The sequence below is a fragment of the Coturnix japonica genome, chromosome 9, assembly GCF_001577835.2.
Source record: "Coturnix japonica isolate 7356 chromosome 9, Coturnix japonica 2.1, whole genome shotgun sequence".
NCBI classification, from domain to species: domain Eukaryota; kingdom Metazoa; phylum Chordata; class Aves; order Galliformes; family Phasianidae; genus Coturnix; species Coturnix japonica.
In genome coordinates this window covers 18,384,452-18,456,540 of record NC_029524.1, presented here as the reverse complement: position 1 = coordinate 18,456,540, position 72,089 = coordinate 18,384,452, and the positions used below count along the sequence as shown (strand labels likewise).

Below are 72,089 nucleotides of genomic sequence, written 5' to 3'. Positions count from 1 at the left end.
ATACGTTGCTTCAAGATTTAGCGAGGTTTCTCTAACTCACAGGATTATGGAACATGACCTTGGATGAAACAATGCGATATACTGAAAAAACAATAACACCTCTTACCTTAATCAGCAAGAGGAGGGACTCGAATGTGGGTCTTCTGTCTTCCAGAACTGTGTCCTAACATTAGCACAAGTCCATTTTCTCTCACTAATCAACTGTGAGCAGACAAAACAGCCTACATTGCACAGATGGGCAGCTTAATTTTTCTTTCATTGTGTTAGCAATACTCTCCATGATGTGGCAGCAGCTGTGATGAGAACAGTAGATGTCCCCAGTCTATGCTTCATTTAGATCATTGATTTCAAAGGCATTGCCCTATGTCGAGAGTGAAAAGTCCTTTTCTTCACTGAAGAGTGATCATCCGAAGCACCGTTGAATTTCAGTAATCTTTGGATTTGTTTCTTCTTTTATTTATATTCTATTTTCATCTCCATTCTAACATCAAAACAGAGCTTGTTGACTTCTTGAGGTCACAGTACACTTTATTTGCCATGACTCTTTTCCTCTAAAAATGAATTTAAAAAAATAATTATAAGAAATTGCAGCACATAAGACTCGGGCTATTAAGACAGCAGCAGAGAACACATCCCTGTTTTAGGATTTGGCCTGGCACAGATCTAACGCTGTGGAAAAGATTTCAAGGTAACCTGTGTCTTGCTAGAAGCATACCTAAAAGCACAAGAAAAAATTGATTCCTCGTGAGCTTTATCATACTATTTGGTCCTAAAGAAACTTGATCCCAAAATGAAGGTGCATTCAGCTAAGCAAAAGATAATAGAATTAGACCATGGAAAAAATGTTTTAATTTCATGATCCCATTACTGAGACTAAATTCCTTGACCACTCCTTCACCCTATGGAGAAAATAAGTTTGTAATCATTTATTGCTCTTTTATTTCCTCTTAATCTAACTGCAAGGTTTTGTCTGAATTTCTGCACAAGTTATTTGGAAGCTGTGAGCTACTTGTTTACCAACAAAACTGGTGTAGTGCTTATCTTAATTACATTTGCCTTTTGCTTATAAATTCTATGCAGATGTCAAGCTGTAGTGGCCATGAAAGAATATTAACAACCATCCCTTCTGTAAGATGTTGTAAGCACTTACCATAATCTAAACACAACTGGACATGCAGCCATAGACTAGATGGCTTCTCATGTCTAGGGAATAAGTAAGTAAAAGCAGTACTGGTGAGATTAAGAAAGTAATGCAATGGGAGGACAGTGACAATGCATTTCAATTAGTTGCCTTGTAGATAGCTCCTCAAAGCCCTGGTTTAAACACAAGCAGTATTTTACCCTATTTTAACTAGATGAAGCTATTATCACAGCTGAAAGAACTTCTGGTATATTTTCAAAATGAAAGTTTAGAAACTCCTGATTTTCTATTCATAGGAATTATTTTTAAATGAATTTTCATAACATAAATGCATCTGTTGCATCATATCAACAGGATCCAGCACTGTTTCCCACATTCTGTCCAGCCTGCTCTTTGCGAACCTATGATTAATTAAGATTCATCCACATGTAACTTAAATTTTAAGGCTCTCTCCAATACAACAACGCTGCAAATTCAATAAGCTAGTGACTCATACCTTCACCTTTGCTGTATCCTTTGTCCTTTTGCCTTCCTCAGGTTTTGGAGCCTTTTATCTGAACCACCCACAGAAAACTAGCCAACAAACAGCAAATGCAGGACAAGAAGATAATTATGTCAGTGTACTGCTCTTTGTTGTATTCTAAACTCTGAGGTCAAAACTATTTGTATTCTGAGAATAATTCCATTATTTGCAATGTCTTGCAGCACAGCATTAGTATATGAATACCATACATCACTATCTGGGATCATGCCCAGATATTCCCAGGAGAGCCTCCTCCTTCTGAGATGTCGTAGCACTGTACTGTTGGCAGCTCTGAAACCGAAAGTAACTGGGTAAGAAATCTTTACAATAAATATGCTGTATCAGATTACTCTTCTGAGCAGAAGGTAATACAGGTCCAGCAGAGCCCTTAAAAAATAACCCTCCCCCACTAAAATATAAAATCTAATTACATTAAAAATAAACGAGTGGAGGGTGCAATACTGCCAACATTTCTGAGATTAACAGCATGTCACGGTGGAGACTGAGATGCCTAAATGCAACACATGGCTTTGGAACTTTTGTTTCTCACCCTGTNAAACACCACTATATTCCTGCTTCAGAAATTACATGCCTTTTAAGCCAAGATAGCATGTTTGTATAGGAAATTCCTTCTAATAGAGTATGAGATGCTGAAATTCTACAGGGTGATAGTAGAGGAGCAAAGTTCTTGTATTTCAAAATTGGATTCCCTGGAAATTAATTGAAATTGTAGGTTCGGGATTAAAAATCCAAGCAATGCACTTTGTTAGCACAGTTATCACACACAGTATATTTAAAGTATCACTCATTTTAACAATGTTGTACCTCTAACCTGCAGTGCACATGTATCTGTTTTGTGGAGTGGAAGGTTCTGACTTTGTTAAGAGAGTCAGGGATCAGGAATGCTTAACTGGCTTCCAGTAAAGTCAGTTCAGCAGCCTATTAAAGATCTCATGTTCATTATTAGTGAACTTATCCTCCTTTTTGCCTTCACTGCGCTTCATTTTGCTTACCAATAACAAGATTTCAATACTCAACTGTACTCAGTACTTACTAAAAGCAAAAACATTTGCATGCAAGGCCTGAACAAAAAGACTTGTGAAGTGCATCTGTAGACATATATATATGTATATATGCATTAAAATGCTTAATGTAATACGAGCTCTTCAGCTGTTTGGGTGCATTTTGTCATTTTTAATGAATGATGAAAGGAAGCTTTCTGTTTACATTGATGTTCATAAATTTTAATGCTGCACTAGAAGGAATTAAACCAAAGAGCACATTTAATACTTCCTAACAATGACATGAGCATTTAGTTTGCACTTCTTTTATGAAACAAAGCAAGAGACTTCTTCTAGTTGCAGTTTAAGACTGCTATAATAACCATATGAACTCTGAATATAAAACAAAATCTCTATCAAAAATGCGGTTATGTTACAGAGATGCATTTAAGTTTTAAATGACTTCAGAAGATTTTAAATAATCATTGTAGCTAATAAAATAAGATCAACCTGAAAACATGAAATAAATGCAATTTTATTTTATTTTTTTTTTTTTTTTTGTGAATGAGAGTGATCATAAATATAAGAAAATTTCATGGAAGTGTTAAGGAATTATATTGTTTATACTGCCCTTTTATTCCCTCTATTTGAATGGGTGTCGATAATTTGGATTGTTGCTTATTTCTTATGAGAGTGCTAGCTCAATCAATTAATTATTAGTAGATATGGCACACTTAGTATAAAGACATTTAATTGCTTATCACTCCCTGTTGTTTTCAGTTCTTAAAAAAGCTCTACAATATGTAAAAATTTGAGAATTCATTTTTGCCTGCTTTCGAACTTCTACCTTAGGGCACTATTGTTCCTGTAGACCTCTGGCAATGATAAGACTGCTGAGGCAGCACACCTGAGAGTTTAATCTAACGTGCTTTGGTGATAACATGCAATATTTGCTAGATATGCCTGGAATTTGTGTCTACTACAGTGAATTCCCTCTGATTAATAAATCTCGATTTATCACATGGCTTTTCTATAGAGCACATTACTCATCATTTAGAAGGTTAATATAATGCCACACATTTACACCAAAACACAGTTTATAAAAAGGCATAGGATTTTCAATAGCAAGGTGTTGTCAGGAAAGAAAAGGTTTTCAGCTTCAGGTACACACACAGCTACAGCAGCTGTGGATGAAGTTGCCTAAATGTATTATAGTTATGAATAGAGGGGGGAGGAGGGAAATTAAAATAAAAACCAAAAAATACACTAAAGTCAGGACATTTCTCAAAGTAGTAACTTTTATAGAAAAGGCTTCCAATGAAATACATAGATCATTAAAATGCAAAATATTTTCTTTTGAAATAACTGTGAATTAGACAACTATCAGATTCATAGGTTCCATAAAAGACAGAAAAATAGAACTGATTCTCTAATTATACATGCTCATTGATTTTCGTTGATATCAAAGGTGTTTGGGGTGCCAAGATCTTCCAAAAACTTTAGTGTCATAAATGTAACTTCAGGTATCCAAACATTTTATCAAAGATATTCATTACTTAAGCCTCTTGGCATGATGAAGTGTCATGCCCTTGGCATATTTAAGATACTACATCATCTGCAGAAGGTTAGCTTTATAGCAACTAAAGACCAGAAATCCAATTAAATATAAAAGCTCAACAATTAATCTGTGCAATCTTGTTTCACCTGTTCTGTTATGCAAGTTCTATCTATAAACTTCATGGCACTACACTTTTATTTACTTATTTTGCCAACAGGTTAGTTATTTCCTATGTTTATGATTTACAGCTACTGATCACTAGGAAACATATATTGTGTGTATCTTTCTATATATTCTTTAGTATTTTGCACATACATTTTAATAAATAGGGATGTACATATATGTATATGTATAAAGTCAATGATTGAACCAGAAGAATACGGAATTACATTTCTGAGATAATTCCTCATCACAAATGGAATAATGTATTGTTGGAAAAACTTGTAACAAATCCAGAAGGTAGCGCTGCTCTCCTCTCCAAGAATGTATTTGTTACAATATCCCCAAATGATACATAATTGCAAGATTTCTTTCTAAAGAGAAAACTACTGTTTTGGTGCTATCTTTCTCTATAGCTGATATGGTCTGTATAGAGTATGCCTAGTTATAAACAGTTACCACAATCCTACACCATTTTACACCAAAATCTTCTGGGCTAATAGTGTATTGAATCACCATAATAGTGAAATAAAAATGCAAACATAGGCAGTAACAGGAAATGTCAATGAAAGCGGGATCTCGCAATGAAAATGGAGAATAGACTGTATTAAGCCACACATATAGCATGTTTAAAACTGGATGCAGCACAAATGCTTCATAAACCACTGTCCCATGCACATTAAAAAAAACAAAACAAACAAACAAAAAAAAAAAAACCCAGCAGTATAAATGATGATAATTACATTACTTTCAGTGTTCGTCTTTCTGGCATTGTATAAAATACTCAACCTACACTCAAAAGTTGAATAAATCAAAGTGAATCTAATAGGTCTATTAAAAGTGTACTGTTAATGTGTCTTTATATAACTTAGAATAGTGGTATCACTTCAGCAGAAAAAAATAAATACAATGTGTCCTAACAAATAGCAATAAGTGATTATAACAGGTACTTAGAAAAGGAATATTTATTTAGATCAATATCCAATTAAGGGTCTGGGTATTCAGAGTCTACACTTTGGCTTCCCTTTAAATTAAGAAAGTAAAAGCTATTAGCAAATCTTATTAGTTTCATGCTGGTCTCTTGAGATTTTTTTCCACCTGAATACTTTGTGTCCCTTAAAAGATAATTCTAAACACAGTGTGATATTGATTGTTTTAAGGCACTAATGTAAACAGATCAAATACAGTGAAAGAAAATTTTACTGTATGCATAGTCAAATGTAGGACTAATATCTGTTAACATCAGAGGTTTATAATTTCCTTTTAATTGAAATTTAACATCTAATCATTAACTCAGGAAAAGAAGGGAGCCTGCCCTACTTATCTTTGTAATCATACGGACCCTGAGTAATGTGACAGCAAACTTTCTGTAGAAACACCAGAAAAAATACAAACTTAAAAGACTGAATTTTGCAGGCATATTTTTTTCCATTCTTTGGCTTCCTTCTAAATGAGTGGCTTATAGCAATGCAAGACCATGCAAGTTGGTTTATATTCTGTGTTGAATCATACATGATGAGAAGGGAGACTAAGGTTTGTTTACTGAAACAGGTAAGTATAACCCTTCCCAAATACTGCATACATTATTTTCTGGAAGGGTACAGTAAGTTGAAACACTGAATAAAAGTGAAGAGTTTTTCTCTTTCCAGATTTCCAGGGAGCTCAGATCTTGGGATTTCTCCCTGTCTTTGCTTTCACAAGACGAGTGTGTAAGCTTCTTTCTTTTCTATCCTTAAACATGACAGAGGAAAGCAAGTCCCCTTGGGCTTTGATATTCTATCTGTAGTTATTCCGAACATTTCAGTTAAGATATTTGAAACTGAGTACAACTAATTCCTATTTTTCACTCTGTTCTATCCTAATGTGTCTATATAAGAGATGGACAATGCTGACTGATTCCCCCAGTGAGCTGAAAACCTTCTCTGTCTCTCCCGCTTTCCCTCAGCTAATGAATGTCAATTGACATAAGTGGCACGGTAACATCCACTAATTAGACTATCATTTAAATGGAGAAGTGTGACAGCATGAACATGTTTAGGAGAACAATCAGAATACTGTAAAAGCGATATTAAAAATTCTGGCTTTCTAGACAAAATATACGTACATTGCATATGTATATACACACATACATATACACACATAGGGCAAAACCATTTCTAGTTTAAGACAGAATTATTTTCATTTCACAATGAAATTGCCAGAACTCATCATCATGATTCCCTTGTAAAATGCTTTTTGATGCATACCATGAGAGGCACATCATTTAGGTTTCACAATTCCTGATTCTCATCCCTTTGATATCAGACAATATTCACTGTGGTAATAACTTTACATAGTCATGTAATCTCTGTAGAAGTAAAAACAAAAATAAATAAATAAAAACGAATCTTCAATGAAAAGAACTAAGATGAATTATTAAAATCAGAGAAATAACAGCCCTAGACAAACTTAAGAGGAACATGGCCATCATTTCTTTAAATAGCCTCAGTACTGTTTGTCTGCTAGTGTATCTGCTTTTGAAAAATTAGCATTTGAAATTTTCTTAGCAAGGTTTCTTTAGTGAGGTGTAATTCAAGGCCTCCGAAAGGAACAGGAAAGTTATCACCGACTCTTGAATGTGGGCTTACCTCTAGACCCATTCTTCTTTTCACTTCAGTGAAGTGCTAGTGTAAAGACAACTATATGGGTTCAGTTGTATATAAGTCTCTCTGTGTGTATATATATATATACATAATATCTTTCAGAGCCATTATAAGTCATATTGCATTACATCATTCTTCTTTGAAGTTTCTATCACATATGAAATAAATGCCTCCTGGTTGCAAATATCCAGGCTTAGACAAGTGATGTGCTTTGTGTTATTCATTTATTTGTCCTACATTCACAATATTTTTACATTATTCTACACTGGCAGTATCTAAGGGTTGTCAGCAGAAGCCACCACTGTAGTGCAGTTTTCTGGTGCTTGAGCTATAATCAAATTAACAGAGATTGTAGGGCCCATTGTAGCACTCAGCATATCTGCAATCAGCACTCCAAATGATTTAAACAAGGAGATGGTCTTATCTGCACATCAGCAATTTCTACTCCAACAAAAATGAGACCGAAATGAAGAAAAGAATTCTTTCCAACATTTGCCACCGTTCATACTTGAAGGATGTTTATTACAAGGAAATATGAAGTGCGTTAGTGAAGGGATATAGTTAAAGTGACATTAAAGTAAAACCAGCACGATGACCTACTTTTGTTTCTGCTGAATTAAGATACATTTTGTCTTGCCTTGAGAGACTGTGAATATCATTACATAGAGTACCAAGCATATTACGCGCTTACCTAAAGTGGCAGATCAAAGCAGTGAGGTAATCCAGGGACAGCAGTGTTCAGCTGTGTGACAGTTGTGCACAGTGGAGTCCTGGGAGGAGGTCACTACCTATACAAGATAAGAAAACATTGTAAGTTGCTGGGAGTGCACAAGACACTGAAATCAGCACAAGAGTGAAACATATTTCTAATTTGCTGTCTTATGAGAAACTGACGAGTGAAAACATAGCTTCTTTTTGAAACAGTCTATTTTACCTACTTACTTGGGTATATATGTACATCATTAATACATTGTCATCATAATTCATCAAAAGGAATCTATGGATACTCCAAACAATCCTACTTCAAAAGATTTGTAAGAACTGAAAACTCAGCCAACCTTGATTCAGAACCTTGGACGACCTTGAGCCATTCACAGCTATGCACTTAACCTTTGCTGTAGAAAATGTTTGTAAAGTGAGGTGGATGTGGATAAGACTATGAAAGAGCAAATCTTATTTTGTGATGAGCCCAGAGTTCCTGACACTGCACAGTGTGAACACCGTGGTATTTGTTATTCACTAACCTTTCGTGCACTTTCTCGTGTAAAGGACGTAAAATATCAACCAACATAACTTCTTCCCTTTTGTATCTCGTATGACTGCATCTGTCAAAAAAGCTAACTTACTGATTAATGAACTCCAAAGATAATCTGTGAAATTCTGTTCAACTATTGATCATTTTCTGACATTTCCTGCTGCAAATAAAGGTGTTCGCTCTTTTTTCCACATGCAGTTTTCTTCCTTATGTAAGTATTGAGAATCTTCCAGCACATTTACAACAAATGAAGTCAAGGTCTTCACTTCTGGTGGAAACTATAGAAAGACTCAGAGATGTAATGCCCAACTTAGAATGAATATACTTTCAGAAAATTGAGGTCTAAAATCAGTGCCCTATTCAGACTTTTACTAAAACTTCACCTCTCTAATATTACAGACTTTCTAAAAAGATTTGTAAGCGTTTGTGTATGGAGATTTTCATAAAAACTTCATTGTTCTTTTAAAAATAGGTTGTGTTGTCTGAAATTTGATACGTAGTCTATCAATTGTTCAGAATTTGTTTCAGATCTCACCAATAACATGAACTATGGGTTACTGTTAGTAGTAGATCAGAGACAGCAGCAGACATTTGAAAAGAAATCAAGTCTAATTATTTTCGGCTCTTCGAATTTATGTTTAGACTTAGGTGTAAAATACAAAGTCAGCAGCAGGTAAACAGTATACATAAAAATTTCAGAAAAGTCCTTTTATTTCTGAAGATGATATTTTGACCTATATTTCTAGGATACTAAAAAAAAATAAAAAATAATGATGCCAAAAGTTGTACAGGCAGTACAACATGACACATGTATTATTTTGTGGTAAATAACAATGCTCAAACACATAATAAAGCTCAAACAAATTATCATATGTCATCTTTTAAAAGGAAAACCCTTGTAATCTGCTCAGCAATAGATGTCTCAGTGTTCTGTTTTCATCCACATCAAATCTACAAAAACACTTTCTACTTCACAGTGAAGTTACAGTGAGGTAATTGACACTATTTTCCAGTGTTTAAAGACACAAAATTGTTAATCTAGCACAGTTAAATCTTAGAGACTTTTTATCAACTTCATTCTGAGAGAAACCTTAGAGAAATAGAGGTCATTTAGTCTTTGTTTTTAGAGATGAGTCATTTGCAAAACAGTCCAGCTAAGAACTTTACTGGGATTCCCTTTCTATCATAAAAAGGTTAGCTTGCCATGTTTCTCATGGGTAGCATTACACTGACAGGACAAGGGTGAATAGCTTTAAACTACAAGAGGGGAGATTTAGGTTAGGTTTTAGGAAGAATTTCTTTTACTCAGAAAGTGGTGAGGCACCGGAACAGAATACCCAGAGAAATTCTGGATGTCCCATCCCTGGCAGCATTCAAGGACAGGATGGATGGGGTCCTGAGCAGCCTGGTCTGGTTACTGACAATCCAATAGGAGGGGAGTTGGAACTAGATGATCGTTAAGGTCCCTGCCAGCCTAAGCCATTCTATGATTCAAGACCATCACTGGACACTTTCCAGTATGTCTGGAGAGAGAAGGAAATTTCTCCTCACCATATTATCACTTATGATAATTAACCCACCAGAAGAAAACCCTGTCAGTGAACAACTGCCAAGGCTAATGATATTAGACAACAACCACCAGATAAACACATGATGAGAAAAGCATCAGGAAGAAACAGTAACACAATGAAAGGCAAACTATAATGAACAATGTCAAACAGAGATTGCCAAAATGATTAGGATGAGCAATGTCCCATTGTACAGTAAACCTGAGTAAATGAAGATAAATAACACAAGACAATGATTAAAAGGCAAGTGGAGAAAATAAGTAAAAATAGGTAGAAATCAAAAATCAACATGGCCAAATGAACAAAAATTCTTCTTAATACATATAACATGCAATTTGTTTTCTTCTTCAGCATGACTATGCACTATAATATAGTGTTTCTTCATGTATTTTTTCTGCAGTTCCAGGATTATACAACAGAATATGATAGACATTCATGTAGATGACTTTCAGTCTTACTCAAATGACATCTACAGCCAAGACATTTTGTTCTAGTTCTTTACACCTGAAGACCTGTAATTCTTGTTCGATAACAAGAACTCTGTGGTATCCTTATAGATTCTATAAGTTGAGTTCTTTATGAGCAAACTTTGCAATAAAAGAGTTATTCGGTACTTTCAGGATCTAGTAGTGGGCATTATGTAGAAATAGTACCCATAAAAGCTAATAATATCTACCACAAGATGAACAGCTGTGGAACACAAACAACAGCAGATCACATCTAGGCCGTATTTAACTGAATCTTTGATAGTGATATTTGCTGAAATGTTGCCCAAGAAAAGCATGGCAAGCCAATTTTTTCATGATAGAAAGGGAATCCTGGTAAGGTCTGTAGCTGGACTGTTTTGCAAATGACAGATTACAGACAAATCATTCTTAAAAAATGCATGCTTGCTTTGATATACATTAACTTACTCACCCTTGCACATCAGCTTTAAGAAGCTGTTTCATATTTCATAGCTTTGCCAAGCATTACACATCAGTGTCAGGGAGTTTAGGATGATTTTAGAGAAACTCAATAAATCTCGCAATCACAAATTCAATAACTGGTGATCAAATGGGAATTACAATTCAGAAGGAGCAAGCCTTGTGCTAATTGAATAACTCCATTGCCCTGATTCCTAAACAAGCAGCGTAATTAAATACAAAGCATACAAATTTCTAGTCACTTCAGATGTAAATTCCTTGTTTAGTGCACTGAGGACAGCAGAGAGAGCAGTAGGAGTAATACAGAAAGAGCAGCTAATCTCTCTACATAGACACAGGCCTGCAGAGCTGTGACACAGAACTCTAACACATCTAAATAGCAGTCACAAACAATTTTATCAAGAAAACACTGAAAAAATATTTCATAAAAGGAGATGAAAGCAATACAAATAGCAGGCAGCTATTGGCTGCCACAGAGATGGGACCAGAAGTGCATCTCTCTCCAATCTTAAATTCACTGCTATTGAAAGACATGGAGGGGAAAAGCCATTCAAGTGGTTCTATCACTCAGGAGAATTGAGAGGTCTATATTTTATGCTGACACCACTCAGAAGTTCAAATGACTTTTCTTTCAGTAGGATTTACCTGATATAGTATCATAAGAACTAGCAATAATCCAGAGTATTAAGATATTTTGTACTAGTCCTCATCCATTCTTCTCAGTGGCTTTGATAAAGATCAATCAAATCATCAAGTGGAAACAGGGAATAGTATCATACAAAAACTCTGACAGTCTGAGAGGTGCTGAGAAACCAGTACACATTTTCCTCATGCTGGAAATATTAATCTGTTTGAAAATGTTCAGAAATAATGAAAAATTTAAACCCCTATTCTACAGTGGTGATCCAATGTCAGTTTTTGTTGCTCCTGTTGTGCTAATGATCTTCCAGAGGAAGTATAATCAGTTATACATCTTCCAGGTGGTAGGAGTGGGAGTGGAAGTTCAGTGAGGTTGAAGGCTCAAGTGTCTAAGGTCCAGGCATCTATGTGTAAACCTGCCATCCAAGCTTTGCACTGTAGTAGAGGAAAATAAGCATGTCTGAATGTAATTAGCTTTACATTGATAAGCTCCCTCTGCCAGATAATAAAAGGAGTTCACCTTGACCAGTTTGAATGTAGATACATAACTCCTCAACATCTAGTGAGGTGAGTTCTCAGTAAGGCTTTAATCACTCAGCTATGGCAATTCTCATCTTAACCTTTACAAAAGCCTTAGTAAGAAGAGCGCACACAGGAATCTTACACTCACGTTTCCAACAGAGTTCACACTGCCTGGCCAGCTGAGCAGGACTTACCTACACCTGCTGGTAGACAGCTCTAAGGAGGAAGTAGCACATGGAGCATCATATATTATTCCTAGTGAGAAGGTTATTATCAAGGCACCCTAAGTACCAAGTTAAAGCTCATGTCTGCGAACATGCAATGTGCTTCAAAATTCAACATTCATTCAATCAACACAAGTTTGGTGAATTGCTGATAGTTTGCTGATAAAGGAGCCCTGCGTTCCATGCTTGCTGCCAGAGGGTCTGTCAAGGTTTAGTCACAAAATAGAGCTGGGATTGAACTTTGCTTTTCAGGGTTTCCCCTCAAATTTTACAATTTATACATGAGCATTTCAGATGGAATTTCAAAGTTGATACATACTCGGCTCTTAAGAGACATAACGAAATATTCAACTTAACATGTTGGCACACAATCAAGCCCTTCCTCCTGCCCCCTCCAGGCTTCTGATGTGTCCTTAGTGCTCCCATCACAGAAGAAATCAACTATTCAAAATGCACTGTAAAATCCCTTACCCACACCTCAAGAAAGTGCATTTTTTAGAGTAGGTAATAAATTCCTTTAATTCTGCAAATCACTCATGCTCTGAGATGCTTCTCTGAGAATATTTCAGGCCAAGTATCCTTTCCTCTATTACCTCCTCTTTACACAATATTTGTGGGTAGTCACTTAAGAATGCTTCAAAAAATCTTGCTAAAATACCCACTAACATCTCTTTTCCCCTCGATTATTTATGGTGCAAGCCTCTATTTGCTCAGATATTAATTGTTTAGTGTAAGTAGACATCTGTGAGTCCACTCCACAGATTGGAGCTTTTAATTTTTTCATTACTTTTTCCCCAATGTGCACCTTGAATGAGGTAAAGATGCTAGTAAGAATTTGACAGCAGATGTTCAGTTCATGTAAGTCAACCCTGTTTCACTGAATTGAAAGATTCAGCGACAATCTAAATTACCAAAGAATCTTCCTCTCTTGAAAGCTACACTTTACTTCTTCATTGAAATAAAATTACCAGATGATAAAATACTACATTTATTATCACAGTTCATGATAAACTCATTTTGAAGCAGTATATTCATCATCAGCATGCTTGAGTGCAAGTACCTTAGTAGGTACCACAGCCACTTTAGGCAAATATACAGCATTTCTAACAGTTATAAATCAGCTCACCTCAAAATCTGAAGACAGAACTTCAGCTGTAGCTTCAACAAAATAGAGAAGTTTACATTAGACACAGGTGTAATGTTGCATGACAAAAGTCATGATGGCTTCTTCTGAGGCTGGAGTAATATGAGCTAGCTTCTTTCCATTGTCTGTTGAAGATCAGTGTGAAATTTCACCATCTTTTTCTTCACAGCCTTTAATAACAAGATAAAACATAAGTCAATGATGTGTCAGTATAACTGCACATAAAAGCATTAATGATTAGGGGAATTAAAAATGGCTTTTAGAAACAAGGAACTTAAAGAATTAATTTATAGCGTAACAACTATAATTGGCAAAAGTTTACAGATTTATTTTGCAGAAGTATGCAGAGTTTCCTATTAACAGCTTTTGAATCAATATTTTCCAAAGCAACACCACAGCTCATTCTGGAAGATTCTTTAATTAATTTGAATGCTGAAGCACTGAGAAAATAAAAACAAAAAACATGTTATGCAACATTTAGCTCCACTGAGGCATACAGCAGCATAATTTTTACCAGTTTCACTATGTTCCCATTGTGTTTAATTCTGTTACTTGTTTTAGACTGCAGATGTCTCTGTCTTTTCCCCACAGCTAAGACTGTTCTCTATTATACTGTAATGGCTACAATACAAGCCCCCAGATCTAAGACAATTCACTTGTTATGCAAGGTTAGCAGATATTTTATTCACATTTCTATGGAACATTTACTTTCAAACACATACTCTTGACTGAGGTGTTAATTCAAAAAGTCCTTTGAAGAGCTAGTAAGAAAATGAGAAGCGAAATCTAATTTCAGAAAGCGTGTAAAACTGTATAGAGGAAAAAATATCTTTTTTCAGAGAATTATCAGCAGATGCCTTTCAAGTATTTCTCATAGATACACAACAATATTGGATAGAACAGAACCTCATTGGTTTATCTAAGAACAAATGCACAGCAGCTAAACTTTTCAGATTTGAGGATAGATCCACAGGTAAGGTCTTGGCTACACCTGTTCCCACCTGGTGGGCTTAGGACAGCTTTTCACTCAGGATAATTTAGGTGTAGTGCCATGCATTAATGTTATGAAACCATAAATGAAGAAAATTAGTACCAGTCACTTAAGATCATTAATAGCTGATACTTATTTCACTTTTACTACTTTGAAGCCATTGATACAATCTTAATGTAGACAGATCCAGAAATCAGCATCAAACAGTGATTAAATCCTCTATCTGCAATCTCCAATAAGATGATATCAATTCAATAATTAACTTCTTTATTCTTTTATCTTTTGAAGAAAGAACAAATCATCTATGTGTAAGGGAAGGAAATATAAATATCATAATAAACTGGTATTGAGTAGCATCAAGCAATAGAAGCAGGCTACTGAATTTGAATGTCAGTCTTTAAAGGTTTAATTGTAGCCTTAGAGCTCATGTGTTTTTGTGCCCAGTACACAAGACTAGAAAAAGGAATGATACTGTTCAAGAGCAAAAACTCTTGGCATCTCCTGTCATATCATATTTGCATTTAAATAAGAAATGGTTTAATAAGATATGTAGAGTTGTTCTGATAGAACAGATGGAAAGCCAACCACGTGAGATGAATTGTTTGTTATGATTTTTGTTGTTGTTTTGTTGTTGCTGTTATTGTTTTTTAATCAGAATGACCAGTCTGGCACATCAGGCAGATGTACAAAACACTCTGCAGTATACAGGTGTTGAACAATTTTCTCTTCCCTCACACAAAATACACTGTATGCTATCCAGAATCCAGAAATGCCACTTCAAACACTGCTGGCTCTATGCCTGTCCTCAGCTGTTCATAACTGTTAGCTGCTATTTATCACTTCAGAATGCCAGCTCAGCACACTTATCTTTCTCAACTATTTCCCAGCCCCACCAACCCCCACAGCCCCTGTCCAGAACATTTGAAAACCAGGAATGTGAAAAGAACTCGCACTCATTTCTTAGCTGCTCACAGCAAGAGTGCAATTTACATTTGTGCTGCAATTCATTCTATCCTTTAAGCATTTTTGAAACTCTTTAGCAGAAAATAGTTAAACACATTTCCTAAGCTGTATATCTCATAGAAGCACAGAATGGTTTGGGTTAGAAGAGACCTTTAAGCTCATCTATGCTATAGTTAGCAAACCACTAAACCTGATTGCTCAAAGTCCCATTCAACCAGGTCTTGAATGCTCCCAGGGAGAGAGCATCCATAACTTCACACAGAAACCTGTTCCAGTGCCTCACCATCCTTGCAGTAACTAATTTCTTCCTAATACCTAGCCTAAATCTACCCTCTTCCATTTTAAAACCATTAAATGTTAGCTGTATGATAACATTTCAGCTCATGATACATAGAGGTTGACTACCTTAACAGTGCAGTACAACCTGAGGGGAGGTTGGTTTACAGATTGGTTAAACTAAAGAACTATTTGTTGTTAGCTGAAAGGGTGCTGTTCTTAGTTTCTTTTTCTTTTTTTTCTTCTTTTTTTTTTTTTTTTTTTTTTTTTTTTTTTTTTTTTTTTTTTTTACTATTTTCTATTCATTTTTGTTATGGTTATTCACATACAAGTCTGGGGTAGTTCATAAATATTTATTAGACAGTAGGAATAACATAGAAGAGACCTCGAAGAGAAAAACACCCACTGTGATGCAGAAGGCAGTTTATGTGCTTGTAAGCTGAGCTGAGTAACATACATAACATGTCCTGAGAACTATTAAATGCAGAGTTGTGGTTTCAATAAAAATTTCATTTTGAAATCCACCCAAACAAATGTTACCCTTGCTAGTGACATTTGTAATCCTTTCCTCCCGCTCCTGTAGAATAAGAAATAAAAAATAAAAAACAAAATTGAAACTAGGCCATGCTGTACTATTACCTGTTATGGATTCTCCATTAGTTGGAGGAATAGTAACTAGCTCAGCAAATTGGCGAGATTAATTAAAAACAATCATAAGATATGAGGCTTTCTTCACTGCAAAATTGCTGCTTAAATCACAGAAACAATAAACAGGACAGAATCCCACACACAAAAGCTGAGAGAACTTCTGAAAGTTGCAGATGCTTATTTCCAAGGAAAAAAAAAACAAAACAAAAAACATTACATTTCAGGTAATAATTTCCAGATACTGTATTGCTGACATATGGCAGCTGATACAAAACCAAACTAAATGGTCCCCAACTCCAGTCACATCTAACCTTGATAATTACAACTATCATTGCATATCTTTCATGAAGTGGCTTAGGAAACTAAAGCAATAGAACCCTGATCGACACTTTACCTGAGACTATGACCTCACCTTCTGGAGAGGAGCAGAGCTTTGAGAATGAGTAAGTGAAATGTGTAGGTTATATATCATATCTGGGAATGATCAGTGTTACACTATGAATGCTAGTGACATTTAGTTATATACATATGCAGTTATATATGCACACATAAATATATAACATGCAAGTTTGTATGTTACATGGGAAGAATGCTATTATGGGGCAGGATGGGAAAAACACTACTCTGTAATTCAGAGAACACAAACTAATAGCATACAGGCTTTTTTTTTAATAAGTTCTATTGCTGTGCTGATAAATCTACCTACATCACATGAAATACAGCTCCTGATGAAGTTCTTTAGAGATTTATAAAGACCTTCTAACTACCAAAGTCTTCCAGAGTTATACTGAGCCCTTAGACACAAAATGGATTGTCAAACAACACATCAGTGTGAAACCTTATAACTAATTTAATCTTGCTGCTGGATTCTCTGTAGCAAGATACTTTGGATTCTCTACAGTTCACATAATATAAGCACCTGCCTATTCTAGGACTGAAATAATAAGAAGTTTATTATGTTATGAGAGTTGCAGGTTCTAAGTTTGAATTTACTCTGAAAAGCAAATCTGAGTCCTGGTGGCAGCCTGCCAGCTTTCCTTTGAATTGCCACAAAAATTAATGTCCTCTTCATCTAAAGTGCACCTCCAAAACAGGGCAGGTGGTTTACACAGTTGCTAAAAAGTGCTAAATACCACTGGTAAGAACACCAAAATAGTGTGCCAACAAGGATGGACCTGCTCCTGAAAACATAAACCGTCACAAGTCTAGCTTAGTTATTTTAAGTGCAGTTCTACTGATCTGTCTGTACTTTCATGTATGTAAGGTGTGTTTATGTTTATACATCTATGCAAGCAATAGGGAAGTTTACTGAGTATAAAAGATTCTCAAAATAAATAAACAGAGGAAAAGATGAGTCAATATTTCAAAACACCAAGCTATGAATCACAGCTTATTGCTCATTGGAGCTCGAGACCTCTTTCTGATTTTGTAGGTAGGAACATTTCAAAAAATACATCATTGTCCAGAATGCAAAAGAGGGATGCATCAACAATAATGTTTAAAAAGTCACCGGATTTCTAAATGTTAACCTTAGCACCAAAAGAAAATTTCATAACATAATCGTCCATTACCTCCTTATGGTAGTGGTGAGCAAAGTACCACGGAATTAACCACAAACTATTAGTAAATTACTGAAGTTTTATGTTAATACAAGCAAATCTGCTGTGCCACCTGGTGAACATTCTGAAAGGCAAAAGCCTGTTTTGCAATGTTTATCAATACTAAAGACTAATTCAAGTACTCTTGGCAGCTTATGTGGATGCTTGGGGCATTTGAATAGTGGCAATCAGTAATAAGAGAGAGAGACTCATATAGCTATGGGGTCTCCTCTCAGTACGTAACTGATGTGCTCATTATTTCTCAGCAATATACTTCATAATTTTAGAAAAGGTGAAAAATCATTATTTGTAGTGAGAGGCAAATCATTTAAAGGGATAACATATTTCATGACTACCTGAAATACTGCAACTACAGCTCATGAATTGACCATGATCAAATCATTACTGATGATCAAATTTGATGATCAAAATGTATTTGCTTTCAATATTTCTTGTTGATTTTAGTCCTCAGCCTGCCAAACATTGCAGACTCATGGTTTCTACAGTGAATTCTGGATAGCTAGCAAGGCAATGTAAAATTTCACTTTAACTCTTCAGAAAGAGATCTAGCCAAGAGATTATATTCTTACATTTATCCCATTCTAAATTAGGGCTTTACATAAATGAACTGAGCCCATGATGAAAACAAAGTGCATGTCACTGCTGCCAAGAAATTTAGAACTAGCAGAAATATAATTTCTAATTTTTATAGCTTCATCTGTATAAGCATTTTTATGGTCTTTTCTATAAAATTGTTTAAAGCTACATAAATATTAATGAATTAACCTCTTCTGTATTGCCATACAGTAGGTATTTATTTTTTACGTTGTACAGCTAGAGAAACAATTGCAATAAAACTAAGATCTATGCACAAGTTCAGTTAGCAACTTAGTCACAAGACCAAAAACAGAGAACTATGGAGGCTTTTTAGTAAACCGGATACCTCACAGAGAAGTTATCTACTCAACTATACATAGCCTATGGCATCTGAGGGATGGGACTTCCAATGAATTTCCAATGCCTTGACACAGTATTGCTCTCCAAAACCAGGAATCTCTAAAAACTTACTCATTCAGAATGCACAGTGATTTTTTTTTGCCCCTGGATTTGCACAGCTGAAAAACATTCCTGCAGATGTTGAAAGTGTGGCACATTTTTCCCTTTTTTTCTTTTTTGGACCAACATGTCACTGAATGAACAGTATGCTTTCCTTACAAAGATAAGCTCCAAATAGAATCGTTCCATTTATCTGCAACATAAGATAGTAAGAGATACATTTGTAGAAATCCACAGCAGCTGACTGTCGTCTTTTTTCAAAATAAACCAATAGAGAGGTAGATCCACTTTGAGTATTTGTAACTCCAAAACCAAACTTCTGTTTCAATTTTACAGTGACCCAAAATATGCTGATAGGAGAACCTCTCAGCTTGCATAAAGTTTATACATTTCACCCAAAATGCACCCAAGAACAAATTGTGTTCTTTGATAACTGAATTTCTGACAGAACTACAACCAGTGACATAAGTAGCGTATTAACATTTCAGACTATTGTTTGATTTATATTGACTTTAAACCACCTTACTTTGAGAAATGTCCAAAGTCTTAGAAGCTAAATCTAATGTCACTGAAAGAAATAAAATTTATTATCTGCTTCCAAACTCAGCCACTTCTGGAAATACACTGGTGTGCTGTTGGTGACCACTCCTTTGACTTATTATGAGGATAAGACACAATACTCTATGAAACTCAGTCATTCAAACATGAGCCAAAAGGAGAGAATCAAATTCTAACTAAAATTACATTAAACAATGCAGAAAAATTGGAAGTTTTTCCACAAAAGAAAACTAATACCATCACTCCATTGTGCTAACAGTTCAAGATTTTTTATATATTATAAATAAGAGCAAGTAAGGTAAGCATGAAATCAGCATAATTTTTCTTCCATGTTTCATTTATTCAAAACCACCAAATTACAAAACTTAAAGTTAACCTAAATTTCCTGGTCTATAAATCTAATTTTAAGGGAAGAAATCTATTCAGCTTTCAATTGAATAGAAAAACGAAACCAGATGCATTCTATCAGCAAAGTGAAATTCATGCCTTCCACAAGACTTACAACTTGAACTTCATTCCAATTAAAGTCAGAAAAAAAGATTTTGCTGACTACAGGAGAGAGATAATTGGGTAATTAGGCCAAATCTTGCACTGTTTGTTTAGACTACTCTCATGAGCTTAAATCCTAAGTGATTATTATTATGATATAACACAGACCTATTATTTTCCAAAGTATTTTGGAAATGCATGGGAAGAAACAGCTTGTGATTGATTCACTACTCTAAACAGCAGCTTGAAATATGTGGGAGGAAGATGACAAGACTTCATAAAAACTGCACTTTCCCCTCCAGTGGGGGAAGCAACAAAAAAGAACCTTCTTTCACAGGAACACAGCTACTAAAGCCAGAATAGCAAAAACTATTTGCTTTGTTAGAATTTGCTTAGTAGCTACATCTATCTGATGAGCAAACATGACACGTACTGGTCCATTCAAGAGAAATACAGTATAAGGAATTTATAGTTCATTGTGTCTCAATTTCATGCTGCTTACATTTAGAGCCAATGTGGGCTCCACTAGATCATGGATACAGATAAATGTAGGAGAGAGAGGAAACCAGTCCATCTAACACTGAGATGCAGTTTGGCTACTGAGCAAAACATTTCTGAGAAGTTCTTATATAGAGAATAGCTACAGTTTCAAATACAAGCAAAAAACATCACAATCAATTATAATGATAAATGTAACAGAACGTACTATTTTGTTAGTAAACAGTGAAGACTTCTAAGCTGAATGAAGATTGGATTCCTTTTGGGTAAATTGATAGACTGTTTCGATTACTTAACAGAAAGGTTTTCCTCATTTAATCCAAGCAGTTGTTTTCTTAAAAATAGACTTGATAGTTTAAAAAAGTCACTTGATGAATTCAAAACAGAATCACTTTTGCAATAAAAAGTCATAAAATATGAATGCAGATATACTGCCTATGAAAAGGGAAATAAGACCCTAAGAATCACTTTCCTGAGTGTTCACAGATGGAAACTGAAATATTAAGGAAAAGAAAGAAAGATGATGAAAGACTGTTCTATCAAGTTCTACGTACAAATGTTTGACTTTCAGTGGATTTACTGTTTGAATAAAGGACAGCAGTGCTCTGATATTTTAGAAGTCTCATATATTCGGATGTCAAGTCTGTGAGAATCAGAATGATATACAGACAATGTGATCACTGCAAAATGTTATCCTATTCTCCCTGGCTTTAAAATCCTTTCTGGTTTTAAAATTTATGAAAGCTAGAGATGCTAATCGAGACATCAGAAAGACCCTTAAACTTCCTTTAGCTCATTTGCATTGCATTGCATAGCCTTAAAGATGCAGTTACTAATAATGTATGTTTATTCCTTTTTTTCAGAATGATCATATTCCTTCCTTGGGAAACAAGAAAAAAAGTATTGATGAAAGCATTCAGATAGTCTCTTCATTTTGAATTTCTGCCCAGGAAAAAGTTAACCTGCCATGCTTATGGAAATGTAGGAGAAATCCCAATGAAAGCTTCAAGCTATTGTTGATGTGTTCCTTTTCAAGACAGATACATGATGTCATTTCATTGCCCTCACTAACTATCAGCTCCCAGTCCCTCCAACAGTATCTTGTGTGGAAAAACTTTTAAAAATCTACACATTTCCCTCATTCAAGGACAACATCTGGGTTTATGACTAAAATAATAATGATAAAAAAGGCAATTATCAGCTACGTTATGTGCACTGAACAAGGTGAGAATTTTCCTAGTAATTCACTTCCCTTCTAGAAGAACATAACAGATAACTGAGTACAAAGGCAGGTGTTTAACAAAAAGTAGGCAAAATACTGCTAGAAAAAAATATGATAATATTCACTACTTACTTAAGGAATTGAGAGTGTTGATACAAGGATTTAATTTGGATCCTTCTTTTTGAAGAGCGATTAAGTTTTAATCCAAGGCAGGCATACATAGATTAGAAATTTATATTGCACATTAGTTCCATCTCATATTGATCACGGTGTTATAATAAGTGGCGAATAGTCTTCAGTGCAATTTGTTGTAATTGCTCCTGGTCTGTCTCTCCTTCCTATTTTACATTACCCATTGTGGACAGTTAACCTGTTCATAATGTTAACCAAAAGATGCCCAAATGCATTTTAAAGCATTTCATCTTTGTTTTATTTTAAGTACCACAAGACAACTTTCCCACATCTGCTACTGTCAAGCAGCACAATTTGCAAGCTCTGTTTCTGGTCTACATACCTCTTGATCAGGTAGCTTTGGCTTATTTTGGACCTTAATCTATTGTGCTATATACTTTGTGCTTAAGGCTTTTCAAGGAATATCATTCAGTCCCTACTTTTGGGCGTCACTCCTAATGATGGCACTTAATATTATGAATTGCTTTTCTCTTGAAACAAATTTGTATGAAGTTCTGACACAGTTTTGAAAAGAAAAAGTGGCTAAAATTACGTTGGGGGAAAAAAAAAAAAAAAAAGAAAAAAAAGAGAGAGAATCTCTTCAGACACTATTCAGAAGTTATTACTTGCTGTCATGCTCTGTTAAAGCTTTAATAACAAGCTTTTATACTAAGTTGAGAATTGTACTCAGGCACACTACTCAAATATACGAATGTCAGGAAAAGAGTCATTCTTTCTTTGGTAAAACATACCAACAAATACAGAACCATTCTTAAAAGCTCTTGTTACAAGTAGTGTTGTATTTCTGAATCTCTACAAGTGGATCCTTAGGGACCTTTCTGTAAAGATCAAGCAGATCATTAGCAGTCACTCTAAAACATTTTATATTGACTTTCTTATTTTCTGAAGCAGCAGCTTTCATTTACGCCTTCGTCTTGGCTTCCTTGACAGCTACCTTTTGCACAGTTTTCAGTTATAAAAGTGAGCCACAGAATAACATGGAAACAAAAAATCCTTCTGTATTTCTGAAGCACAGTGATGTTTCAAAAAACTTTGCCACTCCAAACACAGATACATGACCGTTACCACACCTATCCCTTAGGCAAAATCTTTGGTATATGTTACACTCATAAGACTGGATGTAGAACATTGTTACGTTAGCATTTTGCCCAAAATGGTCTTTTTATTATTATTTTAGTAAGACTTTCACTAGGTTTATTACATGAGCATTTACAATGGTTCCAGCTGTATAATGATGTCAACTGACAGGTGGATATCCTTCTAGTCAACACTGCCACTTTAACACTGGGTGGGGAGTAGACCCACCAGTTCACTGAGCTCCTATGTGACGTGCGTGGTCAATTACCTAAAGTTCTCTACGTTATTTACCTATCCCAACTCATTTCTCTCTGTTTTATTTTTTAAGTCGGTCACTTTCAGCAGAACGGATGAGTATGGCTGAGGCATAGAATGGCAGGTCAAAATAACGCCTTTTCCTTCTGCTGTTAGGAAGGGGGGAGCTCCCCTGCCCATCCAGATCTGGGGAAGCGGTGCCTCGCTCGGCTCTGCCTCCCTCATAGCCAGGGTGAGAGCTCCCTCTCCTGTTTCAACGCATTTCTCACCACTACTGTTTAAGAACCAATGCAAGAAAGTAGCCAAACGCATCTGCCCAATGAAATACAAGCGCAACTCAGCTCAGGAAGAAGTACGCTTCTTAAATCTCTGATGCCAAGAGAATGGCAGTTAATGCTATAGTTTCAAACTATAAAACATCTCCACTGCACAGATTTTTGGTATCAGCCATGGCAGGAAGTTCTGCACTGACGATGATGCTATAAGCAGAAGTTGTGATTGTATAAGCAGAAGTTAAATCAAAGAAAGCTCATCTGAGTGCAACCATCAGAACTCCTTAAGAATTAATGGCAAATCAAGAAATAATTTAAAATGAGCAATCATTAAACCCCTCAAAACCCAAATATATATATTAAGGCAATTCTGAGTCTGCGATAGATGAGTAATACCAGAATGAGCCAATGTATGATGGACTTAAAAGCAAAAACAAAATTTCATTGTCATCATATAAATCAGCAAGTAAATAAAACAAAACAAAACAAAAAAAGAACCATCAACAACTGGAAGAGAAATAATGTGAGCCAATGATCAATGAATTTAAAGGAAGTCTTTTCAGTGACATTAATAATACGCAGAGCTGGCTTTTGTGCTCTAAGCTGATGGTGGTTTCAGGTGATACAATCATTTTCAAGCATTAAAACACAAGACGACAGCCCCGTCTGTTTGGCTGCTTGTCTGTGTTGGCAGCATAGAAAGGGGGGAGAGGTGTTAAGATTGCTATTAGAGAAAGATGAAACATTACACCACTCCAGACAAGAACTGAGAGCCAGTAAAATATTTCTGGCAATGCCCTTGAGATAACCACCTGTCACATCACTAGAATGTGTTTCTGAGTTATTTTCTGATGTAGTTTCATTCCTAATTCCCTATTTTCAGTATAACTTATTACTTTTTAGTAGCTGGTACACTATACAGCACATGTATTAATTTTCCTTCTTCCAATTGAATTTTTAATGAAGATAAATTATAATCACGACATTTACATCTCAATGATTTTCACAATTGAAACACTCCCATAATACCGGTGCACGTGCTGTAAATGGGTTACACAGCCAGACACTAAAGCAATCATTTTATCATTGTCAGAATGAACATAATGCCTACTGCAACCAATTGGACTTTTATGGGAACAGTTGGCTCAGCTGTTTTTGCACTATAAGAATTGCAGTGAAGTGCCCATTATCCATCTCCACTGTCAAAGGACAAGGTACAATCTTTGCAATCATTCTCAAGACTATGAAACTAGGTCTTGTAACACAACCAAGATCAGATACAAAGGAGGGCCAAAGTCATAGAATGGCTTGGATTGGAAGAGATTCTAAAGATCACTTAGTTTCAAGCCTTGTGTCATGGCAGTGGCCAGCAAAAGGACCAAGAACCTCAAATCCATGGAGGTGAGAAGTAATTCATGGCCAGGAAGAATGGGAGAACTGAAGACACTGAAGGTGCTACAAAGTGTAGATGAATAAAGAAAATAATAATAATAATAAAATTTAAAAAACGAGGAGATTGCAAGAGCTGTAATTGCTGTTTCCTCTAAGATTTCTCTGCAGAGTTGCTTTGAAGAAAAAAAATATAAATAAAAATAAAAACAAAAATAAGGTAACCAACACAGGCAGAGAACTTGGCCCATGAACTCAATCAGCACTATGAAAAGTTAGAAGTGAGAGCTTTACCACAGCTAGCAGAATAACTAGAACAAGATTTTTTTCTGCAAGTACTCCCCTTTATTTTTAGTACTTGCAGAGGTCAGATGGGTTCACTTCTGCCTCAGGCCCTCAGGGCACTTAGTCCTTTATTGCTGCAAGCTGCCTCACTATCTCAGTTTTCTCATAACAATTTTTTTGTGCATTAGTTAATGTTCCTTCAACAGCCTCTGAGCTAGTTGTCTGATCTATGTAGAAATTCTATCAGAAAGAGAGGAACACAACCTGACCTAGTCCGTGTTACAAAAGGAATGCAAAAAATGCTGGGTGTTTTTTGTTGTTGTTGTTTGTGTTTTTTTTTTTTTAAATCGATCCTTAGGGTTGATTGCATTATTAAGCACTGAATACACATTTTGTGTGAGAATTCAGTGGATAATACTGTTCTTGGTCTGGTTGGGATGGAGTTAACATTTCCCCCCAGCAGCTTATAAACCACTGTGCTTGTCACTTGTAGTCCTGTGGAGTAATCACATTATCTATTTTAGTAAGGTACAGCATAGACAACAATATTCCTACTTTCAGAGGCAAACTGAGCATGCCTTCATCCCCTTCATCCTTTGCTGGGCACATCAAGGCTGATATCAACCCAGTGTCTGCTGCCTGAAGAGCACCCTCAGAAGCCAAAACATTTCTTGAGGATGGAGAGAGATTGCACAGTATGATGAACCTGATATCTTCATAGCTCAGAGCAGAATACTCAAAATGGTAACGAAGTAATAAGAGCTCAGTAAGATTCATCATCATCCTCCATACTCCAACATGAAGCCAGAATAAAATTGATTCAGAGGTACTAGACATATCCCCATGGAACTTGTCAGAGAATCTTGCTTTATTTCCAATTAGATTTGGAGAGAATAAACTATAGATTTCTTTTTTTATTTATTTTTTTCCTGTTGTGTCTAATAACTCACAGAACAGATCTGAACTGATCTAATATATCTGAGCTGGCCACATCAGTAAAATCCCAACATTACGCAGCTTGGAAAGCATCAGACCTACAGAAACAACAGAAACCTTATGCTGATATAAAAAACTTCTTAAAATAATTTTTGCCTCTTTGTGACGCAAAGTTCCCAGATCTGCTTAACCAGAGTTACAGTGGCAAATCTTTTTATAACTTTGAATAAAAATGAACAGTAAAGGTTAAGGTGGTGAATATGCTATTTGAAAGAAGAGAGCAAATATTTCCCGCCTGCTATTTAAATATTCAGTGGGCAGATAAACACAAGAAAACCTGTTAATGTTTCTCTCCACATGAGCATTACCCAGAGCCTGCAAGATGTGCAGACATAAAATCTTATGTCTACAAGTTTTTCCAGCTTGACACCCTTTCCCCTCAAAACACAGTTTACTTGTTCCTTAAAAAAGCCTACTATGACCCCCCAAATGCTTTTCCATATTCAAAACCAGAGATGTGGAAAATGACATTACGCATGGTGAAAGATGGAGATATAGGAAATATTATTCAGTGAGCAGGTATGAAAAAGTTTGGTGTTGACAGTTGAAACAAAGGGAAGAGCAAGACGAGAGGCTGTGGAAAACGTACTGCTGATGACTCCTGGCTCAGTGTTGAACCCTTAGGTAAGTGCCAGTACGGTTTCTTGAATGCTAATGAAATGCTTAATATTATCTAGTACCTTGGCTGATTTCCTGACTAGAGAAAATAGAGAGCAAGAAAACGGAATACAAAATAACATTTGCAGATCTAGGAGACATAGTGCCCAGCACTGCTATATGAGGGGGTAAAAGAAAAAAAATCCAAGGAACGACAAAACAATCCAGCATAAATTCCCCTAAAGCCACACTTTGAAGGATGACAAGGATCTTTCCCAAGGAAAAAAACAGAGGTTTGGTAGCAGGATAAAACCATGAATGTTACAGACCTCACAGCACTTGCTCTGCAGAACCCTAATGGAGAAATAATTGTCATCCACAAGGAGAGCCCACAAGGACTGCTCAAGAGGGGGCCAAAGTGCATCACGCTTTCCTCTCATTCACCTTATGCTGTATTAAAGACACATATATACTCCACTGAGTTGAATACTCACTTGAAATATAAGGCATTCTGCCCAGTTTTACACATAAAGAAAGAAATATTTTATGACAAATATTCAAGTTTGATGTATTCTCATATATAATATTTTCAGATCGATGTCCCAATGATTTAGAGTACCATGGTCTAAAATTATCAGCCATCAAGAAAGAGGACTTTATCAATAAGATCATAAGAAATAAAATTGTGCATAATAAACAATCTTGGGAACTAAATCCAGAAGGACAAGTTTAAACCACATTTAGGATGGTTTCTTGAATCGAATATTCTAAAACCCAAATGATAAATTTCTCCTTTTAGAGACAGTGAGGATTCTATGGTTTTAAGACTCAATCTATGGAGACTCCATTTTAACAATCCTATAGTCATGAAGTTGTCAGAAGTATGATAAATAGCATACTAAGATTTTAAAATGCTACAGATAAGAAACAAAACCAGCTTTCAAATATATCAGCCCTGCATATAAAAACATAATTTTCAATGTAATCAAGCATCCTGCTTGAGTGTACAACCACAAATTCAGATATTTTAAGCTGATCAGCTTCATTATTAACTTAATGTAATTAAAATTACATTAATAATTTAAAAATTGATGTAAGTAAAATGTCTGTGTATGTACACTTGTTATTTCTAAACCACTGAATACATAGCATGGGTCTGATTTCCTTCCCATCTACTCACCAAAGAATGTGGAAGTACAAAGCTGTGAGCAGTTACCTTACATGGATAACTTCAACATGCTGTCAGAGTAGGAAGACTTTGGTGGTCTTTTTTAGAACAAACGCCTCTCAGAACTTTGAGACTTTTTTGTATTTGAATAGCCTACTAAACTTTACATGAACACATCAATGCAAGTGGCTCAGGGATAAGGAGCCAACCTTAAACCTTCTTTGCTTGTCAAAGGCCACCTTAAACAAGTCTGATAACATCAGATAGCAAGTTTTACAGTCAGTGTGAGACTTCATTACCTGTTGGATTTTCAAAGAAAAATGCCAGACAAAATGTTGTATGGAAAAAATGTCAATCCTGATCAACTTTGGAAGTCAGTAAGAGTAAGGCACCCAAGTGCCTTTGTGGCTGTGTATGTGGATAAAACTATTCAAGAGAAATTCATCTATGGGCAAATATGATTCTGTAACAATACCAAGGTCAATGATGTGCTGAGTAAGAACCACTGGCAAGTTAAGATGCCTGAGGGCACCATGAGTTCATATACCCAATTTTCCACTGTGTCAAAAATTATATGAGAAGTGAATACTTTGTGCAGCCCTCCTTCTCTTTCCTTTTTGTTAAATCCTTGCCCTTCCACCACCCCATCTTGAGAATCCCCTCACACTCCTGGCACACTTCCCAGAACCCGCGATGGGGTTCATTAAAGAAGGAGAATACTGACTTGGGGTGATCAGGTCTGCACTGCCTGAAAATACAGCACTACCATATTCAAGTTGTTCAGGGAATCTGTGATAAGCAGAGCATGAATAAGATGAGGAGCCCTTACATATCTAATTTCTTCCTTCAGGTCAAAAAAGGCAAGAGGAAGAAAGAGCCGTCTCCCTGAATACTGCGCCTTCAGTAATACCAGACTGGACCCATGCTGATAACCATCTTGCAACACAGAAGGCAACCTCTTAATAAACACTAAACCCTTCTAATCTGAAAGACTGCAACCATTCTAATTATCAGAAATTAAACTGTTCAATGAAGGCTTATAGAACTGCAAGTCTCCATGTGCTCAGAGAAACACAGTATAAATGTGTCTTTCTTTTTATTTTGACAGGACATAATCGGCTGGGTGGTGTTATAGCACAGATGAGATTTGATACAGATGCCCAAAAATATAGTTACTAAAAATAGATCTCATTAGAAACCATTTGCAAGATTTTGCCATAAATGTAACCAGATTTCTCCCGTAAAATTTGTGTTTCTTGCAAATGCCTGTGGCATGTTAATTACTCAGAGAATGTTGTTTTATTGAATGCTTTTGTAGAAGACATTTTCTTTCTAGCTTTTACATACAAATAGTATTTAAAATTCATGGCTAGTTTAGTATATAATTGAACATTGGAAGCAGCAAGGACAATTGCATTAAAAAATTTCCTGGTAAGAATTTAACTACACTGTCCAGCACATCATGAAAATATGTATATCCAGTCAAAAAGACAGTCCTGTTACCAGGGAATGTGGGAATTCTGTTACATAAGGGACAGCAGTTAGATAATGCGAGCTTATGATGAGAAAAATCATATGGCAAAATAACTACTAATTAAAAAAAAAAAAAGATTATATTGTGCTATGCACTCTATTTTCAGGGGGAGTGAAGTTTTATTTTCCACAGACATTTTGCTTGCTGAAGGAAGGATCAGAGCATCATACTGGAGAGGGGTCGAAATTCACAACTTCAGCTGTTAAGCCCCAGAAGCCCTCCAGAGGTTTTTCTCCCTTACCCAGACAAAAAGCACACCCTTCCATGTTGTTAACCTGCAGATTTTAAATTCCTGCTGCCATACTCCAGAAAGTCTGCAGATGACACAGAAGATCATCTGGGTCACAAGTCTTCCTGTTGAGCTGTAGCCTTTTTCAGATTACATCATTTGGAAAACAAGTCCAAACTCTTTGTCTGAGCCTCATAGATGCCCTGCAGCATACAAGATTTAGACAGCTGCCCAACTAGCAAGGTACTAAACCTGCTGACACTCCTGAGTCCATTCTAACAGAAGCACAGCTATCAGGGGTCAGAAGGAAAGAACAGAATAAAATACCTAATAACAAAATCAGGTGTCAAAGACTAACCAAACACACTCAGAGCCATTCTCTCCTCCCTGAAACCAATGTTTTTTCAGCTAAAAATTTGTCAAGTTGTAATTCTAAACTTCTTCAACTCTGCTTAATGTTGGAAGAAATATTTTATTATCCAAGTGAGAAAAAGAATGCAAACATGGAATTACTGTAGTTGCTCTACTGCATGTAAGATATTAAAAACCCTGAAATAGGAAGAGACCAGAAAGGAAATGGAAAAACAGGATTTAATGAAAACTAGGTTTGCAAGGGAACATTCATTTTCCTGACCTACTGAATATTAAAAAAAACAAAACAAAAAAAAAACCAAACAACAACAACAACAAAAAAACCCTACTCATTAAAGTACTTAAAATGAGAATCAGTACAAAAAAAAAAAGGAGGAAGGCAGGAGAACTATCTGGAAAAGATGCAAGAGTGGTCTGATAAGGCTAAACTTCCCTGTGATAGCAAGGATTTAGACTTAATGACCCAGAGGACTTTATTCCTGTCTTGTTCTTTATGTCCCTACAATAATTGGAAACTACTACACATCTGTGGGATGACTTTCAGGTAAATATAGAGTACATGTGCAGACATATTAAAAAGTAAGAGCATGTAGTGCCATCTAAACTATGATTGGGACTACATTAATCCTTTTTCCAAAGGCTGCATATGAAAGAAAAGATAGGCACTTGCATTTTTATGACTGTGATACATCACTTAGTGAATAATGACTGCAAATAAATATCCCATCCATGGAATTTTAATCTTCCTCCCATTTAAAGTTTATAAGGGTACTGATACCAACAGATTTATATTCCCCACTCAGCCAGCTTCATCAAATGACAAATCCTGGTATTCAAATGCATTAAATGATAATTAGTCAGTCTTCTTCTAATCTGATGGTTAATATATCATGTCAGAGGCCCTCTTACAAGGAAGACTGAATTGAAATTTCATCTATAACATTAATTTAATGCATTACAATAATGAGTCCCAATCCCAGCCCTGAAGCTTGAAGGAAGCTTGGATATGGAAACATACCTGTGCCCAAGCTTTCTACCTCAAGCCACCCACTATACCTTAGGCCAAACCACAATCTATACATCAATCTCCCTCTGAAACTGGGAGAAACTAAGATTTTACAAAAAATGGATAATGATATTAATTAAATGATCTTAATGTGAGGATGCACTTGAGAGATATAACCAGTAATGAGATGGGTAGAAATTCCCAAGAGAGAAATTCTAGGAATGATCAGTTACCTGCACACAAATTATCAGTGCTGTAAATATGATAGAGCTTATTCATTAGTTTCTCTCTGCATCTCTACAGAACAGGAACAGAAGCCTCCTGTGTGTCTTCATTCATACCTGCCAGCTCTACAGAGATGTGTCAGACAAACCAGGGCATCCAAGCTGGCACCTGATATCTGCGTTCAAGCACCTGATCACTTATTCCACTTTTTCTTCTCTTATAGGCACAGGTTCTCCCAAGCTGGAAGATTTTGTGGCAACAGATTTCTTTAAAGGTTAGTGGATGCCAGTAGCATCATATTTGGAGCTCAGCTGGTGAACAAAGCCACCTTCTGGGAGTTATTAAACCAGTTTCCAGAACCACAGAATTTTTGTATGCTGGCCACTTTGGCTTTTCTCAAGTAGTTTTTTTGTTTGATTTTGTTTGTTCTTTTTTTTTCCCCAAAACACTTCAAGCAAGTTATCACATGCACCAGAAGCAGCTAAAAAACGACTGTGGATTTAAAAGTTATTTTCCCTTCAGAACACAGTCCAATATTGCCATCATGTCTGTAAACAGAAAAACAGCATGATGGTACCAGAGAGGTATAGAACACCATCTGAGCACTAACCATCAAACTATAAAGCTAACATTCTCTTCTGGGATAACAAAAGCACAGGGAGATTTTGCTAACCATATCCATGTGCAGCACAGATACAATCAATCATTTCAGATGATAACTATCAAATTGAATGTAACTGACAGTCATTAACACCACTTATGGATGAGTCTCTAAGGAAAGATAATTTTGTGCTGTCCTTCAGCTTTCTGGGAGACAATTCATGCAAGAGACAGTTGCACATCTGACATCCCCTCCCTGCCAACTCTAATTACTTATTTTTTCTTGAGCTACACCCTTGTAGCTGAGCTTTATAGGTCTCTTGCTGTGTTCCTGCCCTTTAACTGGGTCTAACTGGGATGGCTAACCCTTTACCAGATTATTGTATTTGAGAGCGGAACAAAATTTTTGTCCCATTAAAAGTTAATCAGGCTGTTGTAGTAAGAGCATGTAACAGCTTGCAGTCTCAGATCCAGTGGTATCTAAGTTCATACACAAAATAATGAAACTCATGGCATGGAGTCAACTCCCTTCCCTCATCAGTTGATTTCTCCATGATTATTCAGCTTTGACTCGCTTACGTGTTGGACAGTGATAGGAAAAATGACATGCTGAAAAATGAATTATTTACTGTTACTGGGTTATGACTTAAGATAAGTACAAATGACTGTGCTAGTCAGAACATGCTTTCTGTCTTAAACAACTTCCAAAAATTAAAAAAAAAATAAAAAAAAAATCTATTTTGCTAAATTATTGATAGGAGATAATGTTCACTCAAAGATGACAGACTGGTAAATATACATATAGATATAACTTCAAGTGTACTGTTCTAATGTAAAGTAAAATATAAAATAACATTATAACACAGTTAATTTTTCTTCCAAAGAATATTCTGAAGTGCTTCACAGACTAGAATAATATAATCATTAAATTAGAAAGCTTACAATGGAAAAGACAAAATATAGAATTAAGAGGTTTAGACAAGTGAGAAAAACTGCTGTCCAATGAAAGTTTAAAAGATACAGCAAGTCAATGAGGCAGAGGCTCCAAAAGACTGTTCCAGATGGTAGCGTCTTTAGAGGGATAGTTTTACAGCAAAGGCACAGTTGTGGGATAGCACACTGAAGATATGGTTGTCTAGTCTAGTAATAGGAGCAGAGAAGATGGAAGCAAATAGAATAGAAGAAGACAAAGTAGTATGCAATGCACACAGATGTCTCAGAACTCTTCATTTTCTACCCTGTGTTCAGTAGTGAAACCATGAGGACTAGCACTGTAGCGCTCTTTATGCTGTTACACCCACTCTTTTCTTGAATTGCCTTACAAACTGCTTTATTTCACCATTTTTTGGACACAATGCAAACGTGCAAATCAGTTGCATTGTCCAGAATTATAAATCAGATACCACCAGCAATAATGTCCATAACAGGTTCTGCTGGAGGAGATGACAAATGCAAAAACATTTTCAACTATACCTTAAACCGAATAAAAGAAGAAAAAAATATATATACTTGAAAAATAAAGGCATAAAACCATAAATTTTCTGAACTGCATGAGCAGCATCATTTGGAAAATTGCACAGTGAAGTGTGAGTATCTTCAGTTATAGTTGTTCTGATGGATCACATTGGGCTATATGAAGGGGGTGGGGAAGGAATTAAAAAATGCCATTAAATATTGATTTTTCTTTATATAGTACTGCCTTTCTAAAATAATTCCAAAATTAAAACCCTACAGTCTCTATCAACATCTTAGTAATGTAGGCTGGTGCTTTTTCATAACCAAATAGCACAAACAGAAGCAAACAAAACAAGGAGGTAAAACAAACAGATCTATTTTTATGTCACAGTAGAACACTGTCTCAACAGAACAGAGTATAGCTCGCTGCCTAGCTTTAACTATGGCAGGAAACTGAACTACCCCTACCTTTAATTTCCAATAAAAATTATTTTGCTTTGCATAAGTCAAGGGGAAAAAGAGGTGAATTGCTGTGAAATACACAGCTAGACAATGCAGTGTTTAAGAAGATTCCTTTGTATTTAAATGGAATGAGCTTACTGTAAATCATAAGCTTAAAAGTTTTAAAGTTGTAATTGGATCAGCAGAGCTCTGACAGGTTTCAGGTTTTATAGCAGCTGTGGATCTAAAAGAATGGATTTCTTAAAGAGGCACATAAGAGACAAGCAACAGAAAAGATCCAGTCTGGGATATATTTTCAAAGGAATTTCAAACAGACTATCAATCCCTTAATGCTCTTTCTGTATTATCAGTAAACAGTTTAAATTTCAGAATGCAACATACCCTACTTTGCCAGCTTATTCTCACTGCACCTAAGACCCCATTATTTGACAGATGACTAAGGACTTAGCTGATTGTCTGCAGCATTTGATATACAATCTTGACAAGCATAGTCTATTAAATTAGAAGCATGCCAGCTGAAGTGAGTGACAGAGATATTCAGAGACACAATTAAAGAAGTGAATAAAAAACAAATAGCAAGGTTTTCACCTACGTGTCTTACACGCAGTTGACTTTTAGAAAGACTATTATCTTTCAAAGAGAATTATTATATCTCATAAAGAAGTTAGGAGTATGTTGTAACCTTAGTTGGCAATTAAGATTCCACAGAGTGACATGGTGAATTTCATAGCAGATGCCCTTAAAATCCATTTATCTAAGTCCGAATGACTTTCACTAGGACTTAGATACCCAAGTCACTGAGGTGCTTACGAAAAACAAACTCAAAAGCACTCCAGATAAAACTCTAGGCACTTTTTCAATAGACAAAGTGATATTTTTCTGTTACTGAAATATAAAATGCTATAAAATGTCTCTCTGAATAACAGCACTAGCGAATGCCTGTGCTGAGACTTTCTAAATAAAGGGTCGAAACTTGAGATGTTACCTTGCTGCAACTTTTTGAAGCAATCTCTTTAAGGACTAGAGAGCCTTTGTATCCTGTAATATCAGTAACAACCATAATAAGTTAGATCTTCTTCTCCTGTATACACCTGTATATATGAGGTGAATCAGATCCCAGCTATCAACATTCAAGGCATGCAAAGGGCACAAACAAAGGAAGGCCGCCTGTCATGCTGAAAAGAAAAAATGCTGCTGGAGAGAATTTTATAAAGTGGTAATTGCTAAAGTAGCAAGAGAGAAAATGCAGTATATATGTTTAAAATACAAGCAGAAGAATAACCTGGGCAAGAAGTCCTTCAACAGGAAATTATGTTAGATCAAGGACTGAGTTACCTTTCCAGTTTATAGAGTAACTAGCTTTACCACAAAGCAAATATATTAAGTAATTGACAATCCAATACAGCTTTGAACTTATCTTCATCCTGTTGTTTTATGGGGAGGAAGGAGAGATAGTTCATAATTAAGCATTTTTAAAAGCCTGAGCATTTGTAGAACCATAGAATGCTTTGGGTTGGAAGGGGCCATTTAGTACTGGTGTCTGTTGGCAGTGACATTCCACCCCAGCTCAGGTTGACCAGGGTCTCATGTGTCCATGGCCTTGGGCACCTCCAGGAATGGGGCACCCAGAGCTTTGGGCAGCAGTGCCAGAGCCTCACTGTCCTCTGAGTACGGAATTTCCTCTCATCATCTAATCTAAATAGATGTGTTGCCTATTATTTTCATTATACAACATTTTCAGGACACACAGAAGTCTCTCTCTGTAAGTTTCCCTCATGTTTAATGATCTGTATGTTAGTAAGACCAATGATGACATTAGAAGTATTTCTGCAAAATAAATAAATAAATAGATAATAATGCAGAAAATACATTTTATTTTGATGAAACTGCTATAGCACAGAAAATCTGTGTTTGCTTTTGCAATCTGTGCTCCAGGCAAGCTAGACTTCAGCCAGTTTTGGTGTGGGAAACATGCAACTACATGATTTCACCAGTGGAAATAAGGTAATAATTTTTTCTTCTCAGCATATTTTATCACCATTTACTTCAGTACACAGGATACTAATGCTTTTATCCAACTTTCAGTCAGGAGCTTAAAACTGGACAGCAGAAATCATGCGTAGATTATGTTTTTGCTTTCTGGCTATGGACAGCAGCACTCAAAGTTACAAGAAAATCAAAGGTGGTCTCTGAATTAAGATTCCAATTCCTCCCTTTCAGTAGCTTATCTCTAATTTTTCTGATCTCATTGGAATTTCCTCTTCTCCTTCCTAAATTTATCAAAAGGCTGAAAAGAGGTGATACCTCAAGTTCATTTCATTTTGATGTCCTAATGTTGAGTAGTAATCAAACATGACTGTCTATATTCAGCCAATGGTATCTAAGTGGTTTGTGACCAACCAGACCAGGTGGGGCCCATCTTTTAAGGCCTGGCAATTTTAGTCTGACTGATCTGGACTGACTGGCAAGCGTTTACATTTAGCTGAATGAGTCCTTTATACATTTTATGTAGACCATTCCATGAAGAGCATTTTATGTATTTAAATTCCTAGAAATCAGACAATAATGAGGAACAAGACCGATAGTGTATTTGCATGATTCATATTATTTGATTTCATTTCATTTTCAGTGAGTAAGTGTTCTATAGTCAAGTTATTGGTTTTATGGACTTGATAAGATATAATGTTGCATAGTCATCCTTCATTACTCTAAGGAAGCCTGAAACACACTTCATTGGCTTACGAATTAAAAATATATGAAGGCAGCCATGGTAACTGTGGCCATGCACATGCTAGTAGTCTTCTCAGATAAGATAAAACAAGACTTAGTTTGCATTTCAGTGAAAGAGCTGCAAGTTATATTATGAGTGAGGTAGGGAATAAGCTGCAATGCGGCTTTAAAATGTAAAACGCAAGTTGAGCACATGCATGAAATCTTCAGAGTTATTATCAAAGCTAAAAGTAAGAACTTTGGTGTAAAATGCACCATAAATATGATAGTGGTATTTCTGAAGCAACACATCTTTAGCAAAATCATAACAGGCGCATGTAGGACAAGGCAGTAAGGTAATCTGAGTAAGGTAGTCTGAATCATGACTGCTACAGCACAGATATTATATTCATGTATTTTCTTATTAGAGTTCACAAAATATTGAACTGCACTTGTTCTATTTCAGTTACAATATTGAGAAACTATCCAAATATAAAAATATCAACCTCTGCTGTTATTAACACAATCAATTCAGATATGAGCTCAGATGTTGTTGTTAAGATTTTATTCCTAACTTTATTACATTCTACTACTATTTTTTCAGTCTTAAATAATTATAAGTATTAAGTTTATAAGAGTTGCTGATACTTGTAAAACAAAACAATGAAATCACATTAAACTGATAAACCTTGAAATTGCTGCGCCTGGGATAAGAATCTGAATAAAGGGCAATATTTTACAGTAAGCTGTACTGAATCCTTCAACTTGTGCATGCTTCTATTTTAGAGCCATCACTTCTTTGCACAATAGCTAGAATCATTGGGGATGTAGCCTTTGTGGGATTTTATTTTTTAATTAATTACTTCATTTATCTTGATGATCTTTTAGATTTAGTGAAGTAATCTATAAGAGTGTTATTTTAATGAAATTGCAGTGACTTATTATCATTCCACTGCCTAGAATTCCTTACCGCTAAGATTAAATAATCCACTAGAAATTTACAAGTTTGTTTGGCCAGTGTTTGAAGCAATGCCAGAATGCTGACACTCACTGATCAAGTGCATTTCTTACACCAAATAGTCTCAAGTTTGTGATAGCTATGCATCACTACAGAATTCAGATTTATTTTTTTTTTTTGTTTTAACATTAACTTAATTTCCTTATAGGTGCAAGCTGTAGGACTCAATTTAAATACATGATTTTTTTTACTAACTATATACCATTTTATAATCCCTTTGCATTTTTAACTAATTTCATTAACTAGCTTTAAATATATATATATATATTCATTTCCCTGTAGCAGAAGCTGTGGATCTTCCAGACAGAAACTAATTTCCATCCTTGTTCACTAGCAGTAAGTTTCCCCATTTCACATACACTGAAGCTGGAGCCAATGGAACCTGACAGTGCAGTGCTCCAGCTCTGGTTCCAGTTCAGATAAACCAGCAAAGAATCTGATATCTCACAGTCAGTGCAGCTGCTGAAGCTCATAGAAGTCCTGCACTTAATATTTAACATTAAAACTCATTTGGTGAAACTAGTGTCCTACACACACACACGTGCCAGAAGGTTTGAGATGTTAACCTACTTGATTTGTCAGCACAATACCATCTCACAGACCAGACAATGCACATCTCCTTTCCCTTACCATCCATATTACAGCTGCTCTACCCTTTGGAGAAAAGGAGAACAGCAATTCCCTCCGAAACCCCTAGGAGTACTTGTTTTATTAATTGAGCAAAAGGTTTCATACCAAATTCACATATATTTCATGTACATCAGTACCACAAAGCACTGTATAAGTGTGGACAATCAGCCCTCAAGAGATAGTCTTAATATCATTTTAATGAGTGTATGGTTCAAATATATTTGTTTCTCATTTAGCCTCCTTGCCTGTTAGATATCATTACCATTCACTAAACTGCATTTTCAACCTCGAATCAAAAAGACACTTAAGGTGAGGTAGCTTCTTGAAAGGCCTTAGGCAAGAAGTATAAGCTTCTTAAATTGCAGTCATCTTAGATATATTCACAAGAAAAGAATATCAAGGAAATCTCGACCATGAAAAAACAAAGATCAGCAATTTAGACTACATATATATGTATATATATATATGTATATATATATATATATATATATGCCATTACTCTTTGATACATTATAAAAGACAATCTCACAGATAATTACTCAAAAGTTCTATATATTTCAGTCTCACACAGGTGGTTTAATCAGAAAAAACTGCTGAACCTAGATTCTACTGGGATTAACAGGGCAACTTGAATCTGCATCTATTTATTTAACGTGCTCTCATTGTGATCAGCTAGAGATGACATCAGGCACTGAGACTGGTGCAGCTTCGTTGCTCAAGACAGAATAAACAAGGAATTATGTTTGAAGCACTTTCTTTTTCTAGCAAACAAAGGCTTAGCAAAGTTCAAAAGTGTCACTGAATGCGGTTTGTAGAGTAATTGCAATGTTAATTTCAACACTGATTCCAACTTGTGATGGGATTAAGCACTCATCTTCATATTTCCCACCTAAGAATAATTCCTTTTAAATTCAACTTGATATGAAAGCAAGAAAAGACTGTGCACCAGTTGTCTAAAAGTTCCTGATTACATAGAAGTTCTCTGTCAAAATCTTTGCATCTCAGCAATGATGGCAAACAGCACATCATTAAGTTCCAAGTAGGAGCAGCTGGGAAAATTGAGGAGAAATCTTAAAGGTGAAATTTAACCAATAAATGAATGAGACCACATGGCATGCATGCCTGAAGGCACTTGGATTCAATTACTCACATTGCTTCCAGGTTTAATGCCTCTTTTTCCTAGTACAAGATTTCTGAGTCTAGTATAACACAGAAAACTATAAGACTGCAGATAAAGAAGACACAAAATTCCTTCCTTGATTGTGAACTTGAAAATGCAAACAGCAGTGCTAAAAAAAAATATTAATCACTTATTCTCCTTTTCAGTTTGCAGGCCCACTGATTGCTTTCAAATATCTTTGGTTTTCAGGAAGTTGGTATTTCATTACTCAGCCACTTTCAATACAAGATATTTTTTGTTAGGCATTTTATTAAACACAGTATTTCAGCATAAAAGTGAAATCATTTTGTCTTAAATTGATTTTAGTGCAGTATTTACACTGCTTATTTAGAATCAGAGGCTATAACTGCTAAAGAAATACATTTCTTTCTTTGTTCAGACTAACAGTGTAACATAATAAATGAAAGGAATACACTCTATGACACCCTAAACTGTTGTTTCATAATTTAAAAATAGAGATAGAATGCCATCTACTTGTTAGTTCCCAATATTGCTGGCAGAGCATAAAGAACTAGACTGCTTGGATTGCTACACTCTTTACTAAATGCTTTAGCTAATCTGTATCCAGAATTATGTGGGGGAAAGGCAGAGGTTGGAAGCAACCACAAAATTAGTATTCACCTGAACTCTTTGATGCATCAATAGTACAACACAGCAGAGCTCTCTCCCTTTCAAACGCTTTCATTCAACCCCAAATGTCATTTCAGAGCTAAGAAGTGCTCTCTGACATTTTGTTTTCTATAATCCAGATCTTGATCAGGAATTCACGTTACAGAAAGTATAGAAGTAGTAAGGATAATGATCAGAGATAGTCTTTGTACTACACTGCTCTCAAAAAGTCTCCAGAGACTTTGTAAGAACATAATGATTCCTGAAGTTTCAGGATGGGTGTTAGCAGCCGGGCACTACAGCAAAGATTTGTTAATCAAGTCAGGGGGACAGACAAAACAGACAGTTATCCCTGTTGTGCCAATGGTTTAATCACGGAACCCAACATCAAAAAATAGACCAGAAAAACCCAGAAAAAGAACTTATTAACTCCTATGAACAAAGGATGGCATATATTTAAATATATGAGCTTGGCTTACTAAAATCTGTAGTGGTTTTGTACCAGCTTTCTTTGTACCTCAGCATACACTTCATTTGTAATTTTGTTTTTGGACTAGCAGAAAAACCTCACTAACAAACCACAACCTGTTCCTGTGCAGAATTATTTTAGCTAGAACTGTAAGATCCCTGGACTGCTCTACATATATATATATATACACACACAATATATATTATATATATATATTATATAATATATATAATGAATAAAATGTGGTTTGTTGTTTTTTAATTAACCCCCCCACCCCACCCCCCCACACCAAATAATAATAATAAAAATTCCCTATGGCAAAGTAGCCATGGGCTACTAATTCATTGGAATTCCTGTTGGAAGGCAAAAATATTCCAGTGTGTCCCACCACAAAGTACAAGTCCTGATTGAAACTTCAAAGGCACTTCTACTCTTATTGTACCACAATAGCAATGAGCTTTATTAATTTTTAGGTAGACAGCATCTATGAGTGCATTTAAGCAAGTAAATCTCTGTGCATTCTCTGCATGTAAAATGGAAGCACCTGTAATTTCTGCAGTTCCACCTAAGTAGGTTAGGTCAGGTCAGTAGAAGCAATTAATATAAATGAAGAAGTAGTTCATAAAAGCAATTTAATTTGAATTAACAATTTATCTACTCCCAGACTTCACTACAGTCAAGAGGCTGCTACTTCTTTATATTAATATTTCTATTTATGTAGCATCCGTTTTAGAGAAGATGAATGTATGCAAGCATACTAGTATAGAAAATTTCAAGATGAACACCCAAGAGCCTATAATGCACATAAATAATAAAAATATCTGTCAGCAAAACATGTACGTTGCTGCCTCCATACAGATGAAGTCCTGAAAACATCAATTCTGAACTAGTTTCTGATAATCAAATGAGTTTTTTTATGTATTAATATTATTTAGCACACACACATATAATAAACAATTACAAATGCATTATTTCTTAAATATGTCTTAAATATGTCTCAAATTCTTTTCTAAGGCAATCTTCCTGAGTTACAATTTTGGAGCTACATTATGGAAAATGATTGAATTACATTAGAACAAGTGGAAACTCCAAAAATCTGAACTCAATGACCTTAATGGTTCAAACATTTTTTATATGCAACTTCAGTGAAGGGCAGAGTGTCAGCCCACCCCTGTGACTGAGAAAAGTGATAGAGGCAAAGGTATGTTTTGACTCTTTTTAGGTGACTACAGCTGATGCTGAGGTATCAGTCAGCAAAGTCTGAAACACAAAACAGCCCTCCATGCCCATTTACAACAGCAGGTACTGCCCACGCTTTATCTTTTTTGTTAGGAAAAAAAGTACCTACTGCACTGGAGTTGCTACTGCCCTTTACAATTCTAAAGTACTTTGCAAACAATTAATTAGTCACAATCATTTCAGGCTAGTAATTATCTTAATTTTGCTAAAAGAAAAAGAAATCAGTCACATGGAGAGTCTGAGAGACTCTCCGTGAAGCAGTATTGGTTCACTGTTTCATGCTCAAGCAAACATCCCCCTGCTATCACCCCTGCAATATGGGTTTGTTTTGTTTACTTTTTCCCTTCATAAACAATTCCTTTCTGGCTGGCAGACACAGAACAATTTGGAAATGCATTAAAAACTGGGCCCAGCACTAAAAATAGCAGCGTAACTTCATCTAGTTACCGAAAGGAATTAGATCTGTATACTGACAATGGGCAAAAAGCATTTTAGTGTTAGTTGAAATTGTATTACTAAAGAACACTAATCAGCAGTGGCTAAAGCCATGTCCTGCTGCAAGTAAGTTTTAAGTAGTAACATTTTAAATACCAGCTTTCCATAAGAACAGCTACTTTATTTTGACAGTTTTTAATGCTGGTGTGTAGTTTCTCATGAATCAGAAAGGTTTTCTTTCGGAAGCCACAAGGCAATTTCCTTATGAAAATTTCCTCTTTACTTGGAGAGCAAGTCCATTATACAAGATTATAGCTGGTCTGGATGAAGCCTGATGAAAATGAGGTATTTTCTTTCATTTTTGGGGACACAAGTATCTGGTCCTCTCTGTTTCACTAGATTTTGTAACCCGAACTTTTAGGCAAACCATTAGAAATAAGCATTATCACTTCACTTAACACATATTCCTTTATAGCACAGCACACATTTTTTTTTAGATATATCTGTTTCCAAAGTTGCTCAAGAAAGTGAACAGACACCAGCCTTCAGGATTATATCCACTACCTAAGAGAACAATATTTTTGTGTAACACATGAGGCAGTGAGAGAAGCTAAGCCTTATCTCTGAAGGTCCTTTTGACAATGTCCATCAATTTGGACCTTCCATCTTCTGTGGAGATGTTCTCCACATCCTGCAGCGACAAACAAGCTTCTATTCCTCCTACTTTATGCAAGAACAGACAGAAACCAGCTCTGCTACCTTGCCGGCGGGTGTCATTCTTTTCCCTCTATTGTTGTGCCACAGAATTCTCTGTGTTATTGGATGGGGAAAAAAATGGAAAAAAGTGGGTTAGGAAATAGGTTTAATAAATTTGTCATGTTTCAGCAACCCTTGTGTTCCAGCGGGCTTATAGAGTTGTTCATTCCATTGCCACATAAATGTCATGTTAACCATCATAATATTCTTGTTATCATGCTCACAATGCTTTCTTGTCTTCATCTCATGGATGTTAGGCAAGTAAAATGACCCTTATAGTACAAACATCATTATAACAATTTCATGTGAAAGTTCTATGAGATATTTTTAGTATATTTCAGAATTGTGTCATTTGGAATGAAAACCAATGGTAAAGTGATGCTAACACATTCTTCAGTAGGAAGAAAAGGCAATCTCTTTTTCTCTAATTACTGCAGCACAGATTATTCTGAAACATATTTAACAGCTTAAAATTCCAGTGAGGCTTATACATTTGGAAAGCATTGCAAGGACCAAAGCAGAACTTGTTGTCTTACAGATGACATATTCTGCACCAGGCAAAAAAATGTTTTGAATTTCTATAGATCTTTGAGTCTAGTCCTTACTTCGAAATTCTAGCTGATTAGGCAGTTCACAGCAGAGGGGCAGAACCTGTACAATCTTATTACTGTGCTAACACGAGGAACTGTTTTTCTAAATTAACATATGTAATATCAGAGGCAAGAGTCAGTATTTAGTCACTTGTTTTCTGTTTATAAGATCTATAGAGTTTGTGCATTGGAAAACTTCTACGATTGAGTCTTAACTTAGGCATGTCCGGTAGAAGGAAAGGATTAATAAACTATATGAAACAGTAATAAGTAAATAGGGATAATTTGAACAGAGTAAGATGAAAGTGTAGCAAACTGCTCTAGGAGACTGGAGATGAAGTTTACTGTCTTGACTCATATAAGGCAGGAAGGGTGATGTGTATGCAGGACTTTAGAGGATGAGTGATTTATAGAATGTCTTCTCTTTTAACATGATTCCTTGCCTTTTGCATCTGCAGCCCACAGAACTTCTAAACATTCTGCTTTCTCCATTTAGTTAATAAGACCGTAACAGTTTCCAAATGATTAATACCACCTTTGTACAGATACAAATAAATAAGTTGCAAGTAATAGTGTATTGAGAATCCTGAAATGTAGTTAGCTACAAACACGCTTTTTTATCAGTAAATCTCAAACTATACAGTAAACAGAAATAAAGGACAAAGCACGACCACGCAACATCATTACTCAAGAAAGAAATGATACATTTATACCCTCATTACTCACATTTTATAGTTGTGGATGCTGAAATACAGAGAAAGTGGCAGTGCAAGGTCACTCTGGCAGAGCTTGGAACAAAAGTCAGACATCTCATTCTCTAGAAAAGCATTCTGCTGTTTCATAAATTGCTTTTCTCCTTAAAAAAAAAAAAAAAAAAAAAAAAAAAAAAAAAAAAAAAGATCACAACAGGGAAGTGATAGAAAAGGCCCTGAGTGACACACAGATAACTAAGGACTTAAGATAAGCTGCATTTCTGAGTCTCATTTGCAACAATACCATTTGTTGACTTCANAAAAAAAAAAAAAAGGAAAGAAAAAAAAAAAAGATAAAGATCACAACACTGAAGTTATAGAAAAGGCCCTGAGTGACACACAGATAACTAAGGACTTAAGATAAGCTGCATTTCTGAGTCTCATTTGCAACAATACCATTTGTTGACTTCAATAAACCATATGCAGAAATAACATCAGTGCTAACAGAAGAGCCTAAAAATCTTAAAAGCAATATCCTGGTCACTCTGAACTCAGTGATAAAATTTCCTTTGTGACTAAAATTTTATTCACAATACTGCCTTTGAACGTCTGTATCTTGTAAATTATCTCATCTGAAAGCAAACTGCTGCCAACAAATCTGTCTATTCACTCCAGTGAAATCTAAATCTACTTTTGAATGAAGGAGAGTGAAAAAGGCAGAATATTATGTCTCTTCAGCTAGGTTTTTGTGAGGACTCACTAATGATTTCTCTCTTTTCCAGCATGCCTCAAGCAAAGCAGTGAAAACATCACACATTTAATATGCCACTGATACATCAAGCAATGTCACTGGAGAAAGAAAGGCAAAAGGAGAAAGGGATGTTTACTTCAAACCAAAGTACAACAAAAAAAAAACATTCTTCTGTAGAAGAAATTCTTTTTGAGCTGTGGCATCACCATAATAAATCACTCTTGGATTCTGCAATGCCATGAGCTGCTCACTGCGAGAAATGACCAAGAATCCATTCACTGAATCTGTCCAGACTTCTAATACAGCAAAATGCATTGAAAACATCACTCATGCTAATTTTCTACAAGCCAAAACATGCTGTGGTACAGCAATTAGTGATTTCTTGCAGAATCAAGAAATCACTAGAACTTAGCATCTACCACCAAAAATGACATCACTCCTGGTTGGTATTGTTCTGACTTAGCAGTCCCTTGAGCAAACAGGGGACTTGATGACAGCACTATCTGTGTACATATGCAAATTACCCTGGGTCTTGTGTGTAGATGGGGCCAGAGAGGTGATGGGAACCTTTGGGTGTCCCTAATAGATTATACATGCAGATTTGTTTTGGGAATGATCTATCTTTCCTTCCTAACATTCCCATCTTCAAATAAATAAGATCTACCTGCTAGAGAACCTTCAATGAAGTGAAATGTTGCAGACAGGAATGTTTTTAAATCAGCTTGGAAACCTGCAAGCTAGCACACCAGTACGCATAAATACTTGTGTGTTTAGCAAGCTTCTCTACTCTGCTATCATTTAACAAATCTCTGCCTAAAAATAGTTCTAGTCAACATAAGTAAGAATTTCCAGGTCTCTTATTATTACTTCTACTCTTTGCTGAACTCCCTCTGCATTTATATTTTTGTCTGCTGGTAACATGTCCAGAAATGAATGCAGTCTCCCAATTGGCCTTTTCTTTAAAGATAAACACTGACCTGATCTGTTACATCTTACAGATGTTAGTAAAACTCAGAATGGTGGTAGTACTTTCTGGAGCCAAATTACACTGCAGAACTTGCACATTTTCCAAAATAAGGATCATTTCTAGTTTTGCTGCCCTTAGCTACCTTCGGCAGTATTTTAGCCTGCAGATTGATCAACACAAAGCCAGGTGCTTACTTGCAAAGCAAGGTCCTTAACAACATAAGCATCAGAGAATCTGAAACTTTCAAGCACTTTATTCATGTTATTTCTTTGTCCTTGCAGCAGCTGAGGTTGTTCAGGGAGTGGAAGAACACAACTCCATAAACTGAGAAGGGAATGTCATCCAGTCCAAATATTCTGGATTTGTTTCTTTGCTTGCATGTACTGGGAATACTGAATTATATTACAGTTTTATTGGCAGCTGTTTTGCTTTGTACTTACAATGACCTAGATTGCAAGTGTCCAATCTGTCTGCAAAGCAGTTGAAACATAGCTGCACTTTCCCAGAAGAAGACTTGGGGAATCGTCTGGCAGGGACAAACAGTACACCATGAGCACATACCTCTTCTAATCCTCCCAGCTCCTACAGAACTAGAGAACAAAATATTATGAGAGTGTGCCTAAAGTTAGAACTTGAAAGAAAAAAAGAGAAGAGAAAAAGAAAAAAAAAAAAGAAAGAAAAAAAAAAGCAATTTAACTGCTTTTCTCTCAAGATTTTGTAAGCACAGGCATAGCTGCAAAGACTGAAACAAGTTTATATTTTTAAGATGAAGAAAGAGACTGCCAGTGTGAAAAAGTCGATGGAATTATAACTAGTATTGAACTTCTTAGCTGCTTCTCTTTCTCAGTCTTTTGGTGCTGATGTGTTTCAAACCTGAGAGACAATTTAGATGACTTTTGTGCATGTTTCAGGACAGCTTTTGAAAATGTAAAGTATCTACTAGTCTTTCCCTTCCTAGTCTTCACTTTCAGAAGGAATGAAGAAAGCTTTAGTGAGTAACATGCTCTGCTACAGAACAGCAATGCCACCATCTCTGGCTCTGAACCAGGAATGCATTGTATCACCTTACATAAGCATTGTGTTCATTAACAGATTGAGAAAGACAATGTCAAACCCAAGAACAACTCTGACAATAAAATTGCAGCATCATTCTATTATTAGCACCACAATCAGTCAAATGCTGAAAGATTTTTAAAGGAATTTTGGGATCAGTATTGTGTCAGCAATTTACTAATGATGGCAATTCATGGTCACTTCAATCACACATTAAAGTTTTCATTCTGAAAGTAAAATATTTGTTCTTGTTCTTATACCCCTTTCTCTTCTCCTGTCAGCCACTCTAGCTTCACATTTATTATTAAGTACAGAAAAAAGCATCACTTTTCCCGTGATCCAAGTCCCTCTACACGAAAGACATTTGTATAAAAGGGAAAGCACAATGGACAGCCTTCTAATTTCATTTCAGTCGTATTGGAAAAAGTGTAGTAATTAGCCCTGCTAAAATAACGTTGTCTTACTTGACTTGTTGATTCAGAGATGGACATTTTGTGCCCTTCTATTTCACTGTAACTGGAAATTACTTTTGTTGCAAGGTCGGCCAAATATATATTCAGAAAACTAAATCTGATCATACAAACATACGAAGTGAGCTCAGCACACATTAGTATAACCTGGTCCCATTGACCCAACTCCAACAACACACACACATGCGCCATCTCCTGGTCACCTCTTATAACTACATGCACAAATAATGAGCCTTGGATTTTCATTTTGAATGCCTCATTCAACAAACACAGTTCAAACAGAAATATAACTGTTTGTTTCTTTTACACATGAACAGTGATGCTCAGCTGGTTAATAATTGCTTTTTTGTGTGTGGATCATTTATCTGATCACTGTCATTCCCAACAGGAGAAAAAGAATCTTTCCTGATGGATAAAGTTTCTACCCAAGGGGCAGATGCAAAGGCTCCTGTGACTACTTAATAACTTCAACTGATGACTGGCACAGCCGTTAGTGAAAGCTTCAGAGCCCAATCTCCCCCAGTGGATGCTTTAATATTAGGCTAGTAAATCAGGCTTATTTTTGCTGTATTTTTCCGTGGCGTACACACACACACACACACACGAAAGATGAGAATAATAACTCATTTGGTCTCTCTCTCACCTAAGGATTCTCCCTCCAAGAGCAGCCTACAGCTTTCTGAAGAGAGTTAATCTCATCAGATAGAGGAGCTAAACAAAGATATTGCATACCTCAAAAACTGCTCAGTCTCCTGTTAGAAAGGGGGAATTGCCCTCAAGAAGGTCTGAAATGAGCTTCTGTCTCCTGTGTGCTGGCTAACTAACCATCAGGCACCTCATAAGCAAGCTACTGGAATCTTATCTGTTATTAGTGAAATCTGGTATGGTCTTGTTTTGGAAATCCTATCAGATCAAGACCTCTTTGTGAATATATACATATTCAATCTGTGAAGCCTGGGGCAACTCATGATCTTGTCTCTGTCTTTTCTAGTGTTCCAAAATCAAGAAGATTGTCAAGTGTAGGAACCAAATTTCAGTACCCAGAGGACTCCAAGTGTGGTTTCTGAGGCATGAAGGAATTTCAGGCATATATATTTAAAGTAATTTGTCTGAAGTCAGGGAGAAACGTATCATAATCTTAAATTTAAGAAATCAAAGACAGCTGGGATTTATGCATTTGCATTCCAACACGGATGGAACCATAAAAAACTCCAAGCTAGATTTCTGAAAAGATCAAAAGGAATTAGGTCCAAATTATCCCCTACAGATTTTGGCGACAGAATCCGATAACTTCTATGAGCAGGAAAAGAAAGAATAAGGCAACAAGACTAAAGGCAGATGTTATGCTATGAATAACCTGTTGCAAAGAAAACTCCAAAAACTTGCCTTTATATATTGTTTCTATTAGATTCTACACTTCACATTACATATTGAACTCTTGGAAGGTTCGTTCTAAATAAATGTCATATCGGATCTACATGTCTCAATGTAGATCCATAGAATGTTGTGTAAGAAACCTGAAAAAACTTTTTCCATTTTTCTGCTGATGGAGTTTCAAGCTGAAGAGCTACATTCTTACTGTAGAAATAAATGAAAACTAAATGCAGTAATGTTTGGGGATTTTCAGAGTCAGAGTTTCTAATGTGTCCCTATCTCTACAAATACTTAACCTGGCTAACATCTATGACCATAGTTTTTTTCCTTTTCCTTTGACAAGAAAAGTAACTATGGCCAAGCACACCTTAAAAAAACACCAACATTAAAGAGGAGTGAAATAATCACCACAGTTGATTTTTAAGTTACAGTCACTATGGATGCACATACAGCACTAGGTAGCTCATCCAAATACAGCTACGCCATATGCATATGTTGGTATTTTCAGATTCAAATACATGGACTTGCAAACCCTTTATTTAGGGGTCAGTTGAAAGTATTGTCTTTAACATTATTTAATATTATTTAAGGAGCTCAAATTTTTCAGAACAGATCCCACTGGCAATTATTCACTAGACTTAACATGCTCTTTTGCCAAATAATTTCTTGAAAATAAACTGGCATGATTAAAAACTAAAATGTTATTAACAGATAATAGAATGTGCCAAAAAGAAATCAATACAAATTACAAACAACAAAAAAAGAAAAATAGAAGAATATATTTATTCTTGTCATAAATCGACCTTTATCATGATCCTAGACATTGCAGACATCAATAAACACAGGAAATATTGAAGAAATGCTCTGGTATTCTCTGCTTCACACTCTTCAAAAGAATTAATCAAGAAAATTATTGGAAAATGCATCTTCCACTGAAACTTCATCTAGCTATAAAGGAGCTCACGTGTATATTTTGTGCTTGGAAAATCTCTACAGAGGGCACTCAGGTACAAGCTCATGTTTTGAACAGGGTGCTTGCTAGAATCTGTGAGAGTTCCATTCTTTACAGTTGCATGATGTGACACAAGAACATCTGAAGGGAATTTTGTTTTCATGAGGATAGGTTCCTCATTGAAAATGTCCTTGAAAATATCCCAATATAAGAGAATGGCTATTTGGAAATAAGATGACCCAGGAGGAAATATTATCATTTCTATCCCGAGGCAACAAAGTTTACTCAATTTCCACTTTGTCTACCCTTTATGCTATAAGTTCCAGAAACATTCTTTCCCACAACAAGAAGAAAATTAAAATTTATTAAGACTTCATTCCTAAATAAAAAAGAAAAACAAAAGAGATGATCTTCGACCTTTTTAAACAATCTCATAAGGATTAAATTTTTAATTAGTAAGGAACAATCCAAGCAAGGAAATTTCAAGTCTGCTCTTATTTCATGTATTCAGTTTTGACCACAGAAGTGAGTTTTTCAAGGGGCCCCCTGTTGTGCCTTTGATGTTTTTGCCAGGGGAGGTATAACAACAATCCAAAGCAAGGTGAATACACTACAAGTGCTTCCAGCAATCAGAGCATAGAATTAGTGGGTGTTAAAAAAGAGAACCACAACCAGAGTCACTGGCATTATCCTCAAAAGTCAGATGTCTAGTAAAGGCATGGATGCTGAAGACATAAAGAACAGGAAAGCCTTTGAAGACATAGAAAACATTCAGAAAAGATGGTAAGTGCAGAACAGCAGGCTAAGAAAGAGAAAAAGGACCACAGAAGAATGAAGAGATTTAAGAGTATTGAGGGAAGAAGCTTTGACCTAGCAGAAGGATAGCACACACAACACTAGCCGTGATTAAACACCACAATAAAGTTAAACATAATAATCCCATGAGCAGTATCCAGACTAATAAATTGGAAACACTGACAGCCTGAACAGGATTATAACTTACGACTCGTTTAGTTGAGCATCTGGACCCCATAAGCTCATCTGGCTTCCTGAGCACATGTGTTCTAGTGACAGATGTCACTAGTACAACAGTCAGGGATACAAAACAAATGCAAAGAATTGTTTTTAATCAACCACATACTGCAGAAAGGGTCTAGAATAAGAAAGTCTTGATATAAATCCAGGAAGCCTAAAGAATTCAGTTCCACAAAGTAAGAGGTAGCTCAGAAAGCTGTTATTCTGTGCACCTCAGGTGAACATCAGGGTACAGAAGTTGGCCACAGATGCCTTGGGGCTCATCTCTTGAGGGACATGAGAAGCAAAACATGGCTGGTTTATGCTTTCTTCTAGTCCCAGAGCACACAGAATTAAAACACATTCTCATTGTTGAAAACATCCAACATAACCAATAATTTTCTACTTATACCGAATTTATGAATTAAGAAGAAGGAAATCTAATTAAATCCAGCTCCTTTATATGCATTTATAGCTTGCCACGAGTCTGGACAATGCAGGACAGGACCATTTCCCCTAACTCCTGGGAGTTGTATGAGAACTACTGTCATCAGTACTGCATTGTGAGAAAATTCCTTTCAGCCCACCTGTCTAAATAAACAATAGTGAGACAGCTTCCAGCTCCAAATGATTCTTTAGATGATGCCTAACCCAGTAAGTTGTTCCTGAGCCTAAATCCCAATTTCTCAGAGTTTTGTTTCCTGTATGCAACCAGTCTTAAAGATTCTGTCTGCGTGGATCTGCATTATGTGTATTAAAGTACCAGTCTGGATATGGTATGTTTCTGCCGTGCAGTTCATGCAAGAACCATAAAAGAACCTGAAAACTACACCCTTATAGGACAAATTCTGAGCTCTCATGTCAGCAATTTTTTTTTTTCCAAAGTACCAGTGTGGTCAACCTACGCTGCATACTGTCATCTTTCAGCTTGATTGCAGTTTGGGGAAATGGGTTAAGACTTTCCAATGTCTGCTCTGGGGTAATAATTCCTAAAAATAGGTAGAGCTCCTTTTATTATCAGTATGAAGTGTTATATAGTAAATCTGTATTTCCCAAACACAGCGAAATAAAGATAAATCTTGCAAGAAGTTCTCACCCTCCAAATACACCAAAACAAACAACCAACTCTTCAAAACTTTTCTAAAGAAAATCTTTAACTCTACAGGTTGACTCGATGATGGAAAAAAAATTTAGTCATTATTTAAAATGCCACTGTGAAGTCTACATCTACGACTTTGCCACTACTGCTCTCTATATACGGCCTGAATTGCTCTACTGGGAGCACTTTGTTTATTTCCTTATTTGAAAAATTTATTAAAGTTGATGCAACATCATGTTATGATACCAGTATTAACAGTAACACATCAATAAGATAACTTTTTTGTTTCACAGCCATGCAAGAAAATTCTCAGAAGCTGTTTTACATATTTTTATTTATGTATTCGATGATGCAGAAATTCTCATAAACATGGAGACAAAGCAGAGTAAAAGAGATAGTAATTCAAGAACAACATCAGAACATACAAAAAGCCAAAAAGAACAAATATAATCTTATGAACATAATCAAAATCGTTTTCTGTGTCATACATGAAAGCGTTGATGGAATAAATTGCAGAACTGATCCTGAATCAATGCACAAGACAACCACAGAGTATCTAACAGCAGTCTGCAGCCCTGAGTGTCTCCACTAGAAGCTCTCTTAAGGCTCAAGTGGCAAATGAAGACAACGCCAACCAAGAGCAAAATCACATTCATTTTTCCTTTGTTTTTCTTCCTCCTGGAGTCAGTACAGAAAAGTCGTCAGTTTTACTTAAACTTCCACGAAAGCTGCATGGCAGACATCCTCTCCCTAGTTCCTCCTGGAGCTGAATGAGGCTGACCGTATTCCCCTCAGCCACATGGCACCAAAATTCAGCATTGGTTACACTGATGAGAAGCTCTGAGCCATCTCTGATGCTACTATTTTGTGCCTGCTGTGTCAGCAGGAGACACCAGGCCACAGCGTCACTCTGTCCTCTTTCTGCCACTCACTAGAGAGGGAGGTGAGCAATGATCTCATTCCCTCAGGCTTTCTTACTCCACTGAAAACACAAAAGCTTTGCCAGTTGCCTTGTGTGTTTGAGCTCAAACCCAGAATAGCAGCCACGTTTTCCAAATGCACAAAAAGGAGAATACCCCATCACATACAGCATTTCTCTATAGGAACTGGCCTAAAATAACCAAATACAACAAAGCCGTAGAAAGCATTGAATTATCACATTTAATTTCACCGCAGAGCAAGAGCTGGAGTCACATTGAGTACGGATCTCCAACACACTGATGAATCAATTAAAAGATTTGAAATATGAAATTTCAGCAAATATGAATTGGAATAATGCAGGAATTTTCCATTACCAAAATGGAAAATACCATTTTAAGAAGTAAATAATTTTTGACCTCTAAAATGCTACCATTTTAGCCATTTCTATCTTTACAAAAAAAGCCTGCAAAGTTGAGTATCACAAACATCCCCATCTTTCTGAGCGCACACACATTCACACAATCTTGAAGCAGCTTAACAGAAAGCAGCCCTTAAAGAGGGTGATGGAGAGGGGTTGGTGTCCCTAAAACCACCACTCGGAGGTCTTCCAGCTTGCTCATCCCTATTGTACTCAGGGAGATTTTATCAACAGTGCTATGAGAAGATTAAACATCATTTGTAGGTCTCCACCAGGACTTGGATTAGGGCTGAATTACCACTAGATGGTTTTCTGATGTATTAGTGAATAAAGCCGCTGCCCAGCTAAACCATTTTTTCTGCTACCTTGTCTTTTTCTTTGTCATAATTGTTACAAAGAGGTTCCCTGAAACTCAGCTGCCTACCTAAAAACTGACAAGTCCAGCCTATAATTGAACATGGTCCCTGCTGTTGTTTAACAAATTGCAGTTCCATTATGCGTTTTTCAAGCCTAAAAGGCTTGTGATTGCTATCCAGCATCATTCCACATTCTCAGTACCATGAGAATGCTGCATAGACAAGATTTTTCAACAGAATTAAGGCAGCCAGCGGAAAGAACAGAAAATGAATCTATCCAATTTTTGAATTGGTCCAAATATAAAATTACCATAGACTGACAATTCTTGTTATCGTGGTGGACTTTTTGCTTAATAAACAAAATTTATACTTTGTGCATGTCATCTAGTAAGTATCCTGTGGGAAGGTGAGAACTGCTTATGCTGAAAACTACTTAAAAATGAAAGTATTTTTAACACAGGTGAGCATATCAAAAGAAAGAAACCAAGTAGCACTCAGCCAGATGTCCACCTCTGTGCATTACTATGCACACAAAACCCCGGATTATAGGCCTCTGCTGATAACAGTAGTCCAAATACTACATGTCTTGGTGACTGCTAAGTTGCTAAAGAAGTAACAGTGACACAACCAAGATAAGGAACCAGTGTACGATGAAAGAGACAAGCTGCCACTAAAATTAACACAAAAGTTCCTGGCTAAAGGGTGTTAGAAGATATCAAGTGACATCGACTTCAGTGAAACAAGACCAAAAACCAGCCAACAAACTGCCAGACTCAATCACTATTGTCTCTGTTCCACTTGCACTTAATGTCAGACAGATATGAGATGCTCGCAGAGATAACCCATGAGACACACTAATTCAGTGACTGAGTTCACCAAGGAAAGTCAGAAGTGAACTCTTGTCAAAAATGTCAAAAATACATTGAGGAAATCAAGCATTCAGGTCCAGATTTTTAATAAAATCTGGCCTGCAGAGAAACAAAGCAATATTTAATGAGTCACTGCTTATAGCTCTTCCCCAATTGTTTCATTGCTAGCTCTCCTTCTAAAATACATCAATTTTTGAGCTAGAAGAATAATTTCAGCAGTTCAAATAATGATAGCATTTTAATTGTGAATAAGCATTGACCCAACAGTGGAAAACGCTTAAAAAACAGAATGCTTGAATAATATCAAATGTACATAAGTTATGCACATCATACTTATGTAGTTTCTACTACATGTACATAATACTATCTAGGAATTTGGATAATTTGTCTCTCATGACTTCCTGTGCATTTGATCACAAATAAGGCTTTTAATCTCTGATGCTTCAGGTATTACATGTGGAATCTACCTTTCAGTGTCACTGTGAGGATGAACACCCTGTTGATAACTGAGAAATGAGCATGGAGATCATAAAAAGTTCAGTTTAACAAAAAAACAAACCAATGGAGTACATGTAGAATTATCAAGAAAAAGGTGTTCTATACAATCTGCACGTTGGAAATATGGCATAAGTAATAAAAGAATCAAAGGTAACGCAGAAGAACACATTCATCCTTTCTCTACAAACTGACTGCTTGAGGTCAGATGAAAATGAACCACTCTTTATCAACAAGCAGCAGCCACAAAGGCAGTGAGCAGCTGTGTGTTCATACACACTGATGTACACCTTGCCATTAGGCAACTGTCACACTATTAGGCAACCTTACGCCACACACTTCTGGGGGCAGTACTCTGAAAATATATATTCAGAGATTCACAGCAGTCATTCACTACCTTAAAGCAGACATTAAAACAAACAAAAAGCACAACCAAAAAGGCAGTACCTCTAGAATCTCCCTCTTAAGTGGAATCCAGGTTTACTCACCATCTAATATTTAGTTACTGTCCACAGAGACTTTGCAGAAAAACCTGATGAACCTTGGGAAGCACGAATGTGGTTTGTGTACAGTATAGATTTAGTAATGCATCCGTTGTATCATTGAACCAATCATTGTAACAGAAACACCACAAACTTCTATCAAAACCAACTAATCCTTACAACCAGGTGAAGCAAAATACGACAGCAAGCTAGAAAGGCTAACATTGAGTGTCACCATTCATAAATGTCATATTTAGGCTTCACACAGAAAAACTGCAAGGTCATTTCGGCAGATCCAGTGAATGCTATCATACTGTATGTTGACTTCTAACATAATATAAAGCCATCTGGTATGGAAACTCATGCTCAGCAGATGCATTTGGAAAACAGAGCATTCATTTTTATTGTGCTCTAAATTTAGATTTAAAGTCTGCTCAAATGCATAAGTAAAACAGATTGTCCCTCCTAGCCTTGATGCTGTGGGCATCAGTGAGGACTGTATTTGTTGATAGTATGTTCAGGCCTTTGGTCTACTTCCTCTATCTGTCAAAATATTAAATGGGAGACTCCTTTCCTACTGATAAACATAACCTCAAATAGTCATCTAAAATGGTCTCACACATCATAGCTGTTCACAGTTTTTCAGGGAAGAACAGTATTTAACTTCAAAGTTTGTGCTGTGTGGAAAGCCATTTATTTAGAAAATCAAGTCATTATTGTTATTAGAGTGCCCATTAAAAATAAAAAATAAAAATGTAACTACAGTCTTTAAAGCAAAATAATTCTATACAAAGGGGAAAGGTAGACAAAAATATGAGGAGAGTCCTATGTCTGGATCTTGTAACCAGCTTCCTGTCACAGTAAAACCTGAGTTTGCATCTCCACTGCTGGTACATCTTTTTTTGATTAAATTGATACAGCTACTCTTATGATCCTGTTAGCATGACCCTGGTTGCCCTTCACATGTGGGTTCCAAGCCACATATAAATTAATGACGCCTCACAGACCATCTACAGATGTTTAGAACCTTTTCAACATTCACAAATAACTTCTTGATTTTAATGAGCATTTTTCCACCTACAGTATACCCAATTAGGGAGAACTTCTCTAAGCTTCAAAATTTTGAGAAGCTCCAGGCTGAGAAACCCAGAGTAAAGAGGTTGATAGTGCTGGTGTAACTAGAGAAAGGAGCAAGAGCTGGCATATACAGTAGAGCAGTGTAATATAGATTACTCTGGCATAGAATCATAGAATGGCTACAAAGACCATTTTCGCAGCTGCATCCTGCAAGCAACTGAATGGGCAAACACACAATTTATAACTCAGTAATTGCTTTGGTTGGGATTCAGAGGTGAGTGCCTGTGCAAGTGAAAGTTCTCATCTGCAAAGAGTACGACCTGAAGTTACATTTCATTAGTCTAATGGTAATAATGAAATTGCACAGTGTTTAAAACATACTTAAAGCAGCTTGCAATAGTGCCTTGCCATGGAGGTTAGTTGATGTTCATAGGTAATAAAGGACAGTGTACAGCCCTCTGTAGCAGCTGCATATATAGATATACATGAAATTTACCTGCAACACTCAGAGTAAATTACTGAAAGCCAGTGAAAGCCACTGGTATAGTCTTTGATAATCCTACCTCACAGCAGGGGGGTGCTAGGTGACTTCCTTCCAACCCAAGCCATTCTGAGTCTTTGAAACTATGACTAGAGTAACAGAAATTATGCCTAAGACCTAATTGTGCATTCAGTCATTGTTTTGATTTCAAGCTTGTAACAAACTCATTCCAAAACTTGGGACTTTCTTCCCCCAGAAGGGCTAAGTAACCACATAGGCAGTGTAGCACAGCAAGGATGCAGTGTCTCCAACAGCACACAAAGAGTCTGTCTACAGCCTTCAAGTACTCTTTCCAAAGCAGAACTGAATTGGTCAGATGCTGGCAAACTTCTATCCTATAAAGTTCTGATTCCAGAAATGATTTCTTCTTAAAGACAAGTACACAGCCTAAACAAGACTGTGCACCAGCATGGGGTAGTTGATATGTTAGATGTCATAATAAAACCACTGCCATTTTCTTCACTAAGTATTTACAACAAGTCCTTGCAAAGTCACCCATTTCAGCCCATGTGTACACCTATCCTAGAGCCACGTATCTGACACTGGATGCACCTTAAAGGGATGTAAGAAAAGAGGGAAAGAACAGAACATAAAGAGTGTATCTTTTTCACCCTCTGATATCAGCTCTTTGCTCAGGCATATGAGAATCCTAGCTACTCCAGAGATCTAAGACAAAGTAGGAGTTCAAATGGAATATCAAGTGATCTCTTCCATTCTCTATCTTAAAGAAGACCTCGGTGGAAATGATATGAAGTTAACAGGCAGTGCCACCTGTCTGAGGGAACTTGGCTCTGACATCTACAGCTTTAAACCCATTAAAAGTATAACAGCGAGGAGAAAGTACAGAAAAGGGCAGACTTGAAGCCAAGGCCTTTAAAAGTGATAAAAGCAAAGAACAGCATGTCTCACTCCATACCTAGGATACTTTTAAATTTTATATTATCTGAATCCTCAAATCAAGTATCTGGACTGTTATAGAGAGAACCATGTGGACAAAGTTTTCAGGTAGCTACCAAACAAGCAAAGTTCAGCCATACATTAAACATGTTTGGAAATAGCAGAAGAAAAATCTTGATCTCAACACAATATCCATCCAATGTCAGATGGTGACTTCAGGATGAATTTGGATTAATTACCAAACACATTCTAGAAATTCTACTATACTTTTGGTAACTTAGATCTTGCATCCATTATAACCTCTGTTATAAAGGTCAGTAATGTCAAGTCACTCTACTTGTCTAAAAGAAAATTTGGTCATCCCTCCTTCTTCCATATTATGGTCATATTATTTAGGTTATACAGTGACTATATTTGCTGATCTTCCCCCACTCCTCAAGATAATAAAACATGAGTTTCAGCATTAATATCTCTCCACTGAACTTGGCACCTCTGAAACATTACAGTTCATGTGATGGAAGTGCACCCCAGTGAACTTTCTATAATGATAGCAGAGTCAGAAAATTTAGACTTCAATTAAAATGAAAATCAGGCAGAGACAAAATACCATTTGTGGTAAAATTGTTGTGTTAAATGTACGAGTTCAGGCCACTAAACAGAAGATACATAGTTACAATGTTCAAAACTATCTGTGATATTCTGATCAGTCTCAATTATGATTATTCTCATTACAGTTTCTCTCTCTTTAACTGAGCACTGGAAGAATCTTAGAGAATTCTATGACTAACATCCCTTTAGTGCTGACAGCAATGTTACATTTCATTTTCTTATTCCTGTGATTCTCCTAACTTGTTTTCAGGCTTGCAAGCACCAGCACAGTTTGCACTGATTAAAAAAGGGAAAGAGTCATCCTCTCTAGGAAACAAGTTTTAATTTCTCAAATTGTACTCTGATTAGTCTTTTAGTGAGAATTTTACTGAAAAGAATTATCTGAGGATTCTATTTAATGTGTTCTCACATCAAGAAAATATTTAAATGACAGAAAGTTTGCTGAAGTCAATTTGAATTCAAAATGTTAAGACAACCAAGAAACGAAACTACTAGGTTGTAGGAAAAACTGCAATGCCAGCTTTATACAATTTCCTACTTGCTGAAGTTATGAATATTCAGAATAAGTGAGGAAATAATTTATGGGCTGTTTGGGCACTGTGTGGAGCGTCACTGTCCCTGAGGAACACTGGCTGCATTTTGCCTGAAGCCTCACAGTGCAGACAGGAGCATACAAATCGTTATGTCTTTCTGAGCCTACACACATGGGAACAGGATAACCTCAGAAAACTCCTTCTCAGACAAAAAAAAAGTTCGTGAAATGAGATGCATGTCTTCACAGTGATATACAGCCATGCTTGGGAAGTTCTGTGTCTAAGAAGCAAGGCATTCTCTTATTCCTGACAGAACTTGTCTTGAGAAACGTCATTCAACACAGTTTGCCTCAAGACAAATATTTATTTTATTTTTTTCTGGTGGGAAACAGCTATACCATAGAACATGAGGTCCAGCAATGCCCGTTGCCTCCCCAGTTACCACCACTTGACAGGATCAGCAGTTTTTCAACCTGCTACCTTTCCTGCTCTCTAGAGCAGCATGAACTTAGGTCACAGAAAGGTTGCCCAAAGGTACATCTTTTAAACATCTACTGTGTGTTACTGCATTTCCTACTGCATACAGAACAAGTTATGGCTTACTTTTGGACAGCTATACTCTTGTATTTTCTCTTCAGACACTCCCCAAAAGTTTTTCAATGAGAAATCACCAGTAAGAACAAAGAAACAGTACAAAGCAAGTCACAGTGAGAACTAACTTTACTTTATTACCTTTATGCCCTTATGTACCCTCAATACAATAAAAAATAACAATAATAAAAAACACACTGGTTTACTGCTCCTGCACTACTATGAGTAAGATTCTGCTCAGAGACTCTTAAAGAAACCAAGGATGCATTTGGTCAGTGAATTTCCACCTTCCCTTTCTTTATGGTAACATGTTTATGTGTCCATGTGCTTAACGATGCTTTCTTACATTCCATTGCTGCTCATTAAAATACACTATTTGGTTAAAGAAAAATGAGACAGAGTAACGTGTGAGATGTCTAAAAATACTGGTTGTTGCTTACAGATTATTTCTGGTTGACTGATGCAATTGTGCAGTATCACATCTAATCTGGAGGATAGAATAGGCATTAAGCCTGTTCAAACAAATTCAGAGCCTGAGTTACGCATGGCAGTTCCTTCACAGACAGAAAGGTAAAAGATTTTGGAAAAGCAAATTGTTCACTCAAATATTTCTGTGATTACCCCCAACACATTGTATGCTATTATCCCCACTGCACCCTCCAGCTTCACTAAACCTGTCTACAGAAAGCCTTCTCAGCATTGCTACTTTCGCAGATCAGGGTCTAAAAACAAATTCTATGAAATCAATTTATTAACCCCTGAAGTTTGTGATTTTAATAACTATTTAGTCACTACACAACAGATAGAATCAGTTTATTGTAAAAAAATAATATAAAAGATCCTCTGCATTATACCTACAACTTTATAGCATGCCTAAGATGTTCCTCAAACCACCTGCAAGTCACAAGGCACCATTATTTGCTTACTGTCTTCTCTGTGGGCTACCTTAAACCCTTAATTAAAACCAAATTAAATTAAAACTACTTCAGGACCAATTATCCTTCATGACATTCTAATTTTCCACACTGTACTTTTCCCTTCCCTTAAGGCCAGACACAGCAGCCATCTCCAGGGCTGGGGAAGGCTGAAGACAGCTCTTGCAGAGCTCATCAGCAACATTCTAGGTGCTGGCCAAAGGTATCAGCAGTCACAAGCTGAAGGGAACTGGAGTCCATGTAGGTACTTGAGCTTCATAAACAATATATATATATATATATATAGTTTTATATATATATATATATTACATACATATATATATAAAATATATAAAAGAGGACTCCAGCCCATTACAACACTGATGGATGTTCAGTTCTAACAACACCAAATTCCCCATCTGTGGGTTCCATCTTGGGCACGATCCCACCAAACTAGCACCAAAACAGCCAGAGGACAGCAAGTGCTAACAGCTGCTGAGAACAACCTCGTGATTCTAAAACACATAGTTAAAGTCAGGAGTCATTGCCACTATGACTGCCATTCAGTGATTCACATGAAACTTGTGTATAGTTTATAGTGTATAGAATGTATAGAATCTGTTCTCAAGGACAAATTTGGCATGGCCATCTAATTGCTGGTAAGGCCTAGCTGTGCCAAAGCCCTGCATAGAACAGGGCATGGGGCACCGCTTAGGCACCCTGTCACTGCTAGCCTACAGGGAAGAAGCTTGTAACTATCTTATTGCTCTCACTAGAGTTAAAATCACTTCAAATAATTAAAACAACAACAACGAAGAAAATAGACCTCATGCGTACTACATACATCAGCAAGTCATTGCCTACAGGGGCCAGGGATGAAAAATGCAAAAACAGGTTATTTTCTTCATTGCTGCAATTACATACAAAAATGGGTGAAACTTTTTGCCAGTGTAACAGTAAACAACTTTGATTAATGTCAAGGTATCACACCCCATGCGCTCAACCATAAAAGCATACTTTAGTTAACTCCTGGGTACAAGCATATAATCTGTAAGCCTCAAAGTAGCACTAGAAAAGCAGTGACTCAGAAATATTGTTCCTAAGCACAATGCTGTCTTAAATGTTGTGGGAGTTTTTGTCCTTTTAATTAGTGTGCTGTGCTTAAATGACAAGATAGCAGTTAGACAAAAAGCAGAATCATTAAGTCACTTCATTTTGGCTGCTTATCCTACTCCTCAGCCACAAAGCCTCCCAGCATTCCAGATCACCTTATATTTTTGTCCTTCCAAAGCACTGTGATCAACAAGGCAATAACTACATGAGATATACATTGGAAGCCACAGGACAGAGATCTCGAGCTCTCTTACACCGCTAATGCAGTTAGTTGCTAGCTCTCTATATTATGCCTGAATTAGAGATTCACATAGTCTGACCATAGTTAGTAATGGTTACAAAATGGAAATGACTACAAGTGCCTTGTAGCATGCAGAAATAAAGCACTGGCTTTGCTTAAATTATGCGAAGTCATACTCAGTACACATCTGGGTGCATCACATATCTGAAATTCTGTAGTATTTAAGTTGGAAGAGTGTGCAGAAGTTAAAAGAGCTGTCTTATTTACCCTAAGTTATATTGGGTCTCTCAGTGAAGCTGATAGATGAAGTTCTTCCCTGATATCTGAGAAAGTAGCAGTGATACAGCTGAGAGAAGCACCATGAAATATTTGTTTTTACTTTTAAAAGAAGTACCATTGCAAGGTTTGAAAGAGAACAGCTTTCAAAATGCTCATCAAAATAGCTTTTCACGGCAGATTCTTCACTATGTTCCCTTCAGAGTACACAGCAATTATTTGTGTCACATTTTGGTATCAAGCACCCCATCCAATTCCACCAGTTTTTACAGCCCTCTGCAGAACATGTGCTCGATCACATCCTAGTCAATGTGAGAGAATTAGGAACTTCAGTCCAGGTCCATAGGATGCTTTCAGGCATACATCACAGCCATCATTTGTCATTCTAAGGGGTTAACATGCTTTTATGAGCTATATGCTACTATTTAACCTTCAGCTGGGTTAGGATTAGAAAGAAGGTGGCTATGAGGTGAAACTAGATTAAAAAAATACAATTTAATTTTCAGGAAAACACAATCGTAATTATTTAACTTTGTGTACTGAAAGCCTTTCTGAAGTGACAGAAGGAGATAAAACTTTCAGCAACTCTGCCTCAGGTTTTCCCACACCATCAGGGATTTAACTTTTCAGTAATTGTCTCTTCAAATATAGAAAGTGAGTGACAGATTTTAAAACAGACAGACACACACACAAAGTAATCAACATTTAATTTGGTAGACTGACCACAACAAGAATTCATTTTGTCAGGTTTTTTTTTTCCCCTCCCTGAAAGAATTGAAGCCAGCCATACAATAGCAATATTCCAGATGGCTGTACATCCTCAGTCTCTTTCAACAAATTTTTGATCACCATCCAAGAAGCAGGAAAGTGCTTCTGATGGACATGCACATCTTTCTGCAATGTGACAAATCATACAAAATAAAAGAAGAAAAGCCACCTCATTTACAAAGTAGTCTGAGCTGGAGATGCAATTTGGATGATTAGAAGGGGAAAACAGATATGCAACAAGGATAGCAACTAGAAATAATTTTTGCCTTCCCTTGTTAAACCTATTAATTAGATAGAATATTTTCCTACACTTGCAACTCCTAACTTAGATAGAGATAATTAAGGTTTTACATATCTTTTCCAACCAAAATTTCCTGTCTACTGTTTTAATATCTTCCACTTAACTAAGAATCAGACTGGTGTTAGCTGAAGTTGCTTGCTAAAAATGAAGCTAGCAACCAGCAAGAAACTTACAAAAACTACATTTTATTCCACCATGTAAAGCTATTAACTGTTATCTCTGTGCCTGCATATTCTGTGCTACCAAAGGAAAGGGCTTCCCCAAATGGCTGAGTGTCAGCACACTTGTCCTGCAAAGCTTCATTCTTCCTCACACTTGTCCCAGGGTAAATTTTTCAAAAGGGGCTGCCTTAATTTCAAAATTGAGTTTTTAACAATAATAATGTCTCAAAAAGCTACATTTTAAATGTACCAAATTTCTTATGTCACCTGGAAACACTCTTGAAATGGTGCTGAAAAATCTTGAAATGTTTATGAAAGAAACCAAACTACTCCCCCAGTTCCTTGCCTTACTCATTGAGATCCATAACTCACAAAAAGATCTCAGAATGTCCTTACCGTTTCACATTTTCCCCCCTCAGCTAGCAAAATATTAGTAATAATAATAAAGGTGCTAAGAAAGAAACTATCATCTTCCATTTACCTGGTCACTGAGTATTTAAACTACTATGTACAAGAGAATCTAGATTCAATCCTTTTCTTGCCCAAAAGAGATTCAAATCTATGTCTTATTTCTTGACAGGTCTTAACCTTCTGGTGCTATTCAACCATCAAATGAAGCTAATTCTGCTTTAAGAATAGCTGCTAAAGCCAAGCAGTTTCACCAGAAATAATTAAATGTTCAATAGGTTAAAAAAAGAAAGCAAACACAAGCAGAATTTGCTAGTATAACTTTTATGATACTTTTATATAGGCAGTGACACCATATTAAAGTCCTCGTATAAAATATTAAGCACTTTCTTGAAAGCAGGCTTCCCTCACAACCTCTAAGATTCTATACGTGATATCTGACAATGAATTCACAGCTGCTTCACTCCAGCTTATGTCAGCATAACTCCACCAATTTCAGCTGAACCAAGCTCACAGCAAGTTTTTACAGCAAGATGCTCTTGACAGCTCCATCAGTATAATAGCAGGTATTTTCTACTCTTGCACAGTGGTAGTTTTCTACTTTTTGAATGGTATCATCATGGTTCCACTGGCCCGTTAGGATTCATAAGCTTTATGATATGGAATACCCACAGAGTTCCAATGTAATACCCCATAACAGATTTTGCTTTTGATCACTTGAGCAATAAATGCTGTTATTGACCTGACATCCCTCTCTGCTTAAATTTCCCCCATACTTGTAGTGTGTTGGACTGTATTGAATGGCTCTCACACACACACAAAATAGTCAATAATAAAAGCATCTATACCTCATTCAAATACAAGTTCTCCTCTACTTTACCTCTCTGAAGAATAACTTCCAGAAATGAAAACATTCATTTCCTTTGCTATGTGTGAATACAAGCAGTCATAATTCTTAAACATAGCTTTCTATTGTTTTTTTTTTTGTTTTTTTTTTAATTTTTCAGTATGAGAATGTTGCAGAACAGCATTATTTACACTGCAATACCAAATTCATGCATTATGTTTGGTCACATTATGCTAATTACCAGAGATTTTCAGGCAGACTTTTTCAGAAACTTCAGGGACTTAACAATAAAATGCTTCTTTAGTGTAGTTCCAAGCAGTCACCTTGATAGGTACCATTCAAAACAGTATTTCAAATCAATTTAAATGACCAATTTTGTTTCTTGAAGCCCATGCTCTCCTGGTCACCTCCTGTAGAAATTCCTGTTTTCCTCAGCCCAACTGCTTTCCACATTCTTTTCCCTGTTTCTGCATATTCTATTTAGATAGCAGCAGAGAAAAAAAGGAACCAGATAATCATAGCAGTAACTATCATCAAACTGGTCTAAGGGGAGATCTCAGAACTTTACAGAGGAAAGAATACAAGTCCTAAAGGAATTAAATAGTGCAGCAATTACTTTAGTTGTTAATTCACCACGTGAAAATTTTAAGCTATATCATGATACTATTTTAGATAAAGTACAGAATTCAGATTCTTGTAGCTCCCTATAAATAAAATCCAGCTCCTCATTAAAGAGAAAGAATACACTGAGAATGAGAAGTTGGCCTAAGTTGTTGGGTAAAGGAGGATTAGTCAGTATCAAAGTTCCAGTTTGACAAACTGCATATGGAATCAGAAGTACTGGGCTTCAAAAGTGAACCTGAGCATATCTGAATGTGGTAAAATGCCAGTTAAGATTTCAAGACTTTTATGAGATTCAGCAGACAACAGATCTAGCAGTTATTTCAAGTAAGAGCAGTTACAGAAACACAAAATACTATTAACACTTTCTGCAGCTACTATGTTTCTATAGCTTGCATGCGTGTAGACCAAAAAAAGATATATATATATATGCATATGAAGGTATAATCTGCATTACTGTGATTCACTGTGCACAGTGCTGAGAAAGAATGAGGCATTAAGAGATTTGCATCATGAATTAATGGATTCACTGAACTTTTATAAAGACTTCCTGAAGATCACAGTAATTGTATCAATATCTCATTTACAACCCCTTAAAGCAGATAGGATTGTGGTTTGGTAGCAAAGCATGGATGTTTTACAGATTGAACCCTGCAGTTAGAAAGGTCGTGCTGGTTGTTCAAAGCCTCAGCTGAGAGTTCAGCTTTATTAGCACTATACACAACCAGTTCACCCACATATAAGGTAAAACAGCTTGGATAAGTTCAGTCAAGCACCATAATTATGCTCCATGTGCCTGATAATGAAGCAATCCTTGCTGCTAAAGAACTACCCCAAGAGCCTCCCAGCAGCAGCAGCTACAAGCCATCACTGTCAAAATGACTTCTCTCTTGGGTGTCTGGCCATTGGTGGTACAGCACAGATTCCTCTTTCTTGACAAATGACAACGGCTCACGCTGTGATCTTCTTTCTACTCATTTTCGTTTATAGGTGGCTCTATTCCCTATGCTCTAATGTAATTCAGCTTCATAGCAAGTCTGGTTATATTTCTTCCACAGATTGCAATTACATTTCTAAGCCAGTCTTTGTGTTGCTACGAGAATCAGACAAAAGGAAAAAATTTAAAAGTTTCAATGAAGAAAATTTCCATAATATGTGGTGGCTGTCACAATCTTCCTGATAGAAATAATTACTCCTCCCAATGTAACTACACTAAACCACCAAGAAATATGGATAAAGACTCATCCATCTGTGCAGAGCTCTCTTATAAATGCATATGAAAATGAAGCTAAATACAGAGATTAGTATACACTGAGATGGGCAATGCAGCACATGTTAAGGCAGCAGGCCCAAGTTACCTTGGGTTCTGAGACAGTGAAGGTGTTAACTATAAGTATCAGGAAAAGGCTATGTACGACATGCTGATTTTTGAGTAAGCCTATGCTTTGTCTTCCTGTGATCCACAAGATTAGACAGGCTAATTCTCCCACATTTGTGACTGAAAGTCAAAGTATCCAAAAAAACAAAAGCACAAGCTGCCACAGCATGAGCTAATGATGTTTTTCTGGGGCAAGAGAAAGCCACTCATCTGCAAATGACAGACATTGCTTACTTATAAAGGATATGGCTACCACAACCCAAACACTGCAGCTTGAATGTAAGTACTTTGGCACTGCTTAATTTTCTTCTTCGTGTACCGGCACAGCACATCAGAACTGCAGAGCTCAAAACCCACTAGCAAGCCTGGTTAAATAAGTAGCAAGGCAGCAGCTCTCATGGAACATTATGAGCAAAGCTGTATCTAGATAAGCAATTAAGTTACCTCTGCTGGCAATCACTGCAAAGTATATATATCTCTGGGCTGTAAAAGTGTGTTTTTATGTATTCAAAGAAGACTGCAGTGAGAAAGCATTCCAAATATATCAGCAAAAAGATAGATACTTCACCTAGATCTGTTCTGTTGCACTCTATGACCTAATCAAAGAGTAACTGTTAATCTATTCCTTAACAACATTGTTGCCAAGACTGAGGCTTTATCCAGGACCTGTTGAAAACTTAGGTACTGCCTATTCTAGAAACCTATAGGGAAACTCTCACAGCAACTTTTGTACCACCTTATCTGTGCAAAGTAACCTTCCTTTCCTCCGGTGAAAAATAATAACCTATTAATGCAGACCAGCATTGTTTGGAGTGCAAACCATTCCCAGAAGCCACAGAGGTCTCATTCCATGCCTGACCACCCCCAGTGACCATTGCATCCTCCATAGCCAGAGTGGTGAGAAGGCAGTCCTCCAAATGTGTTTCAGCAGAAAAGTAAGTTGAACAACAAACTCAATTGCCTTAGGGTGGAATTGCACCTGCAGCCCAAAGCAACTCGAGCCCAACAGCGCTATAAACTCCTCATCCAGGAAAAGTGTTGCTGAGACACTGCCCTGCAGCAAACTCAATAGCAGGCTAAGCTAATAGCTGCAGGGCTCTTATCTCCAGAGACCTGGTATAACTGATGGGAGACCTGCTGATTCAGAGTAGAGTCACAATAGCTTTTTAAATCACTAATAGGGCCATCAAAATTACTGGACATAATAAACTCCTTCTGCACTAAGTATCTGATGAGTAATCAAAATTAACTATGGAAGACTGGAATATCTAGAGTCATAAGCCCTATAATCCATGTTAATACACACCAATCCTTTCTTTCCTTTAAAACACGCATGGAAATGCAGTTTAAAAGCACATTGGCTGTGAATGACTATTTCAAAAGCTGCCAAGAGCTAGTCTTAGAGCAGAGAAGACCCAAAGCACCTATGGAGGAAGAAATGACATATGCAAATGTTTTAAGTGGCTTCTGCGTGATCAACAGCATCCCAAAATATTCACTGTGACTTGAACCAGTATGTCATCCTCCTTGAAGGTGAATAATCAAGTTAAGATAGAGAAAGACGTCAGTTATTAAAATACTTGAAATCATTATTATTTGAAAGTGCTCTTTCCCATTCAGCAGATATCTTATGCCTCTGCTTTCTTACTTTAAATATGAAATATCACAATATTTAGAAATACTTTAATTTTAAAAACAAACACAAATCATTTTTCATGGCTTCTGAACTCATTCCTGGTATTTAGAATTATAAATTATCAAATCCATAAAGTGACTGTAAGTAATAATAATAATAATACTTGAAACACACTTCAACTGGAACTCCTACTAATTACCAGTTTATGTACTTTAGATAAAATTAATGACCAGAATCATTGATCTTCTGAATTACATTAAAATCAAATTCTGTTTGAGTTAGTTTTGAGATGCCACAGTCTTCCCTGGCATTAGTCCATCTAACAGACCAGAAAGGTGGTAGTGACTTATCTGATTCCCTGTAACCCCACCTAACCAATTTGAACTTATCTCCAACCTTGTTCTGAGAAGTGGGAATTTTTCATTTTTTCTATCTTACTCAGTCCTAGCACTTACATTTAAAAATTCAAAAGCAGTCATGAGTTTGCAATAAATGAGAAGGTACAAAAGAAAGCATCTACTCAGCTCTGCATGGAACAAAAGAATAAAATTGTCTATAGCTGGCTTTACCCTGCTTCACCATGTCTTTTCACAGCAATGAGATTCATAACATGCACACTTTCCTGAATTATTTTAATCCCATCACTGTCAATACAAGTTCTTCAAAGCAGTCAGGAGATAACGATGGCTTTATCAGACCTGCTGACCACTTTGCTACATCCAGATGTGCTCCTCCTATATGGAGCAATTAATAGATGTTGTGGTGTTATTTCCGAGCATAATATAGCAAGAAGTCACACAAATCTAAACCCCAGAATTGCTCAGGTTGCATTTCAATCCTGTAACTTAGGGGATGCTGCCATCAAGAGTTTTGAAGACATAAATGGCACACTGACAGCCGTTGTCAGTGAGGACAATGAAAATTGGCAGCTCTAGCCAAGTATGAAGCATGACAAATTGCAGGAAAGCAAAAGGAAGACAGTGTTTCACTCAATTCAAAAGTGAGATGACATTTGCTAGGAAACTGATGGGAATTCTTCAGGCAGTCTACAAGATGTGCTAAATGTTACTTGCATTATAACGAATCATAAGGTATCAACTGAAAAATCAGTTGCCTTTAATGAAGACTTCTCTATGAGAAAAAAAAAGCAGGCAATTAGATGACTGAAACTAGAAATATGTTGTACTTTACGTATCTTTGAAGCATGAAGGACCTAACAAAATGCATTTAATAAATACAAATATCAAATCACTGCTGCTTATAAGGCTGACAGCATTTTGAGCTTATGGAACACTTAGCAGGTTTCCCTCTCTCTTCACACCTATGCTAGCAATATGTTTCCAAAAGCACATTCTTCCCTATGATAAAGGCATCATCAGTAAGCTTATCTATTGTTTCTTACCATTAAAGTGGAAGAGTCCCTTTTTAAAAAGAGACATAATTTCATAGCATCAGTGCATACAAAAATAGAGAAGTTGTTTAAACTGTAGCCTATATTTGCTTAATACCAATAGGATTTTTATTTTTTACATGCTGGGAGGGGGAACTTTTTCTAAACAGACGTTGTTTTGTCTGCTGATCACATTTTCTAGCTGTCATAATGTTGTGATGACTTCACAAGATTATTATTATTGGAGTATGACGATTTTCCTTCACACTGCTAAAAAAAACCAAACACCAAAATACACCACCTTCTTAAGCACTACTGGTCATCCTGACAGAATTTCTTGCAAACTGATTTTAAAGAAGGCTTTTAAAAAGTATTTAAACAAAATAAAGTTAATTTCCTTCTAAAAGAAAAACCTCTGTGGACAACAGCATCTATATTTTTAAGTACAAAGAATTAACACAAGAACTTGATTATGCACCTTACCAGAAAACAGAAAGTATCTCTGAATTTCAGAATTACATTCAAGAAGTAGAAAACAAACTTGATCTAGAGCTAAATAGCATCAGTTGCAACACTACATCCTTTTGGTAAATTATGAAAAACAGCATTTGTCATCATTTTTCTTAAAAGTTTGACTATTGCGTCTATATCTTCCTCTAGAGTAGTGATCAGTAGAAGCAGCACTAGGGGCTCACAGCCCCTTCCTTCCCTAGTGAGAGCTGTTCAGTTAAACCTTAGCAAAGACACTGACTACCACATTACACCCCACTCCCCAACCCCTCCTCCATGGCAAGAAGTGACAACTGCAGCACATTAACAATTGGCGTGTTTAATTACATACCTGCTTCTTTATGCTAAGCAAGTGGCCCTTAACACCTCAGCTAAAAGCATAATACTTTATTGCAACCCGAAACAACGTGCAAAAACTTCTACTAATTTGGGTGCTTCTTCTTTCTCATTAGATTGTCATATAATTAATTCCATGAGATAATGGTTCCACAATTAATTATAAAATAAGAAGTCTTTCTTGATGAAAACAACAGTAACAACAACAGCAACAAAAATTAAGTTGACTCTGGAGCAGCTTTTCACATCATCAGTTTAAATGTAAGACTAATTCAGAAACACTGACTCTGCACAGCTCACACAACAAATTGTATTACACATTTAAGAAATAACATGAATTTCACAATAAAATTTTAAACATTTGAGTATATACAACATCCCAATACTCCACATATATTAGGCATTTTAAAAGATGTAAGTTACCACAAATTCAACTTATCACAAAAAGTGCAGAAAACGTGTAATTCATAAACAGCTGAACTGAATGGCTGAATTATCTTTGCATACAAATACTGCCAGTTCCCCAAGAGACTTCAGCAGTTGGAAGCTCTGTAGTACATGAGGAGAAAACCAACAACAAAGCTCTTTCTTCAGTGTTTTTGATAAAAGACAGTTAGGAAGATATGAAATCCCGAGCGTTGTCTTTTGTATTAAAAAGGAATTATTTAATCTTCATGAAAAAAAATTACAAAAAAGAGAAAAAGCAAATACATCCATTTTCTTAGGCCTTTTAAATAAAAGAGTGCAAAGCAAACTTTTTGTGAAGAAGTTGGAAAACAGTCCTTACCATGTGCTGCTCTGCTGCTCTGAAGTAACAAAGCTTCTCTTTGCACCACAAGAAAAAGTGTGGGGTTTCACTTCAACCATTTTTAACATCCCAATCAGCATCAGATGTTGACCCCAGCTCTGTCAGCTGTAATCTGGGGAAAATCTATGTCAGGTGCTCCCATTCTGGAACTAAAAGTAAGAAGAACCACCTTCCAAGGCAGGTGGTATAAATTTTTGCATCCTCCTCACTGAGATGAATCCTTTATTGGTAAAGGGGAGTAAAATCACTCCCATGTCTCATTAACAGTTCCAACTCTCAAGGATAAGATCTGCCATCTTTAATTGATCATTTTCCAGGGATTTATCTTTCCATTATTTTTCTCTCTGCTTTACATCCATGAATTCAGAGCAAAAACAATGGGAACTGAAGTAACCACTCTGATGAATGCTGCACTTGAAGGAGGAAGAAAAAGAGCAGATAGATGGCTGTGAAAGAATAAATACAAACGTCCATGGCTCAAAAGCATAACAGTGTGATTTCAGAGAGCTCAGCTTCTTAATCCAAATGCGTACGAACAAGTTCTTGAAATAAACTCTATTCCTTAAAATAAAAACATCTTGTAAAGTCACTTTTTTCTTCCTCACCTCTACTAATGTTGTCATATTGTGAAAATCCTGGTATTATCAGACATCCTGCTCTCCCCTTTGATCTTAACAAGACAAAGAAGTTCTCCTCCTCAGTGAGAAAAAAATGAGGGAATGAGGAAAAGCAAGAAAAAAGAAAGCTGCTGAAACCAAAAAAACTAATTAAAAAATAACACTGCTTGCCATGTAGAATCATTTCTCTCCCTTCATAATGGTTCCTGGAGCTCTGCTGAACTTTGCTAGGTCACACAGAACAGCAAACCAT

The 72,089-nt window shown here is 36.3% G+C and overlaps 1 long non-coding RNA gene across 1 annotated transcript; it reads right to left on the bottom strand.

Moving 5' to 3' along the window:
- Positions 1-44,004: 44,004 nt before the first annotated feature.
- LOC107318319 lies at positions 44,005-71,628 on the bottom strand. The gene is made up of 3 exons (XR_004308434.1): positions 71,199-71,628; positions 46,201-46,350; positions 44,005-44,206 (listed from the first exon to the last, which is right to left on the bottom strand). It is a non-coding gene; the product is annotated as an uncharacterized LOC107318319 (long non-coding RNA).
- Positions 71,629-72,089: the final 461 nt, after the last annotated feature.